At 48.6% G+C, this 69,800-nt stretch overlaps 2 protein-coding genes and 3 long non-coding RNA genes across 12 annotated transcripts; 2 read left to right on the forward strand and 3 right to left on the reverse strand.

Annotated features, from left to right (window-relative positions):
* Nucleotides 1-839: 839 nt before the first annotated feature.
* Nucleotides 840-6,751, reverse strand: LOC135303981 (zinc finger protein 541-like). The gene is made up of 8 exons (XM_064426294.1): nt 6,488-6,751; nt 5,217-5,266; nt 4,917-5,056; nt 4,370-4,473; nt 3,742-3,817; nt 3,319-3,407; nt 2,704-2,790; nt 840-1,216 (listed from the first exon to the last, which is right to left on the reverse strand). Exons 1-8 carry the CDS (start codon nt 6,731-6,733, stop codon nt 1,208-1,210), a joined length of 801 nt encoding a protein of 266 aa, XP_064282364.1. The 5' UTR covers nt 6,734-6,751; the 3' UTR covers nt 840-1,207.
* A 2,555-nt stretch (nt 6,752-9,306) lies between these two features.
* On the forward strand, nt 9,307-20,171 carry LOC135303983 (uncharacterized). 6 transcript variants are annotated; one of them, XR_010365414.1, is made up of 4 exons: nt 9,307-13,928; nt 14,290-15,809; nt 17,221-17,256; nt 19,646-20,171. It is a non-coding gene; the product is annotated as an uncharacterized LOC135303983 (long non-coding RNA). The 6 variants fall into 6 exon arrangements; XR_010365415.1 differs by lacking the exon at nt 19,646-20,171 and having other exon boundaries at nt 9,308-12,337; nt 12,506-13,928; nt 17,221-19,609; XR_010365416.1 differs by having other exon boundaries at nt 9,311-13,928; nt 14,290-14,467; nt 19,625-20,171.
* Nucleotides 20,172-20,618: 447 nt separating this feature from the next.
* Nucleotides 20,619-28,413, reverse strand: LOC135303982 (serine/threonine-protein kinase PAK 3-like). Of its 2 annotated transcripts, none has more exons than XM_064426295.1 (9): nt 28,055-28,413; nt 27,043-27,106; nt 25,118-25,166; nt 23,856-23,968; nt 23,217-23,334; nt 22,479-22,578; nt 21,782-21,978; nt 21,057-21,194; nt 20,619-20,908 (listed from the first exon to the last, which is right to left on the reverse strand). In XM_064426295.1, the coding sequence occupies exons 1-9, from the start codon at nt 28,287-28,289 to the stop codon at nt 20,819-20,821; spliced, it is 1,104 nt and encodes a 367-aa protein (XP_064282365.1). In that variant the 5' UTR covers nt 28,290-28,413; the 3' UTR covers nt 20,619-20,818. The 2 variants fall into 2 exon arrangements, with proteins under 2 accessions (XP_064282365.1, XP_064282366.1); XM_064426296.1 differs by having other exon boundaries at nt 25,118-25,843.
* Nucleotides 28,414-29,100: 687 nt separating this feature from the next.
* On the reverse strand, nt 29,101-30,791 carry LOC135302232 (uncharacterized). The gene is made up of 3 exons (XR_010363930.1): nt 30,571-30,791; nt 29,625-29,662; nt 29,101-29,223 (listed from the first exon to the last, which is right to left on the reverse strand). It is a non-coding gene; the product is annotated as an uncharacterized LOC135302232 (long non-coding RNA).
* Nucleotides 30,792-30,863: 72 nt separating this feature from the next.
* Nucleotides 30,864-35,200, forward strand: LOC135303984 (uncharacterized). Of its 2 annotated transcripts, XR_010365418.1 has the most exons (3): nt 30,864-31,836; nt 32,094-32,504; nt 34,733-35,200. It is a non-coding gene; the product is annotated as an uncharacterized LOC135303984 (long non-coding RNA). The 2 variants fall into 2 exon arrangements; XR_010365417.1 differs by having other exon boundaries at nt 32,094-35,200.
* The last annotated feature ends 34,600 nt before the right edge of the window (nt 35,201-69,800 follow it).

Consider the following 69,800-nt stretch of genomic DNA (forward strand, 5'->3'; position numbering starts at 1 on the left):
GTAGGCATTATAGCTTTGTTAGTAGTGTTAGTTTTGCCTTGTTTTTTGCATGTGCTTACACAACATGGTTCAAAAAATGATACTTGCTGCATCTAATCAGACTATGCTTGTGCAACAGAAAAACAGGGGAAGTGTGGAGGATTTTGTGAACAGCTAGCCAGTTGACAAAGGTCACACTGATATAATACCCTTAATTAAGCAAGAAGGAGATGAGGATAGGAGTCAGCAGTCAGTGTCCAAACCTGGCAAGGGCACTGTGCCCTTGGTGCAACATCAGGATGGGGGAGAGGATGGTTAGTTAGAAATATGAAGAAAATATGTGGACAGCTGCAACATAGTAGCCACAAGAATGCTAAGGTAGGGGTGGTTAGCTGATAAGTAACTAACCAATAATGAGCTCGCCTTTTGCAATATGTATTGGCCTCATTAGCACCAATATAAATGTATGTGCCTATCAATAAAGTTTTGAGATTTGCTGATCACTCATACTGAGTGCCGCATTTCTTCCACCGATTACCACAGGCCTCAACCCACTACTTTTATCCCAGCAAGTACAGTGAGACAAGAGCACTCCTTTAGATCCAGTGCATTGAATTCAGCAAAGCCTCCCCAGCCACTCCCAGCTGAGATGTTCAGGAATCAAAGGAGGAAGCTCCACCATGATTTCATTGGCAGTAATGGGCACACGCCTCTGGAAGTGCTGCCAGCTGAGCCAGGGGCTGGGCCTGGGGGGGACTCCTGTGCCCCCATTGCCCTCTCAGGGCAAATGCCGTGCCTGCAACACCAAGGAAATGTAATGAACACTGCCTTGGGGATTTCATAGAGACAGAAAGGCAAAATGGAGCAAACTTTGGTTTAATGATAAAAACAGATTGTGTCTCAACAAAGACAAAATGTGAAAAGTTGAAGCATAGAAACACCAAACCTGTTACATTTATTGCTAAATCTAACACTACTGATACATCTTGAATAATACTTATATATCTTAGCTAATAAACAGAGAGATTACTATCATGTAAACTAATAGAAGAATAAACAATCCTAAAAACTTGAAAAACAATCTTATTTCTATCTATCCTCTTGACGCCTAACTCTTGCTAGCCTGGGGCAAATGCAGGGCTAATTTGGCCTTTTCTTCTTGGGGAGAGGCTGTGCATCCTTGCGTGGGCGATGTCTTCTTCTGTGCTTGTTCCTCTCCTTGATTGTTTCAAACTCCCTGGAAGACAGGAAACAAACCATCCGTTGTTAACTTCATACACACCATTAAGCCAAGCGCCGAGATCTCCCTTTTTGGATGAATTTCCATCTTTTCAGGCTGTGACACATTTGTAAAGTGATCAGCACCATGAGTCTCATCTTTCTGGTTTCAACTCTTTGAAATGTCTTCCTCCTTTTGCTTCATCGTAGGTTTAATTGGATCAGCAGCATCAAAGCAAGCTTTGATGCATGTGTTCCTGCTTGTACGAACTGTGTCTTGTTGGGGCATGGCAAGGTTTCACTGGGAATGCTGGGTTTGAACGAAGCTGTTTGGGTTTCAAGTGGGCTGTAAGCTTGAGCAGGGCTGCCAGGGGCGATCCTGCAAGTGGCCTCAGCTTGCCCTGTGGTGCCTTTGGAAAGGGTCAGCGTGCTTTAGGCCAAAGGGGCAGCTGGGAGCAGAAGGAGGAGGAGCTTGCGCACCGTTGGCACTGCCCGCACGGAAAGGGGCCTCCCGCCGGCTGGGGCGGCTGGCGCGGTTGGCAGCAGGGACACTCCGCGCTGCCAGCCCGCTTGCGGCTTCTCTTCCCTGTCTCCCCAGTCTCCTTTCTGGGAGGGCTTTTCCTCCTCTTCCGTTTGCCCGCAGTCTGGGAATCAAAGAATCCTTATCAGTGCTTCCTTCCTCTCAGAAAGCTGGAATTCACAGCATCCACCCCAAAAATCTATTGGCCTAAGCAAATTCTTCCAAACCCCGAAGAGCTGAGAAAAGGGCTGGATATGGCAGGGGGCTGCGGCAGGCTGCCAACCATGGAGGTTGGAGGAAAATACTCCCCTTTACCACAGTTCTAAGGGGGTGGGATAAATACGTGGCTATCCATAGTTCTACATGTCTGATTTCTACCTCTCTGCCTAACATCTATTTATCTCTGGTTTTCCTCCCCACATGTCTAGGGCATGGCTTTTACATTCAATCACACTAGTGAAGACACATGATTACCTATATTCAGCTACCCAAAATGATCTCTCTCTCTCCCTCTCTCTGTCTCTCTCTGTGAAGCAAATTGTTCTTTGCTGGTAAGGAAAGTATTAAAGGTGCCATGGCACCGGCAGCTCCTTCTTGGGGATACGCTGGGGTGCTACAAAAGATCTCTAAAATTTGGCAGCATCTCCATGAAGGCAGCCCAGATGGCTGATGTTAGCAAGCAGTGGGGAATGAAAGGTCTGATTGGAATCTGAGGGTGCCAGCCCTTGAGAAACTGATTTGTAGAGAGTCAAAGCCCATTTTGGTGGTGGTGCTGCTGCTTTGTTGGGTCAAAGTTGTGCTCCAGAATTCCGTATTTTAGGGTAGCAGCACAAGAAAGCCCCGGGCAGCACCTGCTGCGCCTCTCCCAGTGCGTGGGACCAAGGGAGCCAGGCAAAGCGGTGTCTGGCGTGGCTTGCCAGCAGGGCTTGTGCCCTTCTGCCCGTTTCTTGACCCTGCTGGCATGTCTGGATTTTCTTCCCACTCACCTGAGCAAGAGTGCTGCTGGCAAGTTTCTGCTCTTTTTTCCAGCAGTAGTAGTATTCCACACACTGTGCCACGGTCTTACTCGGGATCTGTTGTGAAGAGAAAAAGAAGGAATCTGAAACAGCCGTCCTGTAGGGTGCATTGGAGAACAACGAGATTACAGAGTAAAGTAGGAATTAAAGTCACGGAGAAAATTGAGGAGGGTGTAAAATGAAATCAATATGCAGGAGTCAGAGAGGCATTATGCAATGTAATAAACTGAGTTTTATGCTACGTGGTAACACATATAATGCACAGATCAACACCAAGTCCCTCTAGCAGAGTTCTTCTTTGCCCCGTTCACTGCAGTTATCCCAGCACAAGGTGTTGTGGAAGCAGCAGCACACCTGGGAGACAAGTTTAACAGAACAGAGCTTTGTCTTCCAAAACAGCCTGGAGAGAAGGGCTGCAGAGGCCGGATCACCATTTTCACGCAGGCCTTCCATGTCCTGTTCTGTGACTGCTTTAACAGTTTTGGTACTTGAGAAAAGAGGGACATAGGTGCAGTATTCGGTACCACAATAGTCAACTTGTCCTTCTGATGATCTGCCAAGGTGAGGAATGTCCTGTGGCTTTACCTGCTTCTGGATGAGATGGAAATCCTTGCCGTAGGTGTGGAAAGCCTTTTGGAAGGCCTCCTTCTCCTCAGGTGTCCATCTATCAGAGCCTGGCAAGAAAAAGCAGCAGCTGAATTGATCCCTCTAGCCACTTGAAGCAGATCCCACTGGCTGCCGAAAGCAAGCTGGCTCCAGCCGTCATTCACGTGTGTGCATGTCTGCTCCCTCAGAAGGTGATGAAGACGAGAGCAGGCATTCCCCAGGGAAAAAAGCATGGAAAACGAGTCAAGCTGAAGGAGTCGATGCTGGTGCTTTCCCTGCCCCCAGAGAAGGCGAGATCGTGTGCTGGTTTAAAGCACAACTAATTGAAGCAGAAATGCTTGACACGGCCATTAAGGGCACGGCAGCATGTGTCAGTGAAGGAAGAAGCTGGGCTTAGGTTACCTGCGTAATGATAATCAGCCAAGGGATGGCCTTGAGCTGTTGAAGGCCCCCCCGAGAGCAACATCTCCAGAGCCTCCTGCAAGATGCAAAGGAAAAAGGCTTGAGCTGCCCCACAACACAAAAAAGGAGCCAAACCCCACCCATGCTGCCCTTCAGCCGCTTTGCGTCTTCAGCTGAGGATTCAGGCCACTGGATCTCATATGGGTCAAAGATTGTGCTTTGCTCCCAGTCCCTCATTTTTGCTGCCCGGCCCTTGGCTCCTGCTCCCAAGGGTAGCATTTTCCTTTCCAACTCCATGATTTTGCTCCTCCTGCACCCTGAATTGCCTCAGCTGACTGCGGCTTCTGGGAATTGCCCCTCAAAATGTCTTAGAGAACACAGATCTCCAGGAGGTTTTCAAGGCAGCAGGCTGCAGGACCCTGCGGCGCTGCCTCCAGGAGAGATCTTGTCCCTGCTGGAGCCATTTGGGCTCAGCCCTGCCGCAGCTGGACGAGACACAGCAGGCAGCGAGTGCTCTGCTGCTTGTGAACTCCCTTCTTCAAGGAGCAGCCAGGAAAGGCTGTCCCGCTGCCCGGGCCTTATCAATTCCCTGCCCACTCTTGCCCGCGCCCAAACAGCCGCTTCCTACCGGAACGCTGCCGCGAGCCTGGTGCAGGCAGTGCAGGGCGAGCTCCAGCTGAGCTGCTGCCCCGGGAAGGCCACGGGAGCTGGCCATGTCCAACAGTTCTCTGACTGCAAGCACAACAAAAACCCACCCAAAGTCAGCCTTGAGCCAACAAAGGGGAATGCTTGCCATACAAGGCAGAAGGAAAGCACAAGAGCTAAAGCCTGCAGCTTGGAGAGCACGAAAAGGAGAGCAAAGCAAGGGGCAGCTGAAGCAAGGGCCCACCTAGTGCTGCCTCTCCCTTCCATGCAGCTTTTGGCATAAGGAGTGGGGGCCAATCTCCCCTCTTCCAGTGGCAGATGCCCCTGACCCATTTGGAGAGCAGCACAGTTGCTCTTTTTCCTGCTCTGCTGCAAAAGCAGAGCATTCTCCTTGCCCCTACCACTTCCACAAGGGAAGATGGGCATGACAAGGAGAGAAGCAGAGCCTGCCAAAAGCTGCCATTTTACCCAAAAACCAGCATTTTACATGCCCGACTATCTCAGGAGTGGAAGGAAAGCTAGACAGCTACCTCTGTCCGGTTTATCCAGGTCAGGGTCGTCTTCCTCCAAGGGCTTCCAGACCAGGGTTGCAGGCTCTTCAGCCTCACTTGGCGGCCCGGTCTGCAGCTCGGGGAGCTCGGCCTGAAAGTCACTGCCAACATTGATGTGTCTAGAGGAAGAAGGAGTAGGACGTAAGAAAGGCAAGTGGTCAAGAGACACCTGGCGTGCAGCCACGGCCTTGGACCAATCCCACCCTGACTCTGAAAGAGCAGCTGTCCTGCTCGCTGTCCCTCAAGTTTGCTGTCCTTTAACCCTAGGCCAAAACTCACGGCTCAGTGTGGGCTCTCACTTTCCTTTTCATTGTGCCTCTCCTTTCCACCTGAAAGAGATCAAAACAACGCTCCAGATAAAACTCATTCTGCCAAGATGTGTCGGTAGCCTGCTTCTCATCCTCACCACTGAAAACCCCAAGCTCCTCTGTCCCAGCTCCCCTCCATTAGGTGTCATTGCTGTGTTTTTCACTTGGAATTTCTGAGGCAGGTCCCTCTAGCAGTCTGCAGCTTCCTGAAGAAGGAAAGCTGAAGGGCAGGCACTAGAGTGCCTTGAGTCTTGGGGCCAGTGAGAAGAGCCAAGAGGATGCATGGAAGATGCACTACTGCAGGCTTGGGTTGGATGGAAGGAAAAGGTTCTTCAGCCAGAGGGGGCTTGGGCACTGGAACTGCCTCCCCAGGGAAGGGCTCCCAGCACCAAGGCTGAGAGAGCTCCAAAAGTCTTTGGACACTGCTCTTGGGCACAGGCTGGGTTTCTTAAGGCTGTCCTGAGCAGACCCAGGTGCTGGGCTCCATGATCTTTGGGAGTCCCTTCCAGCCCAGAAAATGCTGTGATACTGTGATTGTGTTCCTGAGAAGCACCACTCAAGAGGACATTTCACAGCTGCCTCTGACCGTGAGGCAGAGCCAGCCCTACACACATTGAACAACACAGACAAATCTATAGCAATATCTTTCTGGAAAAGAGATGCAAGGCAGGTGGAAAAAAATCAAAAAAGCTATGAAAATAGAATATTGTTCCAGTGTCTGTAAGTGATGTAAGTATGTGAGTACATAAGAATTGCTACAACCAGATCATTTCTGAGGATGAAAGCCAGTACTGCAGACAAGCCCAGCAAACTGCTTCCATGCTCTGATGGGCAGGCATCCCAGAGGAGAAGTCCCATCCTTCTGGTTTTTGAAGCTTTGCAGGAGGTGTGACCAGAGTGAGGGTGTAACAGGATTAGTGGACACTGAACCCCTGACCTCCCCCGGAATGACCAATTGGCTTTGGGGTTACCACAACGTAAATGGGTGCTAAGAACTTCTAATCAGGTGATCAGTGGACGAGAATCTACAAGTGCACTGTGACAGCTCCCTACATCCTCTATGGAAAGGTCTGTATTTCCCCTGGAGGCAGCATTATTCCTGGAGAAGTTGCAGCCTGCTTTCATGTGCAACCTCGTCTGGGGAAAGTGACCACACACCGTGTCTGTGGTGGTTGGTGGCAGAGCCAGCTGGAGCCTCCTGCTGTTCTGTGAGTGCTTTGGGGCCCATGGGTATTTTCTTACCTTGCACAGTGCCAAAGTGCTGTGGGGATGCCTGGCGGCAGACGAGGAGATGAGGATGTCGCTGCAGAGGCCAGCTATGGCGCTGAGTGCAGAAGGTGGCTGCTGAGGGACAGCCAGGAGCAGATGCTGCAGCTGCTGCTCCAGTGCTGCTCCACCAGTGTTCCACCAACGGCCGCAGGAGCAGCAGACAAGGGCAGTTGCTATGGGCACAGCCCAACATTCCATGCAGAACCCCAGGGGAACCATGGGACAGAAACAGGGATAGGCCACCTTTGCCCCTTCTACTTCTTCTGCTGAGAGTTTGCTCTGAGGAGCTCCCCATTGGGGCTTTTCTCCTCAGCCCTCTGGACGGGGAAAAGCAGAGCAGGGACAGCTCTGGCTCTCCTCTGTGCTTCTCTGTAGGGTGCCTGCAGCTGAACAGGCAGAGGAGGCTGGCTCTGTCCAAGGGCCCATTCCACATTTCCTGCACTGCAGAACCACAAGGACTCCTGCCGCTGCCTCTCCTCTGGCTCTGAGAGGAGCTAGAGCTTGCAAATCGTTCCATGCAGAACCAAGTGCAGAGCTTTCTCTCCAAGTGGCGGCATTCATCCTGCCCCCTTTCTCAATTGTCTGGTGCCCAATAATGTCACTTGATGTTTTCCCTCCTTTGGCCTGCTGAGCTGGTCTCTCACCTCAACACCCCATCCCAGAAACTTGGAGAATCGGGATGTTTCTCAGGGGAGCTGATGGGGACACACACACTGGGGCAGTGCACCAGCATTGCTGTAGTCAACAGGTCATGCAGAATTTCTAGGTCTCTCTTCCAGCTCCCTTGAAGAAGGGAGAATGTTCATCTCTACTACTCTGGCATTCCTCTAAGGAAGGAACACCAAGAGAATTTCTTTTCCACACTAATGACCTTCAGCTTTGTTTGAATACTTAGGTGCCAGATATGGCAAAACCCAGCCACTTGTACTGCTTCCCTGCCTAAGGTTTAAGCAAAAGCAAATCTTGCTTCCTTCCCAGCCTGCATGTTACACCTACGCCAGCCACCAGCTGGGAAAACACCTGGAACAAGGCCCACTGCAAGGCAGATACTTTGTAGGCTCCAGACCCGCCTGCACTGGCTCCAGCAGGCAAGGGCAAGCTTTGGTCACTTCCCAGAAGCAGCCTGGCCTTTCCCCCCTGCCTCGCCCCCCGCCATCCTCCACAGCCCCTGCTGCCAAAGCCTTGCTAGGCAGAGCCATTTGCTGGGATCGGTAAAAGAGTGACTTGGATTCTTCTTTGGCGCAAATACCAAAGCTGTGAGAAGGGAGAGGATCAGGTTCACAGCTGCTCTGCTTTAGCTGAGGACATTACTGGAGGCTCAGAGCCTGGTCCTTTAAAGAGAAACTGATCTGAACTCCTGGTGTCTTTGTGGTGCATGTGGATGTTTCTTTTCTAGAATCAGAGAGGTTAGAAAAGTCCTCCAAGGTGCTCAAGTCCATCTGTCCCCCAAAACGAAACAAAGTTATGTTGCTGGGCAACCAAAAGGCCTCAACCCACTACTTTTATCCCAGCAAGTACAGTGAGACAAGAGCACTCCTTTAGATCCATTGAATTCAGCAAAGCCTCCCCAGCCACTCCCAGCTGAGATGTTCAGGAATCAAAGGAGGAAGCTCCACCATGATTTCATTGGCAGTAATGGGGACACGCCTCTGGAAGTGCTGCCAGCTGAGCCAGGGGCTGGGCCTGGGGGGGACTCATGTGCCCACATTGCCCTCTCAGGGCAAATGTCGTGTTTCCAACACCAAGGAAATGTAACGAACACTGCCTCAGGGATTTCATACAGACAAAAAGGCAAAATGGAACAAACTTTGGTTTAATGATAAAGACAGATCATGTCTCAACAAAGACAAAATGAGAAAGGATGGAGCATAGTGAACACGTAACCTCTTACATGTAATGATAAATAACATACTATTAATCTACTAGTAATTTAACACAACTTATCATCTAATAGTACTAATACATCTTTTATATTATTAATGTATCTGAACTAATTAATTGAGAAGTTCCTACCACGTAAATTTAATGGACGAATAAAGAATCCTAAAATCTTAAAAAGCTATCTTATTTCTTTCTAATCCTCTTGAGCCTAACTCTTGCTAGTCCTGGACAAGTGCAGGGCTAATTTGGCCTTTTCTTCTTGGGGAGAGGCTGTGCATCCTTGCGTGGGTGATGTCTTCTCCCACGCAAGGATGCTTGTTCCTCTCCTTGATGGTTTCAAACTCCCTGGAAGACAGGAAACAAACCATCCATTGTTAACTTCATACACACCATGAAGCCAGGCGCCGAGATCTCACTTTTTGGATGAATTTCCGTCTTTTCAGGCTGTGACATCTTTGTAAAGTGATCAGCACTGTGAGTCTGATCTTTCTGGTTGCAATTGCTTGAAATGTCTTCCTCCTTTTGCTTCATCGTAGGTTTAATTGGATCAGCAGCATCAAAGCAAGCTTTGATGCATGTGTTCCTGCTTGTACGAACTGTGTCTTGTTGGGGCATGGCAAGGTTTCACTGGGAATGCTGGGTTTGAACGAAGCTGTTTGGGTTTCAAGTGGGCTGTAAGCTTGAGCAGGGCTGCCAGGGGCGATCCTGCAAGTGGCCTCAGCTTGCCCTGTGGTGCCTTTGGAAAGGGTCAGCGTGCTTTAGGCCAAAGGGGCAGCTGGGAGCAGAAGGAGGAGGAACTTGCGCACCGTTGGCACTGCCCGCACGGAAAGGGGCCTCCCGCCGGCTGGGGCGGCTGGCGCGGTTGGCAGCAGGGACACTCCGCGCTGCCAGCCCGCTTGCGGCTTCTCTTCCCTGTCTCCCCAGTCTCCTTTCTGGGAGGGCTTTTCCTCCTCTTCCGTTTGCCCGCAGTCTGGGAATCAAAGAATCCTTATCAGTGCTTCCTTCCTCTCAGAAAGCTGGAATTCGCAGTGTCCACCCCAAATGTCTATTGGCCTAAGCAAATTCTTCCAAACCCCGAAGAGCTGAGAAAAGGGCTGGATATGGCAGGGGGCTGCAGCAGGCTGCCAACGATGGAGGTTGGAGGAAAATACTCCCCTTTACCACAGCTCTAAGGGGGTGGGATAAATACGTGGCTATCTCTAGTTCCTCATGTCTTATTTCTACCTCTCTGCCTAACATCTATTTATCTCTGGTTTTCCTCCCCACATGTCTAGGGCATGGCTTTGACATTCAGTCAAACTAGTGAAGACACATGATTACCCATTTTCTGCTACCCAAAATAATCTCTCTCTCTCTGTCTCTCTCTGTGAAGCAAATTGCTCTTTGCTGGTAAGGAAAGTATTAAAGGTGCCATAGCACCGGCAGCTCCTTCTTGGGATACGCTGTGGTGCTACAAAAGATCTCTAAAATTTGGCAGCATCTCCATGAAGGCGGCCCAGATGGCTGATGTTAGCAAGCAGTGGGGAATGAAAGGTCTGATTGGAATCTGAGGGTGCCAGCCCTTGAGAAACTGATTTGTAGAGAGTCAAAGCCCATTTTGGTGGTGGTGCTGCTGCTTTGTTGGGTCAACGTTCTGCTCCAGAATTCCGTATTTTAGGCTAGCAGCATAACGAAGCCTTGGGCAGCATCTGCTGCACCTTTCCCAGTACATGGGACTGTGATTGGTGTTACCAGTCACAGCTAGAAGATCTGCCTTCTGATTCCCCAGTGGGAGACAAGCCAAACCAACTTGCAGAGCAAGCCAAAGAATTGTTGATTAGACACTTCTTTTAGCATGGAGTGTTCTGCCCTTTTAGCTGTCCTGGTTATATAGGCCAAATCAGTTACTAGATTAAAAGGTTGTTGTAATTTTTTAAATGCTCTGACATCAGCAGCCAACTCAGGAATTTGGGGGGTTCCTTCAATGACTTGAACATCCTACTCCCACTTCTGAGTGTTTGGATCCTTCCAAGTGATAACCGATTTGTGTGATTTTCCAGAGCGATCTGTAAAAACTGTGAGGGCTTTAAGAGGAACCTTACCTTTTAGAGAATTTGGGACTAGATGGAATGTTTCTTTTAGTAGCTTGTGTTTTGGATAATGAATAGAGACTTGTCCGGGATAGCTGTCTAAATCAAACTGAAGGTATCCATTTGTCTGTAATAGCGATTCTAATTTGTGTAGTTGAAATGCTGGATAAATGTATGTTGGGTCACACGCTGCAGGGGTTCGGAGGTGGTTCCTGTCTTTAATGATTAACTGAGCTAAAAGCTCTTGAGGGATTGTAATAGTTTTTTTGGTGTGGCAAAAATACCCATTCTACAATTAACAATTTTTCTGTAGAAGACGGGTCCCACTGAAAAAGCAGTGCCTGGAAATGTGGGGATTTACCAAGACTAGCAAACTGGGAGGTTAGAGAGCAGTCAGCGCGGTGTGCTTTTCGAGATGAGATAGCAGGTGCTACCTTTCGCAGCGCGTCGTGGGCATCTGGAGTTAAGATGCGCTGGGAAGTCAGGTCATGGCTCCCCTTCAGTAGGCTGAACAAAGGGCACAGCTCTTCTCTCGTGAGTCCAAGCCGTGGTCGGATCCAGGTGATGGAGCCACACAACTGTTGTATGTCCCTTAGCATTTGAGCCTTATCTTTGATGGAGATATTTTGGGGAATAATGGCTCACCCGCTGATAAGGAATCCAAGGTACTTCCACAGGGAGGTCTACTGGGTTTTTCAGGAGCAATATCAAAACCTGCATCTTCAACTGCTGTCACAGTCTTTCTGATCACTGGGTTAAGGTAAGTCTTTTCTTGGGAGCAAATTAAAATGTCGTCCATATAATGCCGAAATATAGCTTCAGGGAAGGCTTTCCTGATTGGAGATAGAATCCCAGCCACAAACATTTGACATAAAACAGGGGAAGTTTTCATTCCCTGTGGCAATGTGACCTAATGATATCTTTTAAAGGGTTCTTGACAGTTGATTGGTATCGAAAATGCGAATTTGGGAGTGCGGGACAGAGAGGGATGTTGAATAAACAGTCTTTGATATCAAGGATTGTGAGCTGCCAGTCCCTGGGAAGTACAGAAGGTGAGGGGAGCCCTGGTTGCAAGGAGCCCATGTCTTCTAAAACATAATTTACTTTCCAAAAGTCTTGTAATAACCTCCATCTGTCTTTGCCAGGTTTTTTATAAAAAGACATGGGTCAGGAGCTAGTTGATGGTACAATGTGTCCTTTTAATAATTGTTCCTGTACTGAGGCATGGAGCACTTCTAATTTGTCATTTGGAAGGCCCAATGATCCACCCACACAGGATCATACCCACAGGGAGGGATCATACCTTTTCCCACAGATGGACAACAGCCATATTGAGTGGTTTAGTTTTCATTTCTTTTTAATTCCCAAAGTTTCATTTTTTTCAACATTGTAATACAGCATCTCTATTCAAATCATTATACTCACCTTGGTTAATTAAATATTTATTAATTTATTTTGCCCCCATAATATCAGACAAAAGCATAGGACAAAAGCATAGGAAGAACAACAAGCAATTACAGAAATACAGTATCTTCCCTGAAAATCCCTTGGAAACCATGTTAAAACAATGGGAAGAACATCAACTTACTAAAGATAAAGACCCACAGCTCAAGATTGTGCATTGCATGTTAGAATGGCCAAAGAAGAAATTAAAACAAGGTCTTCGCTGGCTGAAGCATGGGTCTACCAGGATGTGGATTTGCGAAGTACTTTACAATTACGCCCAAAATAAATTAAATGCAGACTGGAATTGCAGTATGTGGAGGTCTGGTTTAAATATTGGAACAGCGAAAAGGAAGTAGAAACAGATAAACCAAATTCTCTCTGTAATGATCAATGATAAAGACACAACAAGGAAAACCAATCAACCAAGGTGGGACTCATTAAATTTCCTCCCCCCTACTGCACCTCCCAACGAACCAGCTGCAACTGCAGCTGAGTCATTGGAGGCTTCAATGAGTCATGTAACTGAGAGGGCTGAAGAAATTGAAAGTAGCAGTGGGACATCAGAAGAAACGTATATTCTATCATTCTCCTCCAGGCAAATTACAAATTCAGCCATGCAGGAAGTTCCATCCAATCAAGAAGGTCCAGCCTTCTTCACTTGAAGGAGAACCCTGGTAGTACAAAAATGTTCCTCCTGCTCCAGCAGTAAAGATAAAACAAAGGTGGCATCCCTCAGAGAGGTCCCAATGGAGGGTGCACAAGGTGGAATAGGATATGTAAATGCACCCCTCACCTCTTCAGAAGTGAGGCATTTTAAAAAGGAAATGGAGATATTATTCAGTGACCCAGTAGGTATGTCAGAAAAAGTTTACCAGTTCTTAGGCTCTAGGATTTACCCTAGGGGAAAATGAAATTCAATAATGCAAACCCTTTTCTCTCCAGAGAAGAGAAAAGTTATTTAGACTGCAGGGATCAATATATTGGACAGAGAACATAATTTAGGAACAACTGGAGAGAAGAAATTACCATTAACAGATCCAGAATGGAACCCTAACTCAGATGAGGGAAGAAAAAGTATAGCAGAATACAGAACCCGAATTGTAAGGGGAATAAAAGAGGCAGTCCCCAGAGTTAATAACATGAAGAAAGCCTTTGGTAGCAAACAATAAAAACATGAGAGCCCAACTGACTGTATAACTCGCTTAAATAATAACATCCAATTATATTTAGAAAGAGATTTAGGTAGTGAAGGAGGGAAGACAATGTTCTAGGTCCACTTTGGGTTACATTCTTGGCCTGACATAAAACAGAAATTAGAGAAATTAGATGGATGGCCAGAAAGAAGTTTAGATGAGTTATTAGCTGAAGCACAGTAAGTTTATGCCAGGTGAAATGAAGAGAAAATGAAGACTAAAGCTAAGATGATGGCTGCTGTCCAAATTCCTAAACCAATTAGGCAGGATGGGGAGAATATTCAATTGAAGAAACCTATTTGCTTTTATTGTAAGAAAGAAGACCATATGCAATCCTGCTGTTTTAAGACATTGAGGGACTTAAGAGATTCTCCAAGTGGAGAATCAACCCTCAGAGAACTGAGGGGGTCAGGGGCTCTTCTTCTTGGGGCACAAAAACCATCTTCAAGAGCCCTTGATAAAATCAAGGATAGGACCCCTAGAACAATTAATGGAATTTTTAGTAGACACAGGAGCAGAGACAACTTGTTTAACTGAAAAACCAAATGCATGTGCCATAAGCAAAGACACTTTCAATATTTGTGCTGCTAAAGGGGAATCCTTCCCCATTCCCATCATTAAGAATGTCACTATAAAGGGTAATGGACTAACCAGAAAGGGAGATTTGTTTTTCTACCTCCAGCAGGTAACAACTTACTTGGCCAGGATCTCCAGATACCTTTGAAAGTTGGAGTAGTTCCACAAGAAGGAAGGATGAAGGTCATTTTGTTTACTTTATCCACACAAGATGAAAACTGATTAATTCTACAGTGTAAGCCCAACCAGGTAACTGGGATAAAATGAACATTACACCCATTGTAATTAATCTCCTTCCAGATATTAAACCAGCAAAAGTACCCTGGCACCCCCTTACAAAGACCAAAAGGTATTGGCTAAAACCCATAATAACTGAACTGTGACATTATAATATACTAGAGCCATGTACTTCCCCATACAACACCCCATTCTTGCTATTAAAAAGCCTGACAATAGCTACAGGCTAGTTCAAGACCTACGTGAAGTACATAAAAGAGTGCAAGCTGTGTGCTCATTAGTACAAAACCCTTACACCTTGTTAAGTTACCACCTACACACTCTTGGTTCTCAGTAACCGACCTGAAGGATGCATTTTGGTCATGCCCTGTAGATTCTCCTTCTAGACACCTGTTTGCTTCCACCTGGGAAGATCCAGACACTGGAAGGAAACAGCAGCTCACCTGGACCTGGTGACTGCAAGGGTACATGGAGTCTCCCACACTCTTCGGTCAAGCCTTGGAGAGCCTGTTCATTCCCTTTTCTCCACCCTCAGGAATACAAGTAACACAGTATGTAGATGACATACTACTCTCCAGAGAGCAAGAATCCACTGTAAAATTAGGCACCATTCAGTTACTGAACCTTCTAGGAGAGAATGGACTAATAGTATCTAAATCCAAATTACAATTTGTTAAACCAAAGTAAAATATTTCGGACATGTAATTGGTCATGGTACCAGAAAATTGAGTACTGAAAGGATAGAAGGGATTTTAAATTTACAACCTCCCCAAACAAAGAGCGAGGTTAGACAATTATTAGGCTTAATGAGGTACTGTAGAATATGGATTGATGAATACACACAAAGTGTCACAATTTTATATGAAAAATTAACTACATCAGAACCTATTAATTGGACCCAAGAGGATAATAAAAACTTAGAAAATTTAAAGCAAAAGATGATTCAGACCCCAGTTCTCTTTCTTCCTTCACTAGAAGAAGATTTTCACCGCTATATTAACATAGAGAAAGGAATTCCTTATGAGGTCTTGGCCCAAGAGTGGTCAGGAATCCATAAACCTGTAGCCTACTTGTCCATATTGTTGGTCCCTGTGTCCCAAGGATGGCAAACATGCATCCAACCAATCACTGCAGCAGCCATCCTAGTAACAGCCAGCCAAAAACTTACATTTGAGAGAAATATGACAGAATACATACCACACTCCACCCAAACCATTCTTAAACAACGAGCAGCCGAATGGCTAACAGACTCTCATATTATACAATATGGGAGCACCCTCATCCATTCCACAACTGTAACCCTGAAAACAACCACCCACACCAATCCTGCACAGTTCCTATGTGGAATTCCCCAAAAACAAGATCTCTTGCACAACTGCATAGTTTTTATAAACCTGCAAACAAAAATTCAAGAAGACCTCCTAGAGAGCCCATTAGATGAAGGAGAAATCCTGTTCATCGACGGATCATCTAGAGTAGTAAATGGAAAGAGGTGCTCTGGATACTCCATCAGAGATGGAAAAGAACTGTACAGGTTAGAAAAGGAAAACTACCACCTTCCTGGTCTACCCAGGTATGTGAATTAGATGCTTTGGAAAAAGCATTGCACAGACTAGACAGAGCTATTGGAACCATTTATACGGACTCTAAATATGCATATGGAGTAGTCCACACGTTTGGGAAAAGCTGGGCTGAAAGAGGGTTTCCCACATCTAAGGCCAAAGACATTTTACACAAAGAACTTATATTAAAAATTTTAGAGGCACTTAAGTTACCGAAAGAAATTGCAATGGTACGTGTTCCAGGTCATCAAAAGGGAACTCTGGAGAAACCAGAGGAAACATCCTAGCAGACCATGCTGCAAAGGAGGCTGCTTTTGAGGGGGAATTAAAGGTATACAGATTTTATCCAAAAGACACACCCGAGAGTACACCAGACAACACCCTTCCTATCCCTATTTTTAAAGACAATGAAAAACAGAAACTCATATCACTAGCTGGAAAGGAAGATTCTGAGGGATGGTGGCATCTTCCTGATGGCCATTAAATGTTAAATAAAGAGCTCACTCGAGAAATTTTACAGAACCTCCACCAATCCACACACTGGGGATCTAAAGCTTTAGCAGATCACTTTCTTCAGAATTTTGGATGTCGGGGAATTGATTAATTAGCTAATCAAATTACCATAGGTTGTATAATTTGCCAAAAAGTCAATAGAAAATTAACGAGGAGAACGAGACCTGGAAGAATTGAAATTGCAATTAGACCCTTCCAAAGTATTCAAATTGATTTCACAGAAATGCCCCATGCCCAAAGATGGAAGTATTTCTTACTGATTGTAGATCACCTTACCAATGGGGTTGAAGCATTTCCACTGTTAATGCCACTGCTCAAACAGTAAGTAAGGTAATCCTAGAAGAGATAGTCCCAAGATATGGAATTATAAATAACATTGATTCAGACCAAGGTACCCATTTTACATCATTAGTATTGCAGCAGTTGGCTCAACAATTAGGAATAACTTGGAAATTACATACCCCTGGCACCCTCAAAGTTTGGGAGGGGTAGAACGCATGAATCAGACTATTAGAACAACCTGGACCAAACTGATGTTAGAAATGAAGTGGACTTGGATAAAATGCCTACCCCTTGCCCTTCTCAGAATCCAGAGCTAACCCAGAGCTGACTTAGGTTGTTCCCCATATGAAATGTTATACAGGCTTCCCTATTTAGCCACCCCGCATCAAGTAACTGCCAAAGAGTGAGGAAATATAAATGTGCAAAGGGATATTCAAATGATTGCCCAGAATCTAAAAGACTTAAAGCAGAGAGGTCTTGTACCCCAGAACATTCCTTTAGACTTCTATTTACATAAGATATGCCCCAGAGAGTAGGTACTTATTAAATGCTGGAAGGAACAATCCCTGACTCCATCAGGGGAAGGTCCTTTCCAAGTTCAACTGACCACAGAGACAGCCATCCGAGCACAGGAAAAAGGGTGCACTTCCGTCAGCTGAGTAAAAGGTCCAGTAACACCACCGCAAGATAACGAGAAACCTCCATGAACTACTCTCTACAACAGTCCTCCCCGGTGTTATTCCTGAAATTATTATATCAATTGTTATTCTCTCACTGTTTTACAGTAGAGAATCTAATGGTTATTGTACTTACTATTTAACAAGTTATTATGAATTTTCAATTCCATTTCTCCACCAGTGAAGAGTATCATTTCCCTGAGAAATGACCTTTCCTCTCCAATAACTATGTCTTTTTTTTTTTTTTTTTTTTTTTTTAAATTTCCTTAGGAGAAACAACATGAATAGAACCAAGGCCAGTTCCAGGTAGGACTTTCCTGCATTTAGGTCCCTTCCTGCATCCAGGTACACTCCCATGAAAACCAAGGGGTCTGAACCCAGTAGGAAAACCAGAGAGGTTGAATGGTCTGCACCACCTATCAAAGAGTACCACAGCACTTCAATCTTCCCATTGACCCCTGAGCGAGGGAAGGGAAGGTGCGCCCTACTCCTCATACTCTCCCTCTGGATCCTGTAGATCCCCCTTGTCAGAGCCTGCATCTGCTGCCACCAATGCTAACATACAGTGTACCTGACCAAAGGAAACTCCTACCTCATAAAACACTCATTCCAGGCACATTCTTATGTAAATCCCTTTTGTTATAATATGATGACACTGAGTAGATACTGACAATCGGACAAAAACCAATGGATTGGTAGAAATATTGGAAATGCAAACCAGAAAAGGAATGGAGAGTGTCCTGATCAAGAGATTTGGCTATATGTCAAATTTAATTATATAACGAAAAAGAAGGATTTGTTAAAAAGGAAAACTTATGATGTTGATTTGATTCGAGAAATTGTAATAACTGAAAGGGGGAAACAAAAGGGGGACAATCCATTAGCTACCGATAAAAACTTATTTACTGTTTTAGCAGAACAAATTAGTAAAAATCAAAATATAACCAATTGTTGGGTTTGTGGAGGCACCTTCAAATCAGAAGCCTGGCCTCAGCAAGGAGTCAGTATTGGACCCCTCAAATGACTTAAACTAAATTATTTCCCCTCCCAAACTCCAAGAGATCAAGACAATTGGCTATTGAGGGACACAGTTCTTGGAGAAGAATATATCTGGAGAAAAGGAAAAAGATACACTGAGGAAGTTGGAGAAACTACCTGTAAAAGATATTTACTAACTGAGGATCACAAGACGTGGTGGATACTGAACGAACCAGATACCTTTTGGTCAAAGAAGAAAATCAGAAACAAGAACTGCATATTACATCCCAATGAACAACTTTATCAGTGCTGGGACCCTAAAAGTCAGCCTTTATTCAGTATTACCCCAAGTTTCTAAGTATTGGACCTCCACTTTTATCACGCTTTCACATTTTTGGGAGGCCCCCCAAGGTTTATACTGGAATTGTGGGCAAAGAGCATATTCTAAACTCCCTTCTCACTGGTGTGGCAATTGTACCTTAGGAGCAATACGACCTAGCCCCTTTCTACTATCAGAAGCAGCTGGAAACCAGCTCGGAGTTCCCCTAGATGATAAATTAAAGAGACAAAAAAGATGTGAAATAGGGGGAATGTAACAATGGGGTGAGGAAGAGTGGCCACCAGAGAGAATTTTAGAAACTTACGGACCTGCCACTTGGGCTCAGGATGGGAGCTGGGGCTATCAAACTCCCATTTACATGCTAAATCACATTACTGGACTACAAGCCCTGATTCACGTCATATCTAATCAGGCCAAGAGTGCAATTGATTTTTTCAACGCCCAACAGAAGCAAATGAAAACAGCTGTATATCAAAACTCTTTAGCCCTAGATTATTTATTAGCCAAAGAGCGTGGAATATGCGGCAATTTCAACACATCAGACTATTGTCTGCATATTGATGACCATGGTGAAACTATTACTAAAATTACCCAAAACATCAGAAAGCTTACACATGTTCCAGTCCAGTTTTCACCTGATTAGTGGAAAAATATGTTCTCTAGGGAGTGGTAGAAGAAAGCCTTAATTATTTTTCGAGTTTCCTTAGTTAGCCTTCTCTTTCTCCCATGCTTAATCCCATGTTTCATTCATCTAATTACCTCAGTAGTACAAAGCATGTTCGCTAGTCAAAATCTTCAAACGAGCCAACATTCTATGCCTACTGTCAAGAAAATCATAAATCTCAATCCAATCAAAACAGATAGGAAAACGGGTAAAAAGGCCCAGCAAGTTTAGATTAATTTTAAACAATTAAACACTATCAACAAAGAACTTTTACATTTATGTAAATGCAAAAGCCAATTACTAACATAAGAGAAAGAGGGAGGAACTGTCATTTATAAAATCCCTTACATGGCTTTTGCATTTGTGACTGGTTTATATTTGTAACTGTTAATTAGCTTTTGCATTTATAACTGTTTAAAGTTACTAGTTTGATCAAGTAAAAGTGTTCAAATTAATGAAGTAAATAATATAAAATCATTATCAAGTTATACTAGCTATTCAGTAGATCCCAACTGAATGTTTAACAGTCCTGTTAAAATAGGTAGCAAAATAAGAACTATATTATTTTTATAATCCTTTGTTCTTAACCTAATTACATTATTTGTAAATTTAATTATCTCTTTTTAGTAGCCTTATACTTTCAAAGTTCCCAGTGCAGTTTCCTCTCACTAACAGCATGCAGCATTTTACAGACAATTTCTAGCCCACTCCAGGTTGAACTGGTAACTTGATGCCACAGCAATGGTGCATACTAATGAGAGAGCTTCCCATCAAAAACCTCAGAGATATCATCCCACCCCAGTGACAGCACACTCTGGGAAAGAAGATCTTACCCCATCATCTACTAGCACCAATCACCTGAGACTATGGGGGCAGGACTGCAAGTACAGACTGAGGGGACCGAGAACATCAAAGGGGCAGCCTGGCCTGAAGAGCTGTCTTTGCTGTCTTTTACTGTTCCTGGGACTGTGACTTAGCTACAGCAGGGGACCCCACACTGCAGATTTCAGTCAATATCTCTTTTTAGAGACCTTATTCCAGATTTGAGGGCAGACTAAGTGCATTCACTGCAATGCCCTCGGGTTCTTGCCTTGGGGCCAGACGCCAGTTCAGCTAGAGGTTTCCTCAATCCTTGGGCCTGGGACTTTATCCTTTTTTCTTTCTTTCTTTCCTTTCTTCTTTTTCCTTACCTCCCTTTTTGTTTTTCCCCTTTAAATAAACACCCTATTTTTGTTCAAATCGCCAAAGCTGTATCTTTTTACCACATTCAGTAAATTTTCAGACTTCATGCCAGCTCCTCGGAGCAAAGCATGAAGATTACTCCACCAAGGCAAGTATGTGTAGTACTCCCTTGTGTTGGCATCAGTTCCCGTGGCAGAACATGCCTTCCCACTGGACACTCACCTGCACCTGAGCCTGTGGAGAAGCCCGGCTCCCTCCCCCTCTGCCCACAGCAACACAGACACTCCCAACCTTTCCCAAGAGCTGCAACACAACCACAGGCACAGCAGCATCCCCAGCAGTGACACCACTGCTCTGCTCCATTCTGCCCTGCTCTGCTCCTCTAGTCACAGCTGCAAGCCTGTATCTCCACAAGAGGCTGTGGCCTGGAGGCGAGGAAGGAAAAAGATCTTTGCTCACAAACAAACCGTGCCACAAACCCCATCCATGGGTCTTCCCACATAGCAGAAACACTTGACCATTCAGAAGCAAATTTAGAGCTTATTCACAGGGTGAGAACAAAAGGAAGCTTCCAACACAAAGGGTTTATTTATTTATTACAGTATTTATTCTGACTATCACTCATAACAAACTACAAACTACAAGCTATAAACTACAAACTACAAACTTCAAACAACAAACAACAACAAAGGCCTCCTCCAGGGCTAGTATCTCCTGTCGGCCATGAACTCCTGCGTGGCCATGATCAGAGGCGTCAGGGAGGAGGCTGGCTTGGCTGATCTTACAAATGGATGCTGCCCAAAGAGAAAAAGAAGCAATGAGCTTCTACTTTCCCCACAGCCTGAAGCAGGCTTTCTCTGGCTAGCAGAAAGATACAGAAAGGAGGGCATTCTGTGCACCTCTCTCTCCACATCCAGGACCTGCAGCCGCTTTGCCTGTTACCTGCAGAAGTTCCTGGGCAGACCAGCGCCTGTCCTCGTCCCTCTCCAGGCAGCAGTGCAGAAAGTCTCGCAGCCACGCCGACTGCTGCCTGGGCTTCTGCAGCTTCGGGGGGGCCCCGGTGCTTATCAGCTGTTGAACCTAGAGAAGAAGGAAATGCCACACTCTACCTGTCTCCTTCGCACCCCAAACTGCTCACACAGAGCCCATTGGACAAGCTCCACTCTGCAGTGGCACTTTACTCCCTGCCACAGGGTGGCAGATACCTTTCCTAGCCCTACTAAAACAACCCAAAGCCAGAGGCAGCCATAGCCAGTCCAGTAGGCAAAGGCTCTTGCCTTGACCACTCATTTCACTGGATGATGGAATCAGCAGCAGCTCCATCAGCTAAAGCACACTTTGCTTCTCTGAGCACTGACACAGCCTCTACAAGTGACATGGAAGACTGACTTTCATCTAACTCTTCTATTTCCAAGGATTATTCCATAAAATGCAGCTCAGCACTGCTCACTGCTCCCTTAGGCAAAGCTTCTGCCAAGCAAAAGGCATCCTGATTTTTAGGTCCTGTTCATGCACAAAAATGGCAAGGGGATGATCTGGCCAAGAAGCACGAGAGACTGTGCAGCCTGGAACCTATCATTTTCAGGTGTTGGCAAGCTTCCCAGGCAGAAGAATGGAAGCAGATTTTGTTGGGGTGACAGCAGTGTCTGAGAGCAGCTGCAGCGTACCGTGCGGGAGGTTTTCATCAGGTACGGAGGCGCTCCGTCCACCATCTCGATCCCCACGATGCCAAAGGACCAGATGTCTACTTTGGGGCCATAGGGCTTCCTGGTGAAAATTTCTGGCGCCATCCAGTAAGTTGTTCCAACAGCTGATCTCCGTTTGTTCTGCTCGGTGGTGAGCTGAGCAGCAAGGCCAAAATCAGCTGAGGAGGAAAAACCACTCTGATCAAGCCAGCGTGAATTAGGAAAGCAAACAAAAGAAATCCCCATTGTACCAATGTCCAAGAAGGCAGTGTGGAACCCAGCTGTAAAGAGGCCATACCTCAGGCCTGCAGCCAAGGAAATACGGAATTGGCCACTTAGCAAAACCCCCCAGTTTCAGGCAGTGGATTTTAGTCCCCTGAAGCTATTAGACTGTAACTGCCTTGCTTGGGAAGGGACACACACAACCCAAAGCCACCCCTGAGCCCTTCTTCCCAGCAACACTTCCCTGCACCTTGTGGCTGTGCTCTGTGCTTGCAGCAGGGCAGCCTGCACTGCCACAGGCACCACTGCAGGGAACTGGAGCCACCCAAAGGCAACCCCACACCGCAGCCTGCCACGGCTGAGCCTGGCCACAGGCACCACTGCAGGGAACCGGAGCCACCCAAAGGCAGCCCCACACCGCAGCCTGCCACGGCTGAGCCTGGCCAGCAACACCCACCCAACTTGACTGATCCATCCAAGCCCAGGAGAATGTTGTGGCTTTTGATATCTCGGTGGATCACTTGCTTGGAGTGCAGGAAATCCAGGCCTTGCAGGCACTGAGAGAGGAAAAAGAAACACGAGCCTAAGTGGACTTCATCCCACAGGCAGAAAAGTGGCACATCTGCAACACTGACTTCCTGGGGGATGGTGAGCCATGGCAGGACAGGCTGCTGGCAAGGGCAGGAGCCTGCTGCTCCACCACGAGAACAGCAGTGCCTTTCTAAGTGAGGATATGTTTGCTTCTGAAAGAGAAAGGGCAATTGTTCCTCTGGCCAGTGCCCTGCAAACACAGGCTGAAGGAGCCCTGCTGCAGTGGCTGTGCTCTCTGCAGCCAGACAGCAGTGGATGCTTTTGCAAACACCACTTTGGGTGCAAGGCTCTCCTTTGAGGCTGAGCTCTGGGAAAGTCCTGTGAGTATCTCTTCATCTTTGCCCCTTGCTTCACTTTGCACCACCAGCGCCTTTGCCCTTACAGGGAAGGAATGCAGCACACACAGGCTCCAGGCAAGTGTTTAGAGAGGCAAAGACAAACACACCAGAAGAAGGGCAGGGACACTGGCAGGCACTTCAGATGCTCTTGCTACTGCCAAGGACATAAGAGAAAGGCTTGGAAGATGAAATCTCTCCTCTCCTTATCACCCATTTGGAAGGACCATCCCAACCAAGCCATGGGAAGCACAAGTGCCATCCCTTACCTCCCGAGAGACAGTTGCTATCTCTCCTTCTGCCATGCGAGTCTCCCTGATGACATCATGTAAAGAACCTCCGTCCATGTATTCCATCACCAGCCAGAGTTCCTCATCCACCAGGTAGCTGAAAGGAGCAAACAGCCTGGAGATGAACGCACGCACTTACACAACCTGATGGATTCTTGTTTCTGTGTCTCTCTCAGAGGAACACAGGAGGAAGTGAGTAGTCATTCCCGACGCTCTGCAGGGCTTGAACTCTGAGCAGTCTAAAAGACAGCTCGGTATCCACACCAATGCAACAGGCCAAGGGAAATACAATAGACAGTGCTTTGTCAGCACTTCAGACACATGGAAAAACTCAAATCCCAAACCCAACAAAAAAAATGTGGAGAGAGGACAGGAACTTGGAGGCTGTTGGCTCAGTAAGACAGGGCCCAGTCCTGTCTTTGAAAGTGCCCTTCACACTAGGTATGCCAGGAAAGATGAATGCAGGCCCAATGCAATCTCCTCCCAAGACGCTGTAGATCAGCCCAAGAACAGGAATTAACAGCTCCATCCTCTTTTGCCAGCGACCAAAGGAGTGGTTGCACCTCTGGCTTGCAGGATGAGAATGACCTTTCATGGCAGGACAGCAGAACCACTCACCTGTCTACATAGTTCACAAGGTTGGCATTCTTACTGCCATGCATGACCTGGATTTCATTCAGGCACAGCTCGCTGCTGCTCTCTTGCAGGAGACTAATTTTCTTGATGGCCACCTAAAACAACATGGAAAGCCATGAACCAAAGAAGTCTGTGGCACAGGAGCACAAAGGGAACATGAAGACAGTGATTATGGGATGACAGTAGCCCCAGCTGGGCTGGGCCAAACTGCCTTGTGACTGGACATCAGACCCCATGCTTGGGCACCTCCCAGGACAGAGAGACAGATATCCTTTGCCTTGTAAACCTGGGAGAAACATGGTCTAAGCTCTCCACCTCAAAGCTCTAACAACACTCACTGTGCCCACTGTCTTACCCAGGACCTTCCTTTATCATCCCCATTGTCATTGACACACCTCTTGCAAGCAGGAATCGATTCTGTGCCAGTAGAAATGGAACAAAACTGCTGGGAAACCTTGGGCACTTCTAGGGGGCTTGATCATTACTCCAGCAACCACTGGCATTCTCCATTGCACAACTACAAAGCAAACTCTTACAGACATGACTGATAAAATGCTGTTTGTCCTAAAATCATCCTCAGGGTTATTCCCCATAAGAAACACAACCCTACATATTTCACGGAAAAAATGCTGTGATGATGAAAACATCATTAAGGACACCTCCAAAAAAGACAATCCAAGCACTTCCTCACTTCAGGAATTTGCATTTCGTTCCACTAAAATACTTTAATTCACACCACTGATATTTGCAATTACTGCCTGACTGTAAAAAGAAATAACCCATGCCTTGATCCTCTAGGGATGCACACCAGGCTCTGAGCAGGACTCAGGCCCTTGAGACACTCCTTGCAGACCTTGCTCTCTCTAAGCACAGATCCCAAGGGCAGCACTGCAGGTGGCTGCAGAACTGCCAGCATGATTTCCATGTATTGGCTAACAGCCAGAAACGAGAATTCAGGAACGCTGCAGCCCCAAGGAGCAGTGCCATGCTCTGAGACACCACCTGGGCACGTAGACCCAGCCCTGTGTCCTCCTCTGAACGATGCCGCTTGGCCTCCTTGCATCCCCTGGGGCAGCTGAGAAGGACAAAATCTGTCCCCACTGTATTTGGCAGGCAGACACTGCTCTGCACTCCATTTGCCTTTGCAGCAAAGCTCCACTGGCGAGCCAAAGCTCAGCCACAGCTCACAGCAGAGGGGAGGGCACTCGAGAGCTGCAGAAGCTGCGGCGCTGCTTGAGGCTTACCTCTTCTCCTGTGGCAGTCTCCACTGCCATGCACACAGTGCCGAAACCCCTAGAAACAAAACAGCAGCAGAGAAAGAACAAGTCCTTTAGTCCCTGCTAGTGCAAAACACTGCAGTCCAACAGGAACAAAGTCCTGGAGCAAAGAGTAAATGGAACATGACAGATTCTTCTCTGGGTCTTTTCTCCCTTTTCTCTTTCTCTAGCTGTGCATGTGTCGGATTTTTCCAGGAATATGCCCGTTGGGTCTTCTTACACCTCTCCTTGGAGTCTGTCTGCCAAACTCAAGCACTACCACTCAGGCTTTTCTGAGAAGCCTGAAGCCATGTAACAGCCATTGGAGGAAAGCCTCTAGACACAGATCCCTTCTCCAGATTGCAAGGAAAGTAGTGTCCAGCCACAGCCATAGCAGGCAAAGGCTTCCATTGCTGCACACAAATGGAGAAATCCTCAAAACACAGGGTCCTTAGGCAGCTATGTTCTGGGTCCAGAGCCATTGGCAGCTGCTTCTCTTCGATGCAACAGACACTGGAAGGACTCCACTTTTCTGGCGACATCTTGTACATTTGGCTTCTGTTCTGGGGTGACGTTATGATGCTTGTTTCCCCAGTCATTTGTTCTGTTTATGCTGGATGTTATATTCTGTGCCTCCAAGACGGGATCAGACAGTAGGGGCCAGGAGAAGAGGGAGCACAGAGTTTTGTTATCAGCTGCACTCTCCCCCGCAGTCTGCTGGAACACAGAACTCCAGTGTTGTGGTCTGGGCACAGATGGGGCCACACACCACACTCCTTTTGCTTTTTAGTTAGTTTAGCTAGCTAAGGTAGTCTGAGTTTCGCCTTTAGTGTTTTTCTTTCCCTTTTCTTGGAGCCATTCGAACCTGCTCCAGACTGGGACCCAGCAAAACACCGAGAGCTCACACTTTGTAGCCCACCAGGGCCTACTCTGCAGCCTTTCCCAGCACTGGAGAATGACAACCCCCAGGAGAGACTTTCTGAACTTGCCATCTCTTCAGAGCAGCAAATGAGTTTTGTCATCCGGTATTGTTCATTTTGTGTGCTGGGGAGTGATTTCCCTGTTAAATAAACAATTTCTTTCCACTTCTGTCTGAGGAAATTATTCCCAAACTGGCTGGGGGCAGTGGCCATGTGGGTTTGCTTTTAGGAGGGGCCCTTTCTGGAGGTTTCCTCCAAAATTCGCCCTAAACCAGAACACCTGGTACAGAGAAAATGTTGCAAATCAATCCCATCTACAGTCAGCAGAGCTGGCTTTCAAAGGGAATAGCTTGGTGGATTCTTTGCAGCAAACGCCTAAACCCCACAGGATCCACGAGGAGTCTGCCATCAGGCAGATGATGCCTTTTCCTCTAGAGTGCATTGCCACTGGGCAGTCCCCTGAAACTTTGTCTTTTGCCACCGCAGCCACAAAAGAGAGCTGCTTCTTTCATTGCTGCTTTTGGCTTCTAGACTAGGTGGTGGTCATCCTGACTACTGAATTTTATTTGCAGCAAAATATTGGAAAGAAATGTTACTGAGAGCTGTTCCCTGACAGCTGTCAGCTGCTAGCTTGACCTTTGAGACAATGAAGTTTCTCCTCCTTTCATTCCCACGTATTCTGTATTCTTTTGAGACACTCAAAAATTATTTCTCCTATGAAAAGCGGCAAACAGGTGCAAACACACTTGAGGGACAGGAGAGCTGCCAGGTGCCGCTCTTTGCCGCAGACAAGACATTGCCAGCATCCAGGTGTCTTGGCTGTGCTTTCACAACACAGCTATAAATGCTGGCCAGCATTGAGAGATCACCTGGCATCATCTTAACGCAGTGTCTGAACAGCTTTGGAACTTGCCTGATGTCACTCTGGGGAGATGGGACACGAGCAAAACACACTGCCCCTCTCTTTGAAGAAGGAACTGTGGCTGCACTCACCCTTTGCCAAGAATTTCCAGTTCTGTGTATTTAGCCTCAGGATCTCCCTCGCTCACCAGCATCTCTGTAAAAATCCCAAGGACAGATGCTCACTTCAAAAGAGATCCCACCCTTCATCAGATCACAAAGGCAGCCCCACTCTCCGGGACACTGGGCCCTCTCAACTCAGTCAGTCGGGAAACAACAACACCACTGCACCAGCACCACCTCAAAAACAGCAGCAGCAAGACAAGCAGCCCTGCAGCACAGATGGCCAGCACTAAACTAAAAGCCTAAAGTAAAATCTAAGCACACAGAGAAACAGTCAGAGGAGACAGGGATCAGAAAACTCTAACCAAGAGAAGTGATTGTTTTCTATAAACATTAAGGGCAGCAGGAAAAACAAAACCTTCCTGTTCTTGGCAATGAACACTCTGCGACATTCAACACAAGCTTTCATCCTTGCAAACATCAAAGGCATCTTGGGTTCTGGAATCAATTTTTGTCATCAGCTGCCCTCTCCAGAACAGGAAGAATATTGCAAAGTGCTTCCAGCAGAGCCCAGATCTCCAGCTTTAAGCAGGACTTTGCCTAAACAATGCCCTTCAGCCTTTCAGGAGCAGCAGCTCATGTTATAAGCTACTGTGATGGCCTTAGGAATGAGGTCCCTCAGCCTTTAGGACAGGCTGAGTGCTGAAGATGACCTTGGCCGTGCCCACAGCAGCTGGGCCCCGCAGGAGCTCCTTGAGGCCTACTCATTCGCGAGGTCACGGCCTCCTGCTCAGCCAGAAACAATCTCTGCTTGGCCTTTTGCCTACAGGGAAGCTCAGGCAAAGCCAAACCAGGCCGAGCTGCTCTCAGAGGCAGGAGCAACACCCCGCTGATCCCTCACCACCTCAGAGCACAACAACAGATCCTGTGTGGAGGAGGCCTCAGGACCTGGCACTCAGCTGAGCAGGAGGTGGGACAGCTCATGCCGGCACACGCACACACAAGGCACTGCTCCGGCACACAAGGATCACAAAGGACCTACTCAGCATGGCCAGGCACTTGTCCTCTGTCCTCTCTCGCTGCTGCTCTCTGCTGCCAGACGAGCTGGTCGTGCTCCAGGTGCACGAGCTGCTCGTGCTTGAGCTTCCAGCCTGGGCACTGGAGCCTTCTCCCGAGCCTTCAGCTGCAGCTCGTGCAGGTGCCAGGACAGAGGAGATGGAGCTCTGGGACAAGAAATGAATTTGGGTCACAAATGAGCCTGGCAGAGATGCCCCCATTCCATTTCAAATGCAAGCCCCTAGGAAGATGCTGCTGGCCACACCCAGGGCTCTTCACCTCTCAGCTTGTGCAGCCCGCTTCAACAGCTCAAGGCACAAAATCCAAAGGCTGCTTTTACATGACGGACAAAATGACACCAAAGACGCTGCTACCCAAAGCGGGCACTTACTGGTGTTGCTTGCTCCGGCCGTGGGCTGACCGCAGGGCCAGGTTCATCGGCACCTTCATCCTCTTCAGCCTCTTCCTCAGGTACAGAGGCAGCCAGAGCAGGTGCTGACGCTGCCCTTGTGCTCTGTGGACAGACAGCAGCATGAGGGATAGGAAAGAACCTGTCATTCACCACCTTACCTATATTCAGCTACAGGCCCTGCTGCAGCTCAGCTCTTCCTTTAGCTACTGACTTTAGCTGCTCTGTGGGGAGGGCCAGGTCCCTGCTGGGGACAGTGCCTCCTCGTATCCTGCAAGCTTGTGAACTGCATCTTTGCACTGCTCTCCTCACAGGGGACAGGGAGCCTGCACAGCCACTGGCCACCAAGGGCCTCACCTGTACCCCAGGAGCATCCAAAGACATCCTAATGCTACCTCTTGTCTCTTACTAAGACAAATTCACAGCCCCTTTCAGAACAGTAGGAAGCTGCTGCATAAACAATCCAAGTTCCACTCTGCTTTTCCAAGCTCCACTGACTGGGGGAAGGGCCGGAAAGATTCCGGCCTCCAGCATCTTCAGCCAGGCACAGGAGGTGCTGTCTGATCAGAAACTTGCAGCTATGCTTTGCTCCAGCCACAGCACGACCCAGAGATGCTACTTACTGATGCTGGATGCTCAGGCCCTGCAGTGGCAGCAGGCGCAGTTTGGGGAGCATCTTCCTCCCCTCTGGCCTCTTCTGCAGGAAGACACGCAGCCAGAGGATCCTCCGAGGTTGGTGTTGGGCTCTGCAGACAGACAGCAGCGTGAGGGACAAGTGACCTTTTCTATGTTCAGCTCTAGACCCAGATGCACTAAGGAGAAATCATCTGCAGAGAAATGGGTTTCTAAGTTGTTCCCACTGAAGTAAAATGGGACAATTAGAGGGGACTGCACTCTCTTGTGCAGGGGAAATTCCGTCATGGCTTAAAGCACCAAGCAACCCCACTTCCAGCTGCTTAAAAGCTCTGAAAAGGAATTGGAGAAAACAGCCTGGGCTCCTCCTGCTGCTGCTGCTCTTGCTGCAAAGGGTCTGGACTGTAGTTTCATTCATCCAACCAGGCTGGCACTGGACTGCAACACGCCCAGCTCACAGCTTGCTCCACAATTGTCAAATGCTACCAAGGCCAGAGACTTCTTTCCCACTCACCCAAAGACTGGATTCTCTCCAGGCACGGGTGATGTGACCTGCAACACACAAGGGAAAAACAACCAGATGCTGTAAGAAAACTGCCTGTGCTGGGCAAGCCCACAAAAAGTCAACCCAAAGACAGAGCATTCTGCTTTCACTACATCACTCCAGCTGCAACCCCTGTGTCACACAGCAAGCAAGTCAACAGCACAAAATATTGCCTGGTGTCTACCTTCTGTCCTCTGTGGCCACTCAACCCACAGAAACTTGAGACTCAGAAAGGCCCAGTGGTTCTGTAACAATGACTGCTTCTGCCCCACCCCACCCAGCAGGAGCTACAGCTCCTCCCTTTCCTGTGCTTCAGTTTTCTCAAGAGATTGCATGCAGCAATTGCCATGAGCTCACTGAAAACCTTTCCCCGGAAAAGCTTCACCCAAGTGCCCCTTAGCCAGGGTGGCAATTCTATCGTGACACAGCACGGGAACAGCTCCAGGGTTCGGGAGCATACAAGAACTCCTCTGAAATGTCTATCTCAGAGGCCTTTTCCAAGCTGATTCTGTGACTTCATCACAGAACAAATGGCTCTTTTAGTGTGCAGGAAGTGTCAAGGTCCACAGGCACATGCTGGGATGAGGGAATGCAGACAAGAAGACTTGAACTGAGGGACATTCCCTCAGTCCTGGAGAGCAGTGCACAGCTTTTACAAGGACTCCTGACAAGCTCTCCCACTCTTCCTATCTTGGAAGTTGTCTTCCTTGAGCCAGTAAACTGAGGAGACTAAACTCCATAGCCACAGGCTGTGCCACAGGAGGAGTGAAGCCCCTGCAGGCCACATTACAAATGCTGCCCACTCCCCACTGGCTAGAGACACCCCCTTCTTGGCTGGAGCTGTTGACAGCGGCTTTACCCAACCAAAGGCCTCTTTGTGGCATTTTGGTTTCCATATGCTGCAACATCTACTTACGTGCCAGGTGGGTGAGAAAGTACCCAGAATAAGCCACGGAAAAAGCTGCGCAAACTGCAGCACACACTCCCTCCATGGCTTGAGCAGCGCTGCTCAAGTCTGTACCAGACAACGCCTGTGGGAAAAACCAAAAATATTCCGAGTCCTGCTGGCAGAGACCTCGTCGATCAGCAGGTTCCGTCTGCAGTGAGCGTGCCACAGAGCTGCTCTGCACACTGAGCCCTTCCGGGCCTCAGCACAGCAGCTTTGCCTTGACAACGCCGGGATGCGGCTGCTGACATCACAATAGCAGCCGCCCTAGGCTGGATTGTGAATTCATGCATAGAACCAGACCTGCTCTACACCTAATGCCAAAAAAATCCTGCAAAGTTTTCCTCTGCTACAAAGCAACACAAAAAGCCCTCCTAGTCCATCACCTGTTGCTCAAGGCATGTAAGAGTAGAAACACACTTAGCCCCTAGAGCCCACACTGAGAAGCTGAGCACTGAGAAGGGACCAGGATGTGAGGAGCCGCAGTAGTGGTCTTTGACCACTATTTCTGCTGAGCAAAAACCAGAAAGCTTATTCCTTTGTTCTAGAAATCAGAAAACAAGGAGAAGCACTGCTTTAATTACATTTAGAGGTTTTTCCTAGGTACAGAGACATGGCCATGGATCTTTCTGTATATATATATTTTATTTATATATACACATATATATATATATCTATATATATGTATGTGTATTATATTATTGAATACTATATATTCAAAACATTTTACATCATAGCCATGGGAAATGGCATTCCCACAGCAGGGAAATGCCATGACAGAAAATGCAAGGAGGATCGTTCTGTATGACTCACTCTAGCAGGGAGGCCTTGGGACCAAAGCACCACCACCATTTTTTCCCCCATTTTTCTCCTTCCACAGTATTAGTCAGGAGGCGGGGCTGAGATGGGGGGCACGGAAGTGACAGCTTTGACACACAGCTGAAACCATCAGGGCCAGTGTGGCATGTGGGACTGTTTTTCCACTGCAGCAGAACCAGGCAAGCCAGAGTGGTGACACTGATCCCAAGTGAGTCCAGCCAAGCCAAGTGGAGCCCAGCAGGGTGGTAGGAAGAGGCAGCAAAGCGGCAGATCTCATTCCCACACACATGCCCAGCATGGCAGACTGATGGCAGTGGCAGTGCCAAACAGAGCTCTGCAGGGACAGAGAGACACCCATCACCATCGCCACTGCCACCATCCCTGCTGCAGAGAGGGAGCAGGAGACTGCCACTGCAGGTGCACAGCTCCTCCAGGCAGCACCAGCAGCCCCCATCTACCATCAGAACCATTCTGTAAACCCTCGCCATCCTGTCTTTGTTCCAGGGGCCCCATGTAACACTTCACCTTTGTTGCTTAAGCCATTACTCCTTTTGCACTATTTTCTTCTTATTGTTGTGCACTGCTTTTTATTTCCTCACTACATTATAACTCTAATAGTTTTAACCTCTCATTTATTGTTTTCTCCATTGACCCTTTCCATTGTCATGGAGAAGGAGAGAGAGGAGAGGCTTTACAAGGACTACCTCAAGAAGAGGACATAGAATGGAGGGAAGGCCTTAGAAAGAATAAACAACCCTCATGCTGCTGCTTTTGCAAGGAATAAATATCCAAGTTTCTTAATATCCAGCCACAAATCTGTGGAGTCTTGACAGCCAAGAAGCACAGGAACCTGGACACCTTCTTGTGAGAGACTAGAGGAGATTGCTGGCTCAACACTTTTCACGGGCTTGTATGTGGGGAAGGGGCAGATCAAGCCTTGCTCTGGTGAGGCCATGCCCCACTCAGCACGCCCCACACCCCCAGGCCTGTATCCCAGCCCAGCAGTGGCCACTGATCCCTGGCACACCAGAGGCAATGCTCCACACCTGTGTCTGGAGCCCCTAACCCAGCTCCTAAATGGCCAGGTGAGTGGGAGCCCCATGTGGGGGAAGGCCCCAGGAGAGCCAAAGGCTATTTACCTTGGGATATGTGGCCACCACATGTCTTGACCCTACCTCTTCTTGGAATTTCTATCAGCTGAACACCACTGGAACCTGGAGTGATAGCTATGTTGGTTCTTTTCTGTCATTCTCTTTTTCTCTTTCTTCTCCCTTTTCCCTCCTCTCAGATTTTTGAAAATAACTTAAAATGTAACAGGTTTAGTAATCTAAATGTAAATTAACTTACAGAGATTATAAGTTGAATGGGCTAAATTAATGCTTCATAGAATATTTTATGTTGATTGAATCCTGCTCTAAATTATTTTTGGCTTTAAAGTTCTCTTATTTTCAAATGTTGCCAGTGAAGGGTTTTGATGTTGTTCCGAACTCTTGAGAACATCTCGTCAGTATTTCTCCTGCTTTTCTAACTTAGAGTACATGAACAAGTTTAAATCCTTTTAAAGTATCTCATAGAGCAATGTTTTTGGAGGCTTGCATTTTAATTGGCACAGCAAGCAAGGTACTCTTGAGGTGAGATGGGCCTTTTATACAGCATTAACTGTTCATGACATAATAAAGGAGAAATAAATTGTCAGTCAAAGCTGCTCTTTTCTGGCAGAAAAGTAATAGAATCCCACGCAGAAACTGATCTGAACTGCTCTCCACTGACACACTTGCTAAAAGCTTATATAGAAAGCTTGTCCAGCCCTAAAGAGAGATGGGGATGGAGAGAAACTAGCACCATCCACAGTTACTTGTGGAGAAACATGAAATTTGGTAGAAGAAAATTAAAAATTCCCAGTAAAGGACCATGCCTGGTATGCATATGCATGGAGGTTTGACTCAGAGCTGTATGGTGCCCATCATCTGGAAAAGGAGCTGCATCAGCTGCAAATTGCTGAGCCTGAAACAATAGCCAGCCTCAGGCCAGAGCAGGAATTGAATGCCAGGATGAAGCCAGCCCCCAAACCATGAGAAACCAGTGAAACACGCTCTTCCAAAGCCAAAGAGCTTTAGAGTTGCAATTCAACACTGCTGGGGAAGGCCCGGAAGCAGTGTTTTCCGTAGTCCAGGAACAGCCAGGCCTTCCTGACTGTAAGGTCAGCCCCACAGCCCTTGGGAGGGCTTTAGTGCCTCAAAGTCCAACCCCGCCCCTCACCCTAAACTCTCCCCACCCCTATAAAATACAGAGGCAGGATGCCCCGAAAATGATGTCACCTTCCTCTGCTCCCTGGAGGAGAGGTTCGGCTCTGCAAAGCCAATCTTCTTCCCTCCTCATCCCAAGCCCTGCTCACTGATAAAGAAGGAATTCACTTACCAGGATGCAGTGTCTGCAGTGATACCTCATTCTGCAACAGAAGTGGTTGAACTACACGGGAAAATAAGCAATGATCGCAAAGAAAGGGAAATGGAGAATGTTTTGCGAATTTGGATTTGGGGGAATGAAATAGAACTTTTGGAGAAGGAAGCACATGGTGAAAAGCGCTGGTCTTTTGCTCAGGGAACAACTTGTGGTATGAAAAGTTTGGACCCCTTGCAGAGGGGGGAACCCCATACAATGCATGAGAAACAGCTAATGCCTGTTGACCTTCTTCTGTGTTATTGTAAGTTATTTCAACATTCAAGGATCAAAACTGAGAAAACAAAATCTTGGCACCACCTCCAAAAAGTTATGGTTGTTGATAGAAGGTGGTGGATTGAAATATCCCTAGAGGCTCTCTGGAAAGAAAATGGGGATTAAATGGGGACTCAGTTTCCCCGGATTCTTAATGAAGCTTTGCAAACTGCTCCTGCCCTGCCTCCTTCTGGCAGCCCTGGCTATTGAGCCTTGTCTGCCACCAAAGGCTGGAAGCCGAAATGCTGCTGCTAGAGCATAACCCTTAGGAGAAAATGCTTTTATCATCGTGCAAGTTTGTTGTTTTGGTCTCACTAACAAGCCTGAATGTTCAAGAATGTCCTCACTAGTCAGGAGACTGGGTGTGCATCCAGACCCGGAAAGGAGAGCCACTTAACCAGAAGTGGAAAGGACTTTTGATCCCATGGCTGTGAGATTTACAGCTGGACACTCCTAAATTATGTGATTAAAGTTAGCTCTGGACACATGGAATTGTATTGGACAGTCCAGTAAATGTAACTCTGCTGCAGATAAAGCTGCAATGGAACATTTCTAAAGTGAAAAACATTAAATGTTTTCTCTTTCTGCCCATTTCCAGAGCAGTGTCCCTGGTATGGCAGCAAGGCTGTTTGTTCCTGAATTAGTCAACCATCCTAGCAGGACCATGTACCTAATGACTACAATAGCAAGTATGGCTTTGAGTGCCAGAGGGGTAAGAGACCAAGAAAGAAAAGAGAGCCATGTCTGTAGGAGTGTGCACCCTAATGGCAGAGTGGCAAAACTAGCCTTTGTCCCCCAGAAAAGAAAAGAAGGCCAGAAGTTTCTCTCAAGGATTAGGTGAAAAGCCACCTCATGGGACCTCAGGGACTTCACCAAATACTTGAGGACATCTAATTGGATAGAAGCCAAAAAGTCCCGCTTGATCCATCAGGGAGAAAAAGAAGAGAAGAAAAGAGCTAAGTGCTTTTGTGAAGTGTTTTTACCAGGAGCAGACCTCTGCACCTGGCTCGAGTTTTTCTCTTTGTTATTATGCCTTTTATTAAACCTTTTTGTTTCTAACACTGCAGCAGAAGTCATCCTGTTTATTTTATGCCCCCAAAGTAATAGATAAGCTGTCCTTGGGTGTATTATATTTCTTTTGAGGGCTTATGAGACCTGGCTAAGAAAAAGAAACATAATAGAGCAGAGCTGGGCAGCAGCTGGGGGTACTACAGTGCACTCACAGCCACCTGCCAACACAGCTAGCCAAAACTAAAACAAGCAAACAGAAGCAAAACCAAACAGACCAACCCTCAAATAATTTTAAAAAATAAAATTAAAAAAAAAAAAGAAAAAAAAAAAAGAACAACCAAAAACCCAAACACTACAGGTGCTTGGCCTAATAGCCTGGTTACTAATAACCTAAGAAAACAACTATTAAAGATGACACCTGGGACACCAGCTGGCCAGAGCCAATTCCCAGCTATCCCATAACTTGCCTTTCTGTGCAAACACAGAGGTTTCAGTTGCCCACCTTTCAGAGAGAGGAGCCTGCCAGACCAGGTTGAACATTCAGCAATGTCTACTTGAATGATCTCAAGCTTCCAGTCCAGAAGCCCAAGCTTATGAAGTGTGATTCTTCCTTTAATTTCCTAGATTCAAAACTGATTCTTCAGATCTACACGAGACAGTTCTCCACATCTATTGAGGACATGAATGATTTGGAAAGCAAACTAAGGAACAAGGCAAACCCCCAAATTTTATAGGGCCAGGGAGAAAATGCTAAGAGGAAAAAGGGCAATTGTGTTTTTATTCCATCCTTATTAGCTATAACTTGCAATTGCTGTGGGGTAGTTATGAGTTTATTCAGGTTGACAACTTGAGTCAAAAGTTTATTTCATTCCTGAAGCTGCAGACTTGAAATGCTTCAAGTTCTTACATCCCAGGGGAATCCTGTATGCAAAATACTTGAAAACACATTTTTTATCAGAAAGAAAAAGAGATTTAAGCATCGTTGCAAGTGTTTTATATATTCATAGAAATCTCAAACTACTAGGTTAATTCCTGAGACTATTTTTATCTTTTGCTCTTTTGCTTATTGTTGTCTTATTCCATATTCTCTTACTACTTGTAACCCACACTAATCCTATCTCACTGCATGCAATAACAAAGCAAAGAATTACCTAAGGGATGAAAAGAAGGCATTCCTCACTATCTTGCATAAGGATGAAAACGGAACATTTCAGGGACTTCAACAACTCATTTCTCTGAATAGGAGCAAAGAAATAAAAGGCAGCAAGCTTTAACCACTCCACAAATTCCAGCTCAAGTAAGAAGCTCACAGAGGGCACTAAGGCAGGGAGACATGTGGACATGTGCACACCATCACCTCATCTGACAAAAATGAACCTGTTTCACAGCACCAGGCAGTTCATAGAGCCAAACTCCTTCCCCAGCCCCATGGGAAAGCAGTGTCAAGGCACAGGAACCGGGAAGTGTCCCAGGGTGCAGAGATAATGCTGGCAGCATTTGAGCCAGCAGCACTGGCTCAGACACACTGAAGTTCACCTGTGAAGAAACTGTACAGCAGCTTCTTCACACTGCTAAGTTTCATGGGGCTGGCTGTATTTTTCACAACAGCCACTTCAGTACAGGACAGGTGTAGTGAAAAGTTCTGGAGTTCTGTTTCCTCTCTTGTAAATTCCTATTTCTCTTCTTCTTTAGGACACCCACAACTTGAGAGACCTCAGGAGGCAACATTGTATTGCAAGCAGTTCCCAAAGTGAGCTTGTAAAATATGCTACATGGGGATTTCAAAACTCTGTATTTCCAAAAACTGTTATTTTTCTGGTTAAAAATGCCTGTCAATTAAAAAGCTTAAACTTGGCCCGTTTTAACTATAGAGGAGAATACTCTCTGTCCCAGACCATCACCCAAACACACCCTTGCTTGGATACAGCTCTCGGACCTTTTGGGTAGCTTGACAACAGAATTCAAACATCCAAGAACAGGGGTACAAATACAAATCCTTATGTAAACATCTGGAAGCAACTAGGAAGTTGCTGGGTTGTTCTCATTCTGTAGGAAGAATTAACACAGCAGTAATAGAAATCACCTTTCTCCAGAAGCAGCTCTCACAGCTAGCACACTTCAGACTGCACCACAAGCAGTTCCTAGGTGTGGAATCTAGTTGTTACATGCCACCAATAGCATGTGAAACTGCTGCAGGAAAACACCACAGACACTTTTTCTTCTCTTTTTCTTTCAGTTCCAAAGGGAGTCATAAAACCTGGCTGGCTGCCTGGGTAGCTGTGTTAACACTGAAAACACTGACCAGCAGAAATGAATGCAATCACACCACTACAATCTTCCACGGAGGAGGGCAATCCTACAGATCAGTATATGGTCAAATTTGCCCCGAATTCTCATCATGTCCATCTACTCTGAATACCCTTACTTGGGATTTTTGTTTCTCAGCCATCACAGAACTGACAGCTGAGAAAGAGAGAAAGAAACATGAACAGTCCTTGGGTAAGGGCAATACTGGATTGTCAGGAACTAAAAATAGTTGATAGCATCTGTATCAGGCATTGTTTTTTTACTCTCTACCAGTGTCCATTTCAGGTATCCTGATAGTATGATTTAGGATTTTGAAGCTAAATACAATGGCTGCAATTTGAGAGGCCTACAAAAAATAAAACCTTATCAGACTGGTTTTTCCCCTAGGGACAGGTGCAAATTAGAAAATGAAAGGGCCTAGAGATAATTTTAGAAAAATATAGTATTTGCATCAGATTCTAAGGGGATAGAGATATTTGAGCAGCAAGGAAATGTTCCCAGAAATGTTTGTCTAGCCTGAAGAGACCAGCTAGCCAGAGGAACGTGAGAGAGCCACTTCTTTTAAAATGTGTACATTACTGAATGCAAGATCCATTGGCCATTTCAGCTTCTATTTGCAACAAAAAGTAAGATATTAACTTGTGTTTATGACAACTATAATTGGACTTCAATGTTGTTGAGACACTCCCAGAGCAAAATACAAAGAAACTGCATTCCATGTTAGTAAACGCAGCATTTACAGTAGCAACTAAATAGTCCTATCTCAGAGTTAAATGTTCAGTTCTTCATAAATGCAGTACCTAAACCAGTTAACTCCCACCTACACCCCAGACATCCACCTATACCTGCTTGTGTAAATTGTATTTTCCACTCCACTCCCTGGCCCTTCTCTCAGCACAGTCCTCAAGCCCTCAACCAGGCACAAGCCAACTTCTCACCAAGCAGCTGTTGGTAATTACCTGAGCACCTGTCCCACCCACAGCAGCTGTGCAGGTCCCTGACTGCTGAGAGAACAGGCTTGAAATGCAGACCCCACCCCCCATCACCACGAGAGAAAAAAAAAAAATTATTACAACCTTTCTGAACAATTTCAAACTAGTAAAAGATTAGGACATAGAGAGACTTGTCTATTCCCTTCAAGAAAAAGTTTATATCCTTCTCTGTGAAGGGAAGACAGGGCTTTTTGTTGAAGCAGAAGCATGTTTTATGAGCCCACTTTCCTTCCTCGTTTGTCCCTGCTCTCCACGAGGCCACTCACTAGGCATATATAGAAATACCTGTGTCTGAAAACACATCTACATGAGTGCATGACTTGCACTGCAGCAGTTGAAGGCATTGTTTTTATTGCACAAAGATCACAAACCTCTTCTAGAAGAAGTGCAGAGTTCTTACTAAGGAGCTGTAAGAACCCTGCCAGCACATCTGCTGCTAAAGCAACAATTCCAGCTTTGCAGTGGCTTAAGCGGGCTGAGACAGAAGTGTTGCTCCATCAATGCATAAGCCACAACAAAGCAGTGGGGACAAGCCTTTGTTCCAAGTTTGACTGAAGCTTCGGGAAGCAGGTTTGCCTGCAGAGGGCACACAGAAGCATGACACCTTTGCCTCCTGTGCACCTACAATTTCTACACCATCATTATCACTGCTCGGGTGACTGAGCAAGCTGACAGTGTGTGTCAGATTGTCTGTCGTGTACAGAAAGTCACAGAAAGAAGAAGGGAGGGAGAAAACAGGGAAGATCACAATGCAAAAGATGTTGAAGGAGTGTGGCAAGGATTGAGGATTAAGAGACAGAAATAAGAGGAGACCATACCCCTAAACTGTCAAGTGCTGAGGGGAAACTGCAAGTACTTGCATATTTGAGCTCACCACCTGGACTTGCATGCCTTGTCCACATTACCATAATTTCAATAATTTTGATTCCTGGACAAGCTGCCTGGTCCCCAGTACCAGTCCTACCTCCCTTCCAGCAGTCTCTCTCTGGGCAGAGTCGAAAATAGATCAGGGATTACCTTTTACTCCATAAGCATTCAAGACAGCCAGAGAGCTTCCAGAAAAAAGGCCATAGTGAGTGCCCAGGACAAAGAAATTATAAGCAAGTGGAAGAAGGAGTTATTGATTGAGGATCACAGTTATGTTGAGGTTTAACCTTTCAAAGGTTTGTTTCTTTTGAAAGAGAGATTTTTGGAGCTCCCTTGAGTTTAGCAATATGAATTAAGCATTTAAATTTTAGCTTGCAGAATTATGTGTTGAATTTTAACCTTTTACCTAAGAAACCTCTGTCATAGTACAAAAAGAATAGAAAAATGCAAATATCAGAAGCTTCTTGCATAGAGAACAATACTGGGAGAAGACCAAGGATGCAGAAACCCAGATAAAGGGGCTCCTCTCTCTCCAAGCTCATGAAGACCGACGGACGTACTCAGATAAGCACCAAGGGACCAAAGCACACGCGCAAAGAAGAAAAGTTGAAAAGTTCAGCCATAAGGATGACCACAATCTTTGGCCTCAGAGACCACCAAAGACTCCCATGTGACCCCCACCATGAACAAGGCATGTTCAGAAGGGCATGGATCTAATTATCATGCCAGGCGAGGACAAGCAGGGCCAGGGGTTGAATATGCATGAAAAGGTTGAGCAATGTCATCTATATGGAGCACCTTTGTGAGTAAAACATGGGGCTCAGACCAGGGCTCAGGGCACAAGTTTTCAGGAGAGCTGTCTTGCTTGTGCCGGGTGCTGACAATACAGACCCACTTCATAACTACATCAGGTTGTGGAGTCTATTTATTCCACCTATGGCTTCACTTTTCTACTGAAAACTGCAGGTGAGAAAGCCAGGCAGAAAAGGGAAGGAGAAGCCACGTAAACAAACCCATAGCTCTATACAAGGACAGAAGCAGATTTCATCTTCACCAGGCTGAAGAGACTTCAATTTGCTCTGGCATTCTTCACATTCATTCTCCTGTGGAAGAGCGCGGGGCTCCCATTAGCTGAGAGGAAATGTGCTCTGATCCTGGCTCAGGCACGGGCTGTACAACCTGCGGCCAGTCCCGTGCTGGTGTGGCTGGAACAGCTGCGCTGTGCTGTGAGCTCAGGAGAATGGAGCTGTGGCTGCTGCCACCCTTGGCTGTGTTTGGGAAGCAGAAGGTAGGAACATCAGTCATCTGCTGTGTTTGACTTTATTGTTATTTAAGATTGTAGTAAATACTGAGCATGAACTGGGGTGCAGATTGTAATTGCACCTACCTCACTGGGGGCTCCTGGGGAAGCAGTTTCCTTGAGAATCAAGCTCCTCTCCTCCAAAGGCACTTCCCCAAATGTCTGCATTTCCCAGGGAACACCAACACACGTCAGAAACCCTGGAAGGCTGAATTCCTTCTGCTCCTTGCACCACAGGCACTCCAGCTCGAGCTCATCTTCCTTCCCCCGGCTCTGTGTCGCTTCCTTCCCCACGCCCACGTGTCGCTTTGGGCGCGCAGCCCCGGGCTGTTGAGAGCTTTGTAACAAGCTGGCTCCGAGCTAAAGCTCACAGTGAGATTAATTTGACCAAGATAGAAAATGAGGGAGTTGCCATTCCAATTAAACTGTGTGTCCTTGGCCCACCGATGAAGTAATGCACCGAGCAGGTGGTGGAGAAAAATAACCTGGGAAAGTGGGATAGTTATACCAAAAACAGCACGTAATTAGCTGATAGCTAGTTAGCCAATGGTGAGCTGGGATTTTGCACTATGCATGAGCTAATTAAAAGGTGTATAATAATCAGTGATTCGGGAATAAAGACGAGACTTGTCGATCATCATATGGTGAGCGAGTCTTCCTTCTCCATCAAATGGCTGACCCCGACGTCGACCCGTAAGACGACTACGGACGGACACGGCTGCCACGGATGGGGAAGTAGAAGCGGGTCCTTCTGAAGCAAGGTGGGGGACGGCAAACGACCACTGTGAGGTCGCGGCCCTGGGAGCTGTATAGACAGTCTCAGCCTACGTGCTGCCGAAGCCTGTAAGCCTTGCAACAGCGCTGATTAGAAATGGAAAGGCAAGCAGCATATGATTTATTTATTTGCTTTTTAAAAAAGCGGCAGATTAAGGACATAGACTTGCAGAAAGAGCTCCCACAGTTGTTGGCTTCCGGCTGTGCACAAGGAGTTTCTCAAGATCCTTGTACAGTACGTGAGTTAACAGAGTGGCGTAAGTTCGGGACCATGAGGGAAACGCGTATGGTGGCGGTGGTGCCAGTGGTGTGGCGGCGCAGCGGACCGAGTGCTGCGGCAGCAGCATGCTCGGTAGCGGCGGCGGTTACGCGCACCGCGGGTCCAGTGACACGCACGGTGACAAAAACTCGCACAGCAGCTGTCCGTGGGGAAAGCGCACAGATCGCGAGGGGGGTGCCGGCCAGGGCCAAGCCGGCCAAAGCGAGACGCGGCAGCCGAATAGGTGCTAGCGGCGGCGGACGCACACCAGTAACGCAAAACCCGAAAGCTGGAGCTGGGAGGGTTTTTTCACTTTTTGCAAGCACACAAAAGCACCAGCAGTGTGGGACATGCTCCCGCTGGCTGTGGGTGTTGGCACAGAGCCAGGGGGAACCAGCCCGAGCGGAAATCCAGGCAGAGCGGAGCCCAAAGGAGACCGGGGCTGCGCGGGTCCGGGCGAGGGCGTTCCTTTCCGCACCCCCAGGATAGCGCAGACTGAGGCTCTGCCGGAGCAGGCAGGAGACGGGCGCGGGCAGACATTCCTGAAAGCACCGCCCTGTCACAGCTGTCTAGCAACCACAGCAGACAGCCCATTGCAACAATTCAAACAAGTGTCTGAGAAAAAACAGGTCAGGAATTTCCTTCAAGATCAGGATAGAAAACTTCTGAAAATTCACACAGTGCTTCATCCAGATGTTATACAGGGCATTTCACCCAACTGTTCCACAGACTTTACAGTTTGTTTACCAGGTTTTTTTTGTAAATGTGTTTGCCTTTTTAAAAGTGATTGAGTATTTGGGTTTGATGGCTTTAAGTGTGATGACTTCATTGCCTTTCCCTTACCTGAGGCAGGAACAACCTTTTAGGGGGGCAGAGTCTAAGTAAACTTCCTAGTTTCTGTTTAGACTACATATGAGAAGATTTAAACTCTAAGATTTCTGTATACTATGGGCTTTATAGTCTTTGCTTTCTTCTATTCATTAAGAGATGGCATTAGATAAATTGATGTAAATGTGCTAATTATTTTGTAAATGTGCTAATTATTTTGTACTATCCTTATTTTAAGTGAAATTATTTGTGTTTAAAATTATCTGTCATCTTTTTCAGTTTTGTTTTAAAATATCTATCCAAGATTCAAAGTTTTAAGAATGATTGATATTAAGTTTATAATCTTTGTTATTTCCAGTTTTTGTAAGTAATGCTGATAGATAGTGATTGTTGTTAATACTAGATGAATATTTTGGGAAAGTTGTTTTAACCCCTTCAAGCACTTTTTTAAAGAAGTTTTCAGATTTTTGTGATAAGAATTATTATTAAGGTATTGTTGTAGTATTTACAGCCAGCTTTCATGTGTTTTTCTATTTTTTTGTGTGATCACCTGCAAGACACGTGTCTCTTCAGGATCCTGTCTTTTTATTTCCTAACTATTTAGATGTTTCTGAAGGGTTTTAGCCAAATTACCAGTTTTGTGGTTCTTTTAATTATTATTACAGGAATACTCCAGTAGAGAATTCAAGAAGTTTGCTGTGCTTGGAAAATCTCTGTCTTGACAGAAACTTCAGAAGGATTCAATTATTTGCTGGTTTAATTGGTTTGTAACCCTAAGGTTTCTTGTTTATAACAGTTGTTTTTAAAAATCCTGTTTAGAAAATGTGTTAAGTGACACTCACCAATTAGAGTTCGAACTCTAGCCAAGTTCTAACTCTATTTGGATGGAGTGACTGACAATCAACCCAGATGTTTTCTGCATCAAAAAGTATTCAAGTCCTTTTGACTTGGCAATTTGACCATCTATGACAGCTGAGCCATTTTCAGAGGTGATTTGGAGAACCATGAATCCGGACAGGATTTCTCCAATTCTCTGTCATTTTAAGGTTTATCAGCTGTCGCAGACTCTGGGATAAGAGTTCAGTGTTATAGTGTTTAGTAATTTTTTGATCTTGTATGTGTTGTTGATTATGTGTATTATCTAAATTGATTCCTAATTACTCTTATCTTAACATTTCTCTATGTAACATTGCAAAATGAAACCAGGACCCATTCTTCACCTCCAGGATTTTGAGAAAATTCTTCAGTTCTGCAGGGATGTGGGATTTGTTTCTGTTTTAACAGGTTCCCTGTCTCAGCTTGAAAAGAAAACGGGGGAGCTCAGGGTATTGGAGTGGCTCTCTCCACCGCTACAGCAACAGAGAACTGTGAGACTGAAAATTGAAATGATTGCATCCCTCATAAAGAAAGGACGTTTTAGGGCCATCCAAGTTACAGGAGCAGAGCCTTCCACGATATGATTGCCCATCAAAAAGGACACGCTTGACTGGTATTCGGTGAACTCTGGGGAGCTCCAGGAAGCCCTTTTAGGAGCTGGAGCTGTCATGGAGACTGGGAAACTGCATCCTAGTCCCCTCCAGTGGATGACAGAATGGGACTGGATAACAAAGCCCATTCGGAGTCTGTCACCATTAAGGGGGGCTATCACGGCCTTTACGGACGCTGGTAAAAAGTCCAGGAGAGCAGCCGTGACATGGAAACAGCAAGGACAGTAGCGACAGCATTTGTTAGATGCAGATGCCAGGGACAGTCTACAGACATTGGAACTTTTAGCTGTAGTATGGACAATGATGAATTTAAAAGGTCCTTTGAATATTGTGACTGACTCCCTTTATGTAGCAGGATAGCTGCCAGGGTACTATACTGGGGGAGGGGATATCTTTGTGTTTCCTCTCCAACAGGACCCTTGTGGATCCCCGCGAAGTGGACTCGAGCTGTACCAGATGTTGAGGACCGTCGCGGCCTTGTCACCGGAGGACAAAGAGAGGGTGCACAACAAACTGACGCTGATATTGCGACCCTATTTGCAACGCCTTAAGCCCTACTCTAACGACGCGCGACGTGCCTGCGTTCATCTTCCTGACGATTGGATCGGGTGGTGTCAGGACCTTACGGTAGAAGTAAAAGCTCCTCAATCACAGCCATGCCTGGACTGTGGGGACAATAAATGCGCTGCATGGATCGCGCTAGACTGTGGAGGCTGTAATAAGGTGTTTTGGTTGGAGCAATCGACCGTTCGGCAGAACTGGTACCCAAGCTGCCGATTCTCCTGGAACTTGCAGAACTCGTGGCAGCGAGCACTAAGGGATTTTACAGGGTTTGATTTGGGAGGATCGTTAGGGTTATATGAAGCCCCGGAGCAAATTATCTTGGCATATGTTACTTGGCAACTTAAGACCTTGTGTGAGCGAGTAGAAAAGCAAGTACGTACTCACATAACAGCTTCACGCTGTCGAAAGCTTGTGCCCCTCACACAGACATCCACTGTTGGACCGATTAAAAAAGACTGTGGGGTTGAGGAGGCACTAGATGACTGCATCAAGCAACTTAAGTCCTGTTCTCTTCGCTCCAGAGGGACTGCCAAATAGGGCAACCCGCATTCTGGAGCGAGCTGAAACAAGTAGTAGTAGCCACATTTTAACCTGGAGGGGCAACTAATAAGGCCATGAATTTGGCCAAGCAGTTAGGCTGCTGGGCCAAAGACAAACTGAACGCCACCTCCCAGGTATTGGACATGTTGTCTCAAGATGTACAAAGTGTAAATCACGCAGTATTGCAAAATAGAGCAGCAATCGATTTTTTATTATTAGCTCAAGGCCATGGTTGTGAGGAATTTGAGGGTATGTGTTGTATGAATTTATCAGATCATTCTGTATCAATAAGCTATAGAGATATTGTGTGATAGTATTGCTAATGCTTGTATTACCATGCTTGCTTAATTGCATACAAAGAATAGTGAGTCAGATGATGAAAAGGGCTTGGAAAACAACACTTCTGGCCCAAAAAGAAAATGGGGGAAATGTTGAGAGCTTTGTAACAAGCTGGCTCCGAGCTAAAGCTCACAGTGAGATTAATTTGACCAAGATAGAAAATGAGGGAGTTGCCATTCCAATTAAACTGTGTGTCCTTGGCCCACGGATGAAGTAATGCACCGAGCAGGTGGTGGAGAAAAATAACCTGGGAAAGTGGGATAGTTATACCAAAAACAGCACGTAGTTAGCTGATAGCTAGTTAGCCAATGGTAAGCTGGGATTTTGCACTATGCATGAGCTAATTAAAAGGTGTATAATAATCAGTGATTCGGGAATAAAGACGAGACTTGTCGATCATCATATGGTGAGCGAGTCTTCCTTCTCCATCACCGGGCCCCTACAAACACGAGCTGCCCGCTGCCTCTGCACGTGCCTGAACTCCTGCCTGCGCTCAGGGCAGCAAAACCAGGCTGTTCCCAGCCAGGGAGCGGAGCCCTGTTCCCGCAGGAGGCTCTGCTCAGCCCCTTGCAGGATGCTCTGCTGTGCACGCAGCACTTCTCCTGCCCGCCCAGAACGCTCCTGGCACAGCAGAGCACAAGCTGGCCGGCTCTGGGCTCAGCACACCCCAAACACGGGCACAGGAAGAGGCAGCGGCTGTTTTGCAGCCATGCCCAAGACAGCTGGGAAGGGTCCCCTGCCTCTGGTCTCACTTGGTTGGCTTTCTGAGTGGGCCTGAGGCAGGGGCTGCGATTCCTCACTTGTGGGGAGAGCAGAGCTGCCAGAAGCGCACCCAGCCTGCAGGCACTGCCTGACAGCGCTGCAGCCACTGGGACGCTCGCGCCTCTGAGTCACAGCCACTGCACTGCTGCTGCTGCTTCATTTGCTTTGAGGCACACCCAGAGCTCACTGTTAGGCCACCATGGTCTCTGGTTCTGCCCTCTTCAGGTCCCTGTGTATGCATGGAGCATTGCTGTGCTTTCAGGAAGCTCTTGGGGAGAACTTCCAGCATTGGCAAGCTCCTCTGCCCCCGGTGGATGCTCGCCATGGAAGAGCATACTCAAGCTGGCTCTTCAAAAACCCAGGGTCCTTGTTCCCTTCAGTGTGCTCAGCACGACCTTCAACTCCACGGTGCTGTGCAACTGGAGCAGCAGGACAGAGACCTTTGCAGCCTGAGCTGCCATTGTTCCTCTCTGCCCGTGCACAGATGACGGCCTGGAACAGAATGGCAGCAGGGCCCTGTGTGTCCCCGGGCTCAGGATTTGTGCTGCTTCAGCTCCATGGACAGATGCACGAGTCAAATGAAAAAGACAAACTGTTTAATAAGGGAAGGCAAAGCAAAGGGGTGAGCTGGGAGGGAAAAAAGTGGATGGGCAGGGCCTGGGGCCTGGAGGGAGGGAGCTGCCAACAGGGAGGGAGATGGCAGGAGCTCCTGGAGCTTGTCACAGGCTCAGCTGTGAGCAGCAAGAGCTGTGCCTGGAGCTCCAGCTGGTCCCCTCTGCTCTGCAGGTGGTCCCATCTTCAGTGGGAACTGGGGGTGGCCAAAGGACACCGGTTCTTCTGATCCTGCAGACAAAGTTCAGCAGATCTCCTGGACAGGGACAGCAGATGGGACATCTGGGAAGCAAAGGGGACACTGAGTCAGTATGGGGACTGTTATGAATAGAAAATTGTATTTTTTTTAGTTTCAGAGTTAAAAAAAGCAAGTCAAACCGGTCAGACTTCTTTGGGTGTGCTGCCAAAGAAAAAGTCCTTAATCACCCGTTAATGGCCGGTGATTAACTATTGTTCCTCTGATGCTGGCCGTTTGCCAAAACGATACCAAGGGAAACCCTCCAAGGTAAAGAGAATGGGCAGTGACACCAGAGACAACATGCAAATGAGAAATGCATTGCTCCCTGGGTTTTTACAGTTTTACAGTTTTTACAAGAAAAACCCCTAAAATCACGAGCCAACAAGTGACTTAAGTGACGTCTAAGGATGGGAGCATAGTCCCGTACCTGCTTGGACCTTTTTGTTTCTCACCCTAACCTGAAAACATACTGATTAAGAAGACATCCCGGAGTGTTAAACAAACAAGCAGGACTCCGCGACTCTCCCGTGAGGACAGAGTCCCCAGCTCTGTCTGCAGACCAGTGGACAAAGCTGCATCATCCTCCTCCTTCATGCCACGCCTGGGAGCAACGGCGGTGTGGGCGCAACCCGTCGATTTCTCCCCACCTGAGCTGATTCTTCTTAAGGAGACTACCTGGAAGGAGAAGAAGCTACAAGGAAATATTTAGATGTCATTGGAGGAACCCTAGAAGGACTTAGAAAAAGAGGATACCTCCCCCAAACCTCCCCTCTTGATACAAAAGCACATGACATCAACCCAGGAGATTGGATTTTAATAAAATCCTGGAATTATAGACCATTAATGCCTAAATTTGAAGGCCCCTTTCAGGTACTCATCGCTAATTCAGCTGTGCGAACCAGAGAAAAAGGTTGGACTCACATTACGAGAATTAAAGGACCAGTCCCACCCCCGGGCATTGGACGAGATTCTTCAGTGTCTCATTCTGGTATTGGACCAGATTCCACACCAGTCTCACCCCCGAGTATTGGACAAGATTCGTCAGTGTCTCCTTCTGGTATTGGACCAGATTCCACACCACCCTCACACTCTAACTCAGGACAGGATTCAACCGCATCGGAAGTTAATTCAGCTGAGTATACTATTATAAAAGGACCAAATTACTTAAAACTGACATTCAAAAAGACTGATGAACTGCGTAAGAAAAAAGTTTAGAATCATAACATGTCTTGAAGTGTTTTAAGAAATTTGTAAAAGTTAAAAATTGATAATAAGTAATTCTGGTTAAGTCGGCCCAACTTGGTACCAAAGACCCCAGGTTAATCTTCTCCAGAGTGCTCCCCTAAGAGGGACCAAATTAGCAGGGACAGATCAAGAGAAGTTTAACCAGAGGAACAAAAGACTCTAAAGAACTTGGAGACTTCTTCTCAGTAAAATCCTCAAGAGGCAAGGCCGGGTGGGCAGGCTGTGCAGGATGACCCATACTGGACTCTTGGGAAGGGTAGTAGTGCTGGCTCTGATTGCTGGTGGTGCTCTGGAGAGCCCAGGAGAGCTGTACAATGAGTACTACCAACCTCTCTATGAGAAAGAAGTAAGCTCCTTGCTGAGAGTCCACAACAATTGTGTTAACCTCTCCCAATTGATCTTTTATCAAGAGAATAAGAAAATATATTGGATGACCCGGAACACCGCCACCTTTAGGCAGCCACTCCTAGGAGAGCACCCTGTAGGAGAAACCTGGTGGTGCTTTGAACGTAATGCTACTGAAGCAAACCTGGTAAATCTGGTAAAAGGAAAAAGTATTTCTAAATATTGGGAGGGCACGACAAAAATTAATATCTTTCAGGAAACCCCTAAACGCCTGTTTTGGGTCAATGGTACCACAACATCCACTGAATTGCCAAGAAGCTGGTCTAGTAGCAGCATCATTAAAATTATAAAACAAACTGTCTTTATAATACACAAAGAATCTGGATCAAGTTTAAGAGTTCCTATATATGAGGATTTGAGAAAAACAAAACTGAAGAAACAAGATATGTTAAACAAAATTTTGAAACTACAATCAGAATTAGAAGTAATATCTAATCAGACCGCATTGGCTCTTAATCATATTAATGACCAACTTAACCAAACCAAAACAGTAGCTTATCAAATCAAATTAATTGTGGCAGTCATTAGAAACACTTTAAACGAAATAAAAGAACTAGCATATTTACGAAATCAAAAGACTCCTACGCTTGATTCCAGTTGGTGGGATAATCTATGGATTTTCAAAAAAAGTTGGAAAACTATAACCTTCACTGTGGGTACACTTGTTAGTCTGTTCTTATTTCCATGTTTAACAAAAATAGTGACATCTGCTGTACAGAATAACCTAAGAATTTCTAAAGGAATTAACCTGAAAAAACCAAAAAGGGTAATGAAGTTTAGTAAATATGATCACCCGAGTGCTGAAGAAATGTATTATCAATACAAAAAATATAGGAAATTCTATGTTAATAAGCCAAAAATTATAAGTTGATGCAAGCTTAAGCTTGATCAAAGAAAAATAGGGGGGAACTGTTATGAATAGAAAATTGTATTTTTTTAGTTTCAGAGTTAAAAAAAAAAAAAAAGCAAGTTAAACCGGTCAGACTTCTTTAGGTGTGCTGCTGAAGAAAAGCTCTTCGAATACCTGTTAATGGCCGGTGATTAACTGATTGTTTCCCTGATTCTAGCTGTATGCCAAGGAGATACCAAGGGAAACCCTCCAGGGTAAAGAGAATGGGCAGTGACACCAGAGACAACATGCAAATAAGAAATGCAGTGCAACCTGGGTTTTTACAGTTTTACAGTTTTTATAAGAAAAACCCCTAAAATCACGAGCCAACAAGTGACTTAAAGTGACGTCTAAGGATGGGAGCATTGTCCCGTACCTGCTTGAATCTTTTTATTTCTCACCCTAACCTGAAAAGAAACTGATTAAAGAGACCCCCCCGGGTTTCTAAACCAACAAACCAAGGACTCAACGACTCTCCCGTGAGGACAGAGTCCCCAGTTCTGTCTGCAGACCAGCGGACAAAACTGCATCATCCTCCTGCTTCGTGCCACGCCTGGGAGCAGCGGCGGCGAGGGCGCAACCCGTCGATTTCTCCCCACCTGAGCTGATTCTTCTTAATAAAGGCATTAAAAAGGAGAAAGATCTCCTGCCCATTCATTTCAAGGTGTGCACCAGCGTGCCCCAATCCCTGCAGGCGATCGGGGCAGGCCCAGGAGCGGCCGTGCCCGACCTCTGCTGCCGGCCGGCAGGGTCACGGTTCGGCTGCTGGGAACGCGGGCTCAGCCTCTGAGATTCATTATAAAGGAAATAAGGAACGACCCCGTGCTGGCTTCTCCGAGCCGCTTTATTTCTGTCCCGCGCCAGGATGGCGCTGCTTGGAATCGGCAGCGTGGCACAGGAGCTGTTCGTTGCCGCAGTGGCAGCAGCGCCGGCGTGAGAAGATGGCGCAGCACTCGCAGGCAGCGGCAGCGCGGCGCGGACAGTCTCTGTCCTCACGGCGGTGACAGTCTCTCTCCTCACGGCGGGGACAGTCTCTCTCCTCACGGCGGGGACAGTCTCTCTCCTGGCGGCGGGGACAGTCTCTCTCCTCACGGCGCTGGCAGCAGCGGTGCTCGTGTGGGCGATCCCCCTCTCGCCAGGAGCCGTGGCTCACGGGAGGCTCAGCGGTGCCGGCGGCGCGGGCAGGAGCCAGGCGGCCGATGCCCCGCGGGGTGACCTCCTTTCCCGGGCGGAGAGGGGTGCCGGCTGCGGAGGGGGAGCCAGCGGGGCACGGGATCCGGCAGAGCGCGGGATCCGTGCAGCTGGAAGGGCAGACAGTGGCACAGAGCGGGGAGGCAGAGAAAACAGCGGCTTTTGCGTAAGAGAGAGCGGGAAATCGGGGCGGGGTTAGGTCAGAAGCTAAGATGGGAAAGGCATAAACCCATAGCAAAGAGAGAAACCCGGAACTGACAGGGAACTTACCAGGCTAGGGGAAAAAACCACTGCAAGTGCCCTGGCTAGACAGGAGGCAAACATAGACTAAACATCTTCAAACTGCCATTCCAGCCAGACAGGGAAAGACCAAACATACTCAAACCCAGTGCAAGAGGAGACCAAACAACCTCAAAAAACCCCACTGCCACAGGCAGAGTTCAGCTGCCCTTGGGGGCTGCAGGAACAGTCAGGAGCCCAAAGAGCCTCCATGGCTGTGCTGGAGACCAAGGCTGGAGCAGGGAAATGCAGGGCTGCTGCGGGATGGGGAGGGCATTGAATTCCAGCACACACCTCAGCTCTCTGATGATCCCAGCACCATGCTGGGCCCTGTTTCACACTGGAGCAGAGCAGATGTTGATGGGACAGGAGCCCTGCGGGGCTGTCAGGGACCTGCAGCTTGCAAGGTGCTCTGCTCTCCCTCAGGTGCTCTCGGAGAGATCCAATCCCGGCTGGGCACCTCAGGGCACAAGTGGCACTGCCTGTTCATGGGCATACAGCTGATGGCTGCCTGGAAAGGGGCACAGCTTTTAATACCTGTTACTTTCATAATATACACGCAAACCTTTGTCATCTGGGTCACTTGAGTACTTTGAAAAAATGGCAAAGTTTTCCCACCAGAAACAGGAATTTTCTGGATCTACTAGATTCTTCTACTGGTGTCAGGAGAAGAAATACTGATCTTCCCCTCTATTTGAGCCACCAACATTCAGTCTAATATTTCATGACCCCCTCCTTCAGGTGTTTCCAGCTCTCCTGGTTAAATGGCCATGTCTAAGGACATCTCTTCAATTGGAGCAGCTGGATCTATGCCCTTCCCCTTCTCCCAGATTTCCTCTTGCAGCTGTTTCCTCCAAACAAATCTCTCAAGAAGACCTTTAAAAGGACTTACTATTATTTTGTCCTTTGAGTTGGCCTCCCTCGAGAAATACAAACAAGAGATTCTCAGAGGCTCAAAACAGCCTTTACTGGGAACTTTAGAAAATTAGAGAAACTTTGGCAAAAGGTTTATTATTACATTGTAGTGGTTATAGTTTGTTAATTTAAGATTTTTCTAATTTTGAGATTTCTTAATTAATTTATTCATGAGTGTGGTGGGTTTTATTGTCACTTGAATATTTATATATTTATTTTGTTGTGAGATAGGATTAGGAGAAAAGTAAAGCAGGCTTAAAATTTTAAAATGTTATAAAGAAAATGTTATTAAAAGTAACAAAAAGAAAATAGGTAGTAATGTGAAATACAAAGCTGTGTTTCATGTCAGGTACATACAGGCAACGTGTATATCTGTGATTGTGATATGTGTGGAAACTGACTGTGGGACAGTTATAAAGACAATTCTAATAAATAACTGAGGAAGGAAAGCATGGAAGAAGGCCTTTGAACCTACCCTTTGTTCACAATTAACCTTTATAAATCTTGATTTAGGAGCATTCGAATTAAAGCTTTAAGGATGTTGCTGTTTGACAGGAACTTTCTGCTTTGAGCTAAAAAGAGTTTTGCAATAATAACCTTTTGAAGTATAATTATAGAACATTGCTTATAGTAAGGATCTTTGAAATTATAGCTTTAGAATATATCAAAAGGAAACATGCTTATCTCAACGCATTAACAAAACAGTGAAAAGCAGCTTAACAAAGGAAGATGAACATCTACCCAAGGATTGATAGTTTCCACCAAGGGAAGCTGGATATCACTGTTATGAGATTTGCAATTAAAAGGTGAACCCACATCTGGAATCTGGACCTTACCAGCTGAGAGACTTCTTCCTTCTTTCAGAAGACAGACACCACCATCTGGGGATAATCCTTTCTGGGATACATCCTGACAAAAATTAAATCATAATAGTGTATAGAATTGTGACGTAAAACTTGGGAATGGAAACTGCTGAGAAAGCTTATGAGTACCCCTATCAATGCCTGTAAGCCTCCACTATCAGTGTGCAGTTGGAGGGAAAATTTCCCCCACTGTTACCAAGTGCTGTATTGCTCATACTTTACCATATTAATTAATAAATTGATTGCTGCTCGAATATTGGCCTAGTCAAGCTTCTCATTTATAACACAATGAGACATAATCCCTGCTGGGATGGCATGGGACATGGGTGCCAATGCTGTGCCCAGGCCGGCTCTGCTGTGCCCGTGGCAGCGCCAGGGGAGTGCCCTGTGCCTGCCCTGAGCCCAGCAGGAGCCTTTCCTTGGCTGTTGTGTGCCCTGCCCAGGGCAGGAGGGCACTGCCAGAGCAGCTTTGGTGGCCCCAGGCACCCGGCCGGGCTGCAGCCGCTGCAGGGGCTCCTGGGGAATGTTCCAGAGCAAAGCTGAAAGCAAACAACATTTTCTGGAGGGGATTCTGCCCCTGGGCTGTGCTGGGAGCCCAAGGGCAACAGACCCAAGTGCTGGAGCTCAGTGTCCCTCGGCCAGGCCATGTTCCCTGGCTCTGCCCTGTCCCCTGTCCCTCTCCTGTCCCTGTCCCTGTCTCCTGTCCTTGTCCCTCAGCTCTCCCCTGTCCCTGTCCCCTGTCCCTTGGCTCTGTGGGGTCGGAGGTGGCAGCAGGACCCGGGGCAGCCCTGGGGGAGGACAACCCTGAGCCCCAGCTGGGCCAGTTGCCCCAGTTCCCCCAGGGGTGCCCAGGTCACTCCCAGCATGGGCTCTGCGGCTCCCAGTCACACCCAGCATGATCCCAGTAACTTTCAGTTGAATTCATTACAATCCCAGTATGATCCCAGTCACTCCCAGAATGATCCCAGAATGGTCCCAGGTGTTACCATTCACCCCTAGGATGGTTCCAGCCTCTCCCAGTATGGTTCCAGTCACCCCCAGTATCATCTCAGTCACTCCCAGTACTCTCAGTACAATGCCCTTTTCCCCCACTATCATCCCAGTATGGTTCCAGTTACTCCCAGTACCATCCCAGTGACTCCCAGATAGTCCCAGTATATTATTCCAGTAGCTTCCTTTATGATTGCTCTGTGATTCCAGTCACTCCTGGCCTCTCCCAGTATATCCCAGTTGCCCGCAGCATGCTTCCACAGACTCCCAGTTGCTCCCAGTAGCTTCCACGATTCCAGTTGCTCACAGCAACCCCCAGTCAACTCCAGCATGATTCCAGTTACTCCCTGTATATCCCAGTTGCCCCAACATAGTCCCAGCTGTTCTCAGCTTGCTCCTAGTGACTTCCAATATGATCCCAGTATGACCCCAGTCACCCTCAGTGTGGTCCCAGTTGCTCCAGTATGATCCCAGTTGCTCTCAGTTGCCCCTAGCACTGGCCCAGTCATTCCAAGTGTGATCCCATTCTCCCTCAGCATGGTCCCAGTCAAACCAGTCACACCCAGTATGGTTACAGACACTCCCAGTATATCCCAGTTGCCCTCAGCATACTCATGGTCATTCCCAGTCACATCCAGCTAAACCAATACAGTTCCAGTTTCCACCAGTATGATCCCAGTCACTCCCAGTATATCCCAGTTGCTGCCACTATGATCCCTGCTCTCCCACTTCTGGTCCTGCTAGGTCCCAGTGTGCTCTGATCCTGCTCCCAGTGGGTCCCAGTCCTGGGTGTGGTGTGTCCCAGTGTATTCTGGTGTGTCCTGGGGTATCTTGGTGTACCCTGCTGTGTCCCAGTGTCCCAGTCCATCCCAGCCTGTCCCAATCCATCCCTGTCCCAGTCTATGCCTGTCCCAGTCCATCCCAGCTTGTCCCAGTCCATCCCAGCCTGTCCCAATCCATCCCAGCCTGTCCCAGTCCATGCCTGTCCCAGTCCATCCCTGTCCCAGTCCATCCCAGCCTGTCCCAGTCCATGCCTGTCCCAGTCCGTGCCTGTCCCAGTCCGTGCCTGTCCCAGTCCATCCCTGTCCCAGTCCATCCCAGCCTGTCCCAGTCCATGCCTGTCCCAGTCCATCCCAGCCTGTCCCAGTCCATCCCAGCCTGTCCCAGTCCATGCCTGTCCCAGTCCATCCCTGTCCCAGTCCATCCCAGCCTGTCCCAGTCCATCCCAGCCTGTCCCAGTCCATACCTGTCCCAGTCCATCCCTATCCCAGTCCATGCCTGTCCCAGTCCATGCCTGTCCCAGTCCATCCCAGCCTGTCCCAGTCCGTGCCGGTCCCTTCCCAGCCGCCGTTTCCCGGATCCTGCCCCTCCCGCCCCCGGAGCTGCCGCCGGACGCCCCCCAAGGTGCTGCCGGGGCTCGGGGGCTTCGTGTTGGGCTTCATCTGCTGGGCTGGGGCTCGGCCTCCCCTGCGGGAGAAGGTGAGGGGGGTCCCCGGGGGTCGTGTCCCCCCTCAGAGCGCGTCTGACTCCCCCATGTCCCCCCATGCCGGGGTCACCCCCTTTTCTCTGCCCAGAGCTCCCGACCCAGCTCCTGCTCCCCCCTGGGAGGGGCTTTGGGGACTCCCCCAGGGACCCCCTTGAATCCCCATTTTGGGGCACTGGGACCCCCCTGCATCTCCTTCCCCAGTTCCAGGACCCCCTGCACTCCCTTATCCTGCACCAACACCCCCTGCACCCCCTTTCCCGGGTATCCCCCTCTGCCAGCCCCTGGATTCCCTGTTTCCATGAGCCCAGGGACCCCCGGACCCCCATTCCTGGCTAGCCCGGGGCACCTCACCCCCAGGCCTCCCTTTGCTGGGAAACCCAGGCTGGGCACGGGGCTCTGCAGCTGCTCTGGGATTTGTGATCCCCCAGAGGAAAGGGAGGGAACAGGAGAGAGAGAGACAAGGGGATCGGCAATCAGGGATCGCAGTCCCAGCTCCCAGTTCTGCTCCGCCGGGGCTGGGACCCGCAGCCACAGGAAAAATGGATCCAGGATCCCAGTTGTCTTAGGTTACAAATAGGGGAATTCTATTCCTATCTGTTTGAGGTGGGGCACTGATTGTCTGTTCATTGGGCACTTTTCTTAATCTCTTCCACAACCAATCCCCCCCCCCCGCCACTTTGTACAAGGGCAGGCAAGGACAGGACAAGGGAGAATGGATCCAAATGGAGACAGATTAGGTTTAGCTAAGGGATTCAGAAAAAAAGACTCTGCTGGAACAGGTTGCCCAGAGAAGGCGTGCATGTCCCGTCCCTGACAGTGGTCAAGGCCGGGCTGCACGGAGCTCCAGACAAGCCGGTCTAGTGCAAGGGCTCCCCAGCCACAGCAGCGGGGTTGCAGCCATGGGATTTTTCAGATCCCTTCCAAGCCCAACCATGGCACGACTCCATGATTCTGGGATGCTTCCCCTCCTCATCCTCTGGCAGAAAAAGAAACTTGGCCCCAAGTTCCAGACTGCAGACCGTGTCTTTTGGCAGCCTGCAACTGTCTCAAGAGAGGATGAAAAGAGATGACATTACTGACACGATTTCCCTTTTCGACTTGAAAATTCAATGCTGCACTCCTGTCCACTCAGGCAAAACTGTCAGAAGAGGCAATTCTTCCCCATGAAATGCTTCGTCTCACCCAAAGAAGAAAGAAGCCACAAGCCAGCACTCTTCTTTATTGCTCCATTGTTTTCTTTGGTTATTTCTCTAACAGGAATGACTTTGGGGTGTGATTTGTTTCTTTCTCTCTTTTGTTCCGCGGGGCACAGCAGCAGCAGCAGCAGCAGCAGCAGCAGCAGCAGCAGCAGCAGCAGCAGCGCTTCTCTCGATGGGTTTTCCGTTCGACTTTCCACTGGCTCCCCATCCCCTTCTCGCTCTCACACTCGCTCTGCTCCCGTCCCGTCCCGTCCGTGTCCCGCCTCTCCCGCCCGGCTCACGCCGCGTCCCGCACGGCGCCCCTCGGCGGGGCCGCCCCGTGCCCGCCGCTGCCCGGCCCGCCGTGCTTCCGCCTCCGCCGGGCTCTCTCCGTCCCGCCCGTGGCGCCGCTGGAGGTGCCGCTCGCTCTGCTGCTGGCGGAGCAGCACGGTCTTTCGGCTCCGCCTGGCGCGGGCTCTGGCCCGGCCCCGGGCGAGGCCCCGGCCCCGAAGGAAGCCCCTGCCGCGGTTCCGCCCGCAGCCGCCCCGCTGCCGCCCGGCTCCCGGCCCGCCGCCGACAGCGCTGCCGGCAGCTTCCCCGCTCCGAGCTCCGCCGCTCGCCAGCTCGGCCGCCGGCCCCGAGCCGCCGCAGCCCGGGGCGGCTCGGCAAGCAGCAGCGCGCCGGGCGCTCGGCTGCCCCGGGCACAAGAGCGAGAGCGCGGTGCCGCCCGCACGGGCGGAGAAGCCTCGCCCAGAGCAGCTCTGCCGGGAGGGCCGCTGCTGGGCAGCGGCGGCTGCGGCAGCGTTTACTCCGGGACCCGGTAAGAGACGGGGCCGGGTCGGAGCGGGGCGGCGGGCGGCGAGCTGAGCCCGCCGCTGGCCTTGGCTCGCAGGCGGCCATCAAGCGAGCGTGCCGGGAGCGCGTCTGGGAGTGGGCGCGGCCGGTGAGGGAGCGGGGCCCGCGGAGGAGCCGGCGGGGCGAGCCGGGCGGGGCTGAGGCGAGGCCCGGCAGGGCGGCAGGCGGAGGGGAGCGAGCGTGGAGAGAGCGGGGCCCGCGCAGCGTGCCGGGCCGGGCAGTGGCGAGCCGCGGCGGGGCCGGGCAGGGGGCCCAAGGCGCGGCGCAGCATCGGCCCCGCTGTCGGCATCGCGGTCCCCCCGCAGCACAAGGGCGCCCTTGTGGCCCTGGAGCTGGCGCTGCTGTGGAAGGTGTGGCGGCCCGGCTTCCGCGGCGTGGTGCGGCTCCTGGGCTGGTTCGAGGTGCCCGACGGCGTGGCGCTGGTCATGGAGCGTGCGGAGCGCAGTCAGGAGCTCTGGCACTTGCTGGAGGAGCGGGGCTTCCTGACGGAGCCCGTGGCGTGGGGGCTGCTCTGCCCGGTGGTGGAGGCCGTGCGGCCCTGCAGCAGCCGCGGCGTCTGCACCGCGACATCAAGGCCGAGAATGTCCTCGTGGACCTGGGCACAGGCCAGGCGAAGCTCATCGACTTCGGGTGCGGCACGATCCTCCAGGACACGTTCTACACCCGGATGTCAGGTGAGCCCAAAGCCGGGCCCAGCCGGGCAGCGGAGGTTCCCCCTTTGCTGGCAGAGGGGGAACAGGGAGAGAGGGAGAATCCTTCTTCAGCCAGCTGCAGCCCAGTTGGTTTTCGGCAGGGCAGGGGCTGGCTGTTGTGGAACGGGAGCTGGCTGGGAGGAAGGGAGGGAGCAGCATGGGCCTGATGAGCTGCGCCCGTGTCCCATAGGAATGCCGGAGTACAGCCCAGCGGAGTGGATCCTCTTTGGCTGCTCCCATGGCCAGCCAGCCACCATCTGGTCCCTGGGCATCCTGCTGTACGAGCTGTGCTGTGGGCACCTTCCTTTCCACAGCAGATGTGGAAAGGCCATTGGATCCACACCATCCAAATGACCTGGTTTTCCCGTGCCTCTCCCTGGCTAGAGGCAGGGCCCCTCTAGCCGTGGTTATTCTTTCTTTTCTGGGCATTCATACTAGAGGTACCTTCAAGGGGATCTGACAGATCATACCCAGCAGCTTGGTCATAGCAGGAGGCTCCCTTCACCTTACTGGAACTCCCTCGATTAGTGTTTCCTTCCTTGAGTTGAGTTTTCCCTCCTTGTGCTGCTAAGACAGAAGTGGGTTTCCCATCCCATGTTCCCATGCCTTCCCCATGGTCACTCAGGAAGAAGCACAGGTCAGCTCGTGGGATGTACTCTCACAGTAGCTGGGGGACGTTGGGCTCTGACTTTGGGGCCTGTGACTTGCACTAGTGCTGCATTTATCTTACCTCCTGCCTCATCTCCCTCATTTCCTCTTTAAATTCCTTTCTGAGGTCCTTAACCACAGCACAGACTGCATCAGGCCTGCATGGGGCCATTGATCACACTCTCATAATTTCTAAGCTTGTTGGTGGCAGAGCCCACTGTCTCTGGGTTGGTATGGGCATTAATGGTTGCAGTGAAGGTGGTGTATTGAGATGGCCCCAGATTTGCCAGACTCCACAGCATTTGGGTGCTCTGATTTCATCTTAGATCTCCTTGGTTCTACAGGGGCGACTGCTGCTGGCTGTGGCTGCCCTTGCAGTTCAGCTGGAACCTGGCTGGTTGTAATGTCTGTGGGTTTCACTCCTGCACCGTCAGACTCTTCCTCTTTGAGGCAGGGGGAGGGTTTCTCACCAGCTGGGGATGTGTGTGTGCTCCTTCAGCATGTGGCCACCTCCTTGTTTGGGGAAGGGTTTTCTTTTCTGTTCTTCCTTTTCACCTGTAGAATTTCTTGCCAGTGAGTTGCTAATGGCAGGTGATTGCTGGGTGCTTCAGACAAAGGGAGAGCTCTGTTTCTTTGGGAGTTTTCCCTGGGGAAGCAGGAGGAGGGCCAGAGCTACGGTGGGATTTGGGCTGGGGGAAGGGGCTGGGTGCAGCTCCTAGCCTTGTCTTAGCTTTGGAGGAGCACTGTGGGAGCCACTGCTCTTGGGGAAAGGAATTCCACTGCTGCTGCAGGAGCCCAGCCCAGAGCTGCTTCCTCTGCTGTGGGGTGAGCCTCTGCTGGTGAGAACAGTCACTGAACTGGGATCTTATTAACACCCACCTCAATAAAGGAGACACCTATCCCCGTCTGCTCGGGTGCCTGGGATCCTGAGCTCGGCTCTCCCTGCCCTGCTGGGAGCCCCTCACCCCTGCCTGTTAGCTGTACTAAGCCGAAGCAGGAGGCCCGAGGCATCATCTTACAAGGGTAACAAGGCTCTTCTTTTATAGGGCTTTCCCTATATGCAACATTGACATACGTTTCTTTCAGTCTTAAAGAATAATCTTAAATTTCATTCACGTGAATTTTGACCTCTGTAATATTTGTGTATGATAGATTTGAGTTAAATCTGTTCTGAATCATGCCTTCATAGAATCATAGACTCATGGAATCACTAAGGCTGGAAAAGGTCTGTAAGACCATGGAGTCCCAGCAGTGCTCGATGCCCAGCTTGTCCCCAGCCCAGAGCCCTGAGTGCCACCTGCAGGCCTTCCTGGGACAGCTGCAGGGATGGGCACTGCAAAGCTCCCTGGGCAGCCCCTGCCAAGGCCTGAGCAGCCTTTCCCTGGGGAAATTCCTCCTAGTGTCATTTCCATCTCCTCGATGTCATCCTCCACATCTACTTCCATCTCCTCAACCTGCTCTTCCACGTCCACCTCCATCATTTCTTCCTCATTCAGCACCATGTTCACTTGCATCTCCTCCACAGTGTCTCTGTTAGTCTGCAAGAGACAGCACAATGTCACAGTGGGGTTCCTGTCCCACACCATCCATTGCCACGTGGCTGCAGCCTGCTCAAGCAGGCTGCCCCCTCCCTGGAATGGCACAGTACCTCCACTGGAGCAGCAGTGCTCATCCTGCTGGGATTGGTGCTCCAGAGCAGGCAGCAGGAAAAGGCCAGGCAGCAGCAGCAACAGCTGAGTGCTGACGGGCAGAGCGCAGAGCGAGCGCCAACTGAGCGCTGGCAGCAGGCAGAGTGTCTGCTGTGGTGGTTTCCAGGTGCTGGACGTTCCACCTGGAACACTGTGGGAGCTGTGATGTCACAGAAGTTTCAGGGCCGCTCCACACTGGGAGGTGGGCATGGTGGAATGATGAAATCCTTGAATGGTTTGGCTTGGAAGGGACCCTAAAGATCATCTGGTTCCAAGCTGAGCAGCCTCCCAGCACAGCAGGTTGCTGCGGCCCCTGTCCAAGCTGGCCTTGGATGTTGGTGGGCATGGGGTATGCACAGCCTCTCTGCGCTGGTCCCTGTGCCAGGGACAAGCACCCTGACAGGAAAGAACTTCTTGCCATCATGGAATGGATTCCAGCTCTTGCAGTTTCATCCCATTCCCCCTTGTTCTGTCACTTCAGTTGCTGACAAAGAGTCCTCTCCCATTTCCCTGTGGGTCAGGCTGTTCCTGCAGTGTCACACATGTGGCTGAAGCTGCAGGCAGGAGAGAGAGAAGCCAAGCTGGCAGAGAGAGGAAATGGGGAAAGTGACATGAGAGATGAGAGGAGAAGGAAAAAGTAGAGACATGCAAGGCATTGGGTTGGGTGATTTGTGGCATTCATGCCTTTTATTAGAGGCCAGGTTCTCTGGTGCACTCAATGACTGTGTGATTGCGGCGTGTCCACAGTGAGCCCGTGTGAGCGAGCTGCACTCCCAGAGGCCGGAGCACACTTGCTTCAAGTGCTGATGAATGAGGCCAGAGATGGGTCTTTGTGTGGAACTCCAAACGCTGTGCATTGCCATGAAGAGGGTCCAGGGCCAGAGAGAAAATGAGGCTGGGGTCTGAGGGTTTCATTCGCGGGGGAGAAGGGGTGAAGCCAGGACCAGCAGGGGAGAAGAGAGAGGAGAACATTCTCTGGAGAGTAGATCTAAGGAAAAAATGGCAGTTGAAGTGGGTGATAGCAACAAAACCTGCGGATTGCAAGAGGCTGCAAGTGGCCATGGGTGAGAGCCTTGCATTCAGAGGGGTTTCTCTGTTTCACCTTGGTCCCCTTTGCCCTAAGGTATTACAGTTGCAATGAGAGGCCCCTGGGCCTCCACAACTGGCCCCTTTTTGTTTTCAAGAATGAAGGCTTCTGCCATGGACTTTTGCAAGCATTGAGCAAAACTGGATAGAATAACCAAGACAATGAATACCAGAAACAAAGCCCACAAAACAGTCTTGACTAAAGATGAAAGCCAGCGTTTCATGCTCCAGTCTTTCAAAAGTCCAGTGATCCAGTCGTTGTTGCCTTTCGTCTGGATCTTGTTGATTTGATCTGTGAGCAGCTGGCCGCTCTGGTATACTGAGTCCCTATGTGAGAAGAGGTTGACATGCGTGGGCATGGGCAAGAAATTGTGGCTTGGCTGTGGAACCACCCATGCGAAGGCATGCGGCATAGTTAGGAGCATCCAGCTTCCTGCTGCAGTGGCAACAAAGGACAGCATCCTTTGACTTTAGCTAATTTAGTAGTGGGTGGAGGCTTGGGTGGCCTGAAAGTATAGAGATAGGGAGATTGCATTGTGAAGCTTAAATTCTGGTCCCACTAAACTTTCTCTTCTGTAAGGCAAGGGTTTGAAGTCAGCTTATTAGAAGAATCAAATATCAAGGCTAGAATACAGTTTTTCCAATTGTTAAGCGGGATATTGCAGTTAGTGGTGTCTGAGCTCTCTTGGTGTTGGTCTGTGTGGTCCACACTGCTTAGGAGATCTTCTTCTGTCCTTCTTCTTCTTTTCCAGGCTGCTGCTGTCTCTCTTAGGCTTTTGTTCTGTTTTTCTGATGGTGGCTCTGGTGTTTGCCTCGCCATTGGCAGAAGGGTTTTATGTTTTTTGCTGGGATCCGTCTTGGGCCTGCTGCTGTAGAGACACAAGCATATCCTCCCTCCCAAGTAATGAATGGGAAAGGGCCCATAATTTGTTTGGATTCAGGGTCTTTGATCAGCACAGGTGGCTTTTCTTTTTATTGGGCTGCCAATTAAATATAAAATGACTGATGACTGGGGGAGATGTTGAAAAAGTTGAGCACATCAAGGGCCTTGGCCTCCAATGGGAGATACTATGTGGACTCCCTGTCTCTGTTGATCAAGGATCCTTTGGATGGAAGAGTGGGCCCTCTGGACTATGGACTGTCCTGTGGCAGAGTGTGGTATGGCTGTGACATATTTTGTAGCCCACTGGTCAGAAAATGGTTGGAATCAGTGGGAGGTATTAGCAGGACCATGATCAGTTTTAATTTCCTGTGGAACAGGGAAGGTGGAAAAGGCTAAAAAGTAACGTTTTATAGCATCTTTTGATTTTTCAGCAGCATGGGCAGGGGCAGAAACCGCAGCGTTGTCGGTGTGGATTGAGACGGGGATGTATTTTAGTCTCCCAAAAGGGGCTTGGTGTGTGATGTGAGATTGCCTGATCTGGAGAGTCTTTAGTCCTCTTGGATTGAGTGCAGCTCTGACAGAAGCAAAGGCATGTTGCTGACAATTTGGGCAGGTGTTTGCCATGGATCTTGCCTGACCTTGGGTAATTTTAAAGATGCTGAGCGGTGCAGGAATGTTTTGATGGTAGAAGTGGTGGCGGATCCTAGCCTGTTCAAAAACATTCCGTAGGGAGGTTTGGAGAAGCATTGCTGAGGCATCTGCTCCAGCATTGCCTACTATAAATGCAGGAAGGGTGGTATGAGACCTTGTGTGCATGATATAGCGTGGGTGTTGTTTGTGGGACAAAAGAGAAATGAATGCTGAAAGCAAATGCTCTAGTTGGGGTTAGAAATGTCTTTGAAAATGGAATTTTCAGCCCGCTGCACTAGGCCATAGACATCTGCCGAATCAGTGATCAAATGAAGAGGTTCTTTGAAAGTGGAGAAGGTCCTAAGGACTGCAGTCAATTCAGCAATTTGGGCAGGGTGAGGATCCCCTGCCTTGGCTTTTGTCTCTTGAGCAATGCGGAGCCAGGGCAGTGCAGAGCAGGGTGGGAAGCAGAGCCCGGAGCCTTTGGAGGCTGCAAGCCTTAAACATCAGCCCCTGCAGCAGCCCAGATGCAGGTGCCACAGTTGCCAAGGCTGTCAAGGCCTTGAGAGCGGGCAGGTGGATTTTGCATCCCTGTGGGCTGATGGCGGCTCTGGAGCCAGGAGTGGCTGTGGCTGCAGCAGGAAGGGTGGCTGAAAGTTTCCTGCCTTGCTATGGTGGCATGGCTGCAGGGGCCAGTGCAGTGAGAGCCCCCTCTGTGCTGGTGAGAGCTCAGCTCTTGGGGACGCGGCTGTGCCCCAGCCCAGGAGCAGCAGCAGTGGCCAGCGGCAGCAGTGGTGTCAGTGGGACCCCCTGTGCACAGGGAGCCCCAGCCGCGGGGTGGCCGTGGCAGCAGCCCCAGGGAGCTCCAGCCCCGGGATCCCGCAACAAGTGGAAATCCCAACTGTGCAAACGCTGCCTGTGCCTCTTGGGTTTTCTTTGGTTGAGGGGATTTTGAGGTATGTTAGAAGTCTCTTTTCATAACTTAGCTGTCGAAGGAAGAGTTGAGAAGTATGTGGTTCACGCTCTTAAGGTTGTTTTTTATGTTTTGTCTAAAACATTTTTTGTCTGGCCTGCTGAGGTTTGTTCAGCAGCTCAGCTTAAGGTACTCTTTTTGCCTCTTGGGTTGGTGTTATCTTTTTTATTAAAAAGTGCGTATACTATGTTTACAAGAATGTTTTAATACCTACTACTTAAGTTAGATAGTGACTTTCTACTTGAGAGCAATTTGTGGATGCTAACATCATCTTTCATATGGATGCTAGGGAGAAGAAAGAGGAAGGACAGGGTACGCCCAAATTTTTCTATCTTAGAACCTTTGACTTCTATGTAGAGAATTCCAAACTCTTTGGTACAAGGTTCAAAACCTCTGTGTACAGTGCTCTAAATGTTTTGCGTTCACTTTGTGATTACTATTACTAGACTATCTAAATTGTTGTGACTTTTAATTCTTGACATAAAGGTGGTAACTTGCTTTATGGGTTAAATTCAAAGGCAAAGGGGTCTTTGGCTACATGCCAGGGTCTCCGAACCCACTGCCAGGGATTTAAAGCCCCCTGGCTGGGGCTGGAATCATTTAATATGGTCAGGGGAACGTCCGGGGTTCTGACAGTGCCCAAAGGAATGAGAAAGAGAAGTGAAGTTTTATAAAGAATCATTATTTATTTGCTGAACATCGGCAAACACGAGGATTTACAGAACACCTTCCATTACAAAAATCCTTATAACAACAACAACAACAATCTACAGCACATATTTCCATGGGATCCTATGGACTAACAATCTTCAAAACATATTTACAAAGAACTACTAACCTAAGAACATATTTACAATAAAAATTCTAACTTTTCAAACATATCTACACAGGCGTAATAGGTACGGCTGTCATCTGCATCAGTCCTGGAAGGAAGAAAGAAGCAAAGCTGGAGTCAGCTGCCAGCACTGGGCCCAGCTGGGCCCCAGGAGCTGGGTCAGGGCTGGCAGGGCTGCTGTGGCCCCAGGCAAGTGCAGGGCAGGCCAAGGCTGGTGCTTGTGGCAGCACAATCCAGGCCCCCTGCGGGCAGCGTGTCCCTGAGCGGGGCCATCCAGCCCAGCCCCAGCCTGGCATCAGGGCAGCCACTGTGTCTGTGGGCAGGGCATGGGGAGCATCTGCCTGTCTTACTTGTGGGGTTCCATCTTCATCCAAGGACCATGGGCTCCTCCTCATCCTTCTCGTCCACTTCCATCTCCTCGATGTCATCCTCCACATCTACTTCCATCTCCTCAACCTGCTCTTCCACGTCCACCTCCATCATTTCTTCCTCATTCAGCACCATGTCCACTTGCATCTCCTCCACAGTGTCTCTGTTAGTCTGCAAGAGACAGCACAATCTCACAGTGGGGTTCCTGTCCCACACCATCCATTGCCACGTGGCTGCAGCCTGCTCAAGCAGGCTGCCCCCTCCCTGGAATGACACAGTACCTCCACTGGCGCAGCAGTGCTCATCCTGCTGGGATTGGTGCTCCAGAGCAGGCAGCAGGAAAAGGCCAGGCAGCAGCAGCAACAGCTGAGTGCTGACGGGCAGAGCGCAGAGCGAGCGCCAACTGAGCGCTGGCAGCAGGCAGAGTGTCTGCTGTGGTGGTTTCCAGGTGCTGGACGTTCCACCTGGAACACTGTGGGAGCTGTGATGTCACAGAAGTTTCAGGGCCGCTCCACACTGGGAGGTGGGCATGGTGGAATGATGAAATCCTTGAATGGTTTGGCTTGGAAGGGACCCTAAAGATCATCTGGTTCCAAGCTGAGCAGCCTCCCTGCACAGCAGGTTGCTGCGGCCCCTGTCCAAGCTGGCCTTGGATGTTGGTGGGCATGGGGTATGCACAGCCTCTCTGCTCTGGTCCCTGTTGTCCTGGTTTAGGGCAAGTTTGGGAGATAACCCCCAAAGGGGCTTCTCTACAACAGCAGATTCAATTGCCCCTCCCCCCTCCAACCGGTTCAGGAGAAAATATCTCCTTGGAGAAAAGTGGAAAGAAACTTGTTTATTAAGCAATAGAAACCAAACAATATTAACAATGAAACTTCTCACTGCTCCAAAGAAAGCAAACTCAGAACAGTTCCCTCCCCGGGTTGCAGCTCAACTCACTCAGTCTTTGATCAGTCTCTCTGGTGCTGGAAACGCCGTGGCCCAGTCTCGGCCAGGGGGGCCACAGGTGGAGCTGCCGGTGCTCTTCTGGGTGTTCAGTCCAGAGCAGGCTTGAACAGGTCCAAGAAAAAAGGAAAAAAAATCACAATGCAGAGAACTTCTTTGCCTCAGCTAGCTAAAACTAACTAAAAGCAAGAAAAAGGGAAAAAAGGAGCTCTGTCCGGCTGTCTGTCCATCCGCAGACAACAGAGTCCAGGAGCAGGAATGTGGAGGAGTGAGAGCAGTCTGAAAACAAACTGCGCCCTTATTCCCTCCCCTCCTCGCTGTCTGGAAGAGAGTCTTAAAGGTGTAAAACTTATTATTCAGTATAAACAGAACAAGACGATTGGGGATAAAAGCATCATATAGTCAACCCAGGACATTCCACCCCTTATCCCCATATCATCACCTTACTACTAAAACTAATATATATATTCTAACTCTACACACACATACATTATACATCTAATATACAGCTATACACAGACAATGGTGGCAACATTCAGCAAACAGTGAGATTTATACATGGTTCTCACCCAACAATCAGATCTCCCTGAGGTACACATCGTGTTCTTCCATCTTTTTGCATTATCCACCATGTGCAACCTGGTCCCTGAGCAAAAGCAACCTCGCGAATGGGTTTGTCTGTACTCGAGGCAGGATTGATCCAAACTGTCTTCCCTAACAAACCCCTGACATGTACCACTGGGACTTTGTCTCCATCTACTCTATGCAAAGGCTCTGATTGGGCAGGGCCCACTCGGTTAGTAGAGCCTCGGGTATTAACTAACCAGGTGGCCTTTGCCAGATGCTGCTCCCAATTTTTGAAAGATCCCCCACCTAAGGCTTTTAAGGTGGTTTTTAGCAGCCCATTGTACCTTTCTACTTTTCCCGCAGCTGGTGCATGGTAGGGGATACGGTACACCCACTCAATGCCATGTTCTCTGGCCCAGGTGCTGATAAGGCTGTTCTTGAAATGAGTCCCGTTGTCTGACTCAATCCTCTCCGGGGTACCATGTCTCCACAGGACTTGCTTTTCAAGGCCCAGGATGGTGTTACGGGCAGTAGCATGAGGCACAGGGTAGGTCTCCAACCACCCTGTGGTGGCTTCTACCATTGTGAGCACGTAGCGCTTGCCTTGGCGTGTCTGGGGCAGTGTGATGTAGTCAATCTGCCAGGCCTCCCCATACTTGTACTTGGACACTGCCTACCATACCATAGGGGTTTCACCCTCTTGGCCTGTTTGATGGCAGCACACGTCTCACAGTCGTGGATAACCTGAGAAATACTGTCCATGGTTAAATCCACCCCTCGGTCCCGTGCCCACTTATAGGTGGCATCTCTACCCTGATGACCTGAGGCATCATGGGCCCATCGAGCTAGGAATAACTCTCCCTTGTGCTCCCAATCTAGGTCTATCTTGGACACCCCTATCTTTGCAGCCTGGTCTACCTGCTCATTGTTTTGGTGCTCCTCATTGGCTCTACTCTTGGGCACATGGGCATCTACATGGCGGACCTTCACAGGTAGCCTCCCTACCCTGGTAGCGATGTCTTTCCACTCTTCAACAGCCCAAATTGGTTTTCCTCTACGCTGCCAATTAGCCTCTTTCCACCTCTCCAGCCATCCCCACAGAGCCTTGGCTACCATCCATGAAATCAGTATAGAGGTAGAGCTTTGGCCACCTCTCTCTTTCAGCAATGTCCAAGGCCAGTTGAACAGCTTTGAGTTCAGCAAGTTGGCTTGATCCACCTTCTCCTTCAGTGGCCTCTGCAACCTGTCGTGTGGGGCTCCATACAGCTGCTTTCCACTTCCGATTCATTCCTACCATGCGACAGGATCCATCAGTAAAAAGAGCATATTGTGTTTCTTCCACTGGCAGTTGGTTATATGGAGGAGCTTCTTCAGCATGTGTCACTTCTTGTTCCTCTTCATCAGTGAGACTGAAGTTTTCACCTTCTGGCCAGTTTGTAATTATTTCCAGAATCCCAGGGCGATTCAGCTTTCCAATACGGGCGCGCTGTGTTATGAGAGCAATCCACTTACTCCATGTAGCACTGGTGGCATGGTGGGTAGAGGGAATCTTGGCTTTGAACATCCACCCCAGTACTGGTAGTCGGGGTGCCAGGAGGAGTTGTGCTTCGGTGCCTATTACCTCTGAGGCAGCTTGGACTCCTTCATAGGCTGCTAAAATTTCCTTCTCTGTTGGAGTATAGTTGGCTTCAGACCCTCTGTAGCTTCGACTCCAAAATCCCAGTGGTCGGCCTCGAGTCTCCCCAGGCACCTTCTGCCACAGGCTCCAGGACAAACCATGGTTCCCGGCTGCAGAATAGAGCACATTCTTCACATCTGGTCCTGTCCTGACTGGGCCAAGGGCTACTGCATGAGCGATCTCCTGCTTAATCTGGACGAAGGCTTGTTGCTGTTCAGGGCCCCAGTGGAAAGTGTTCTTCTTACGGGTGACTGGATAGAGAGGGCTCACGATCTGGCTGTACTCAGGAATATGCATTCTCCAAAAACCTACGGCACCCAGGAAAGCTTGTGTTTCCTTCTTGTTGGATGGTGGAGACATTGCTGTTATCTTGTTGATGACATCAGTGGGAATCTGATGCCGTCCGTCTTGCCACTTCACTCCCAGAAACTGGATCTCTTGAGCAGGTCCCTTGACTTTGTTCTTCTTGATGGCAAAGCCGGCTTTCAGGAGAATTTGGATAATTTTCTCTCCTTTCTCAAACACTTCTGCTGCTGTCTTCCCCCATACAATGATGTCATCAATATATTGCAGATGTTCTGGAGCTTCACCCTTTTCTAGTGTACTCTGGATCAGTCCATGGCAGATGGTAGGACTGTGCTTCCACCCCTGGGGCAGCCGGTTCCAAGTGTACTGCACACCTCTCCAGGTGAAGGCAAACTGAGGCCTGCATTCTGCTGCCAGCAGAATGGAGAAAAATGCATTGGCGATATCGATAGTGGCATACCACTTCGCTGCCTTGGACTCAAGCTCATACTGGAGCTCTAATATGTCTGGCACAGCAGCGCTCAGTGGTGGAGTCACTTCATTCAATGCACGGTAGTCCACCGTCAGTCTCCATTCTCCTTCAGATTTACGCACAGGCCAGATGGGGCTGTTGAAGGGTGAGTGGGTCTTGCTGACCACCCCTTGGCTCTCTAGCTCTCGGATCATCTTATGGATGGGAATCACAGCATCTCGAGTGGTTCTATACTGTCGACGATGTACTGTGGAAGTGGAAATTGGTACCTGTTGCTCTTCTCCCTTCAGAAGCCCTACTGTAGATGGATTCTCAGACAGTCCAGGCAAGGTATTCAATTGCTGGACGCCCTCTGTCACTACAGCTGCTATCCCAAATGCCCACCTCAGTCCTTTTGGGTCTTTGAAATACCCACTTCGCAGATAATCTATGCCCAGGATACATGGGGCCTCTGGGCCAGTCACAATAGGATGTTTCTTCCACTCATTCCCAGTCAAGCTCACATCAGCTTCCACCAAAGTGAAGTCTTGTGATCCCCCTGTCACACCAGCGATAGAAACGGATTCTGTCCCCACGTGTCTTGATGGAATTATGGTACACTGTGCACCAGTGTCGACCAAAGCTTTATACTCTTGTGGTTCCGATGTGCCAGGCCAACGAATCCACACCGTCCAGAAAACACGATTTTCCCTAGCCTCTACCTGGCTAGAGGCAGGGC

Source organism: Passer domesticus, chromosome 6 (assembly GCF_036417665.1).
Source record: "Passer domesticus isolate bPasDom1 chromosome 6, bPasDom1.hap1, whole genome shotgun sequence".
Taxonomy (NCBI): Eukaryota; Metazoa; Chordata; class Aves; order Passeriformes; family Passeridae; genus Passer; species Passer domesticus.

Bases quoted from the DNA above. Each gene is read 5' to 3' on its own strand.
- LOC135303981 (XM_064426294.1), bottom strand. From the start codon at position 6,733: ATGGTTCCCCTGGGGTTCTGCATGGAATGTTGGGCTGTGCCCATAGCA. The intron at 5,267-6,487 runs GTAAGAAAATAC...GATCTCTTTCAG, and splicing joins GCACTTTGGCACTGTGCAAG to GTGGAAAGGAGAGGCACAAT. The intron at 2,791-3,318 runs GTAAAGCCACAG...TCTTCACAACAG, and splicing joins TCCATCTCATCCAGAAGCAG to ATCCCGAGTAAGACCGTGGC.
- LOC135303982 (XM_064426295.1), bottom strand. From the start codon at position 28,289: ATGGGGGCATCTCTGCCAGGCTCATTTGTGACCCAAATTCATTTCTTG. The intron at 22,579-23,216 runs GTAAGGGATGGC...TTCCTCTCTCAG, and splicing joins TAGCAACTGTCTCTCGGGAG to TGCCTGCAAGGCCTGGATTT. The intron at 20,909-21,056 runs GTAACAGGCAAA...CTCTTTGGGCAG, and splicing joins CTGCCCAGGAACTTCTGCAG to CATCCATTTGTAAGATCAGC.